General features: G+C 36.6%; 1 long non-coding RNA gene and 2 other non-coding genes across 4 annotated transcripts; 1 reads left to right on the top strand and 2 right to left on the bottom strand.

Annotated features, from left to right (window-relative positions):
• Nucleotides 1–5,682: 5,682 nt before the first annotated feature.
• On the bottom strand, nucleotides 5,683–5,754 carry TRNAS-GGA (transfer RNA serine (anticodon GGA)). Its single transcript has one exon. It is a non-coding gene; the product is annotated as a tRNA-Ser (tRNA).
• Nucleotides 5,755–6,427: 673 nt separating this feature from the next.
• Nucleotides 6,428–6,499, top strand: TRNAS-GGA (transfer RNA serine (anticodon GGA)). Its single transcript has one exon. It is a non-coding gene; the product is annotated as a tRNA-Ser (tRNA).
• A 23,836-nt stretch (nucleotides 6,500–30,335) lies between these two features.
• LOC138692267 (uncharacterized) lies at nucleotides 30,336–66,819 on the bottom strand. Of its 2 annotated transcripts, XR_011330037.1 has the most exons (6): nucleotides 66,731–66,819; nucleotides 53,438–53,792; nucleotides 46,149–46,269; nucleotides 43,888–44,163; nucleotides 39,352–39,623; nucleotides 30,336–31,482 (listed from the first exon to the last, which is right to left on the bottom strand). It is a non-coding gene; the product is annotated as an uncharacterized lncRNA (long non-coding RNA). The 2 variants fall into 2 exon arrangements; XR_011330038.1 differs by lacking the exon at nucleotides 46,149–46,269.
• Between the last annotated feature and the right edge of the window lie 5,270 nt (nucleotides 66,820–72,089).

Here is a 72,089-nt window from a genome sequence, read left to right as displayed (position 1 = left end):
CCTGAAAAACTGTATAATTAGATGTTCACTTCAAGCTGTTATTTTAATTTTTAATTAATACTATTCATTTTAATTCAATTTTAACGCCATTAAGCTTGGTAATACTTGATATAATATCTAATGCAATTTATGTAACATAATTCACAATCCAAGCAAAAAAGCTAACTGTAACTATGAATGCTCCTAATTTGCTTGTTTACAATATACGCATAAAAGTGAATTACGGAAAAATAATATCTCAATTCTGAAGAATTTATTTCAAGTGTCAATGTTTGTATAGATCTTTATAGTTTTATTCAATTTTAACATAATATGTATATGATATTCACACATTGTTTAACCTAACAGCTGAATTAAGACATAACCAACCAACAAGCATTGCCTACATAGCTAGTGTATCCATGACTATTGTTATTCGAATATACTGCATTTTGCGGGTGCTCGTGTAAAGGGAGTTAAATATGAATTGGCTAAACTGGAATAAGTACAGATTTGAACTATCCACAATTACTTTTCTCTTGTGTTAAAGGGGTTAAGTCATTCTTCCATCTGTCATGCAGTTACAGTGCTCCATATTTTGTGACAAAGGGGTTTTGTTCAGTATCAAATGAGAGAAGTTTACATACCTTACAAATTGACTTAACCCCCTTTACACGAGCACCCGCGATTTAACCTATGTTGTACCAATATTAAGCATGTATAAAGTCATAGCTTTTTATGATCTGATGGATGGCGTATCATGCCGAAAACGTTAATCAATAAAATGTAATATAGTTAATAATACTATATATATGATAAGCAAATAGACGGTCCCACTTATACTATACTTATTGTACATATTAAGGAGGTCGAAGGAGGCTAGAGGCCTTGAATATGTGGATTTCTACGGTAATGGGAACTCCCAAGAGTTACAAGGCAGTTGTAGATTCAAAGCTGTACAACAAAAAGATTAGAAAATTAGAATGTGTTGGACATTATCAGAAAAGGGTAGGAACAGCTCTTTGCAACTGGCACAGGAAAAAAAATTGGGTAGAAAAGGTAAATTAACAGGAGCCCTAATAGATAAATTTCAGAATTATTTTGGCATTGCTCTGCAGTCCAATACTAGTAGTGTTCAAGCTATGTCAAAGGCTATATATGGGCCACATTTTTTCATCTATCTGCGAATAAAGATCTACCATTCCATGGTAAATGCCCTAAAGGAAGTGAAAGTTGGTGCTCATATCAAAGAGTGAAGGCAAATAATGAACTGAGTACATATAAACACAAACCAGGCCTTCCTTTGGAAATTATAGGTTAATAAAACTAGTGTATGGGAGACTGACTAGCCCTGAAATGCTTTCGAAGTGTCTCCAAGATTGACTCAAAACAATAATGAGTCTTTCAATGCCATGATTTGGAGGCGATGTCCTAAAGAGACATATGTGGGGCTCACAACATTAAAATTAAGGGTGATGGATGTAGTGTGCCATTTTAACTGTGAAAACAGAGTTCAAGTGAAAATGTTAAGAAGAATGTACATCATTCCTGGAAAGTACACTGCAGTCGGAGCAGCTTCTGCTGATGCGGTTCGGCTCAAGAAGAGCAAAATTCAGAGTACGCCACAACAGAAACAGCAAAGGAGATATCTGAGGGGCAGGAAGAGAAGACAACAGAAAAGGAGGGTCACACATATGCAGTAGCAGACTTCTGAGCCCACCAAGTAAGCCAGTTATGTTAAAATTGCAATCCTAACTTTGAACCTGTTTTTCTCAAAACCAGTTTTTCATATCTTCCAATATTCAAAACATAAATAAATGCAGCAAATATTGAGCTACAGACTTCATTCATATACCAAATTAAAGCTTATGAAACAGACAATGTCATATACTAGAATGATATACAAAATGTAAAATCCAAAAATGTTACAGTTTTAGAAATAAATGTAACACATTAAAAAATACACTTTTTAATATAAAATTTATATTTTTATGGTCAAGAATGTTACCTCAATCATTCTAGTATATGATATTTATTGAATTTCAGTGGACTGTTCTGTGAAAGAATTTTTCAATTCGCATTGTTTTTATCGATTTCATGATTGTTTAAAATAGTTTTGATATCAAAACATTAATTTGGCTCCCCCCACAAAATTTAATTTTGAAACAATTAATATTGCATTCTATTATTCTGATATGTCTTGACCTGCTGTAAAAGTTTCAGAAAATTTCGTTTAAAACTGTGGATTTCTTTTATGAAAGGGTATATACATATCTTCTGTGTGAAATTCTGTGGCACATTTTAATTAGCAATGCGAGGACTTGCAGAATCGGAAGATTCAACAAACCACGGAATATTTTGGGGTTTGAATGATTTTACTTCACATTTCCACTAAACTTTCAAAGATTATTTATAAGGCTCTCCACAATTCATAGGAACTACAAAAACAATTAAAAATGATTTGCTAGACGGCATGTTAGCAGTTATCCATGAAGAATAAAATTATCAAAGGAACTTAAAGAAACTCATTATGTTGCAACAATGGCCAGCTATAAAAAGTTACGCCACTGCTGCAGAGCCATTTATTTTTATTTATTTATTTATTCATTTGTTGTTGAACATAACAGACAAGGCCCAATTACAATGTTCACGACTAACAAATTAATTTATAAAACATAAACAAGGAAAAGGAAACAGACACTTATTAAAAGCCGAAACAAAATAGAAACAGAGAAAGAAAAAAAGAGAGAAATTGAAATAAGGTGTGAAAGTAGCTTCAAATTAACTAACAACAATATTCTGTAAAATATGATAACAAATAATTCTGTATCTAGAGAAATTCATATTGAAAATATCAACATTCGGATGAGGATGTAATTTATTGTATACGGTAACTGTAACATTTGGAAAACTGGGGAATTTTTGTGGGATTCAATATTTGTCCTTGGTATGTAAAATACCGTAAATTTCGAAATTTCGTTTTCAGCTTAGGTGCATATAATGTTATATAAGAAAATAAACCAACACAGTCCAACTTATTGTTAATAATTTTATAAAGAAAGTGTAAAGATTGACAATTTCGTCGAATTTGCAAACTAGTAAAATGGAAATGTTGAAGCATTGTTGCATAACTCTCGTAGATAGGATAATCATTATAAAGTCTATAATATAACCATTTTAGAAATTTATTTTGAATTTTTTCTAGTAACAGAATATATTTGTTAGTAACATGAAACAGGAAGTGATTGTAAGTGCAGAAAAAAGTGTTTTGAGTTAGTTGGTGAATAACATAGGAAATGAATAATTAAGAGGATGAATCAATTAAAATCAATCATGACGAAATCAATTTTTATCTCAATGGACTTATTACTATTTTTCCTATATCCAAAAGAGAAGGCCACAAAAAAGGTGACAAGTCTTCATTTTAAGAGGCTTCATTGTAATTGAATTCAAGTATCATGTTATGGTAGGAGACCAACGGGTCGAGGTATGTCTCACTGCATTTTTATCACTGCATGGAATTAAAGTGAAAAGAGTGGGGAGGTTGAGAGAACTAGCTATTCTTGGAGAGAGCCCTAAGGATATGAGAGGAAAAAATGATAAGGGCAATGCTCTTCCTGAAGAGACAAAACTTAAGGTGAAGAAACACATAGAGAGTTTTGATGTTAAAGAAAGTCATTATGCTCAAAGGTCATTTAAATATTTAGATTCAAGGCTCAATATAAAATTATGTACAAGCTGTTCAAAGAGTTGCACCCTGGTACCATAATGAGCTATCAATCGTATGCAAAAATGTTTAATGAAAATTACAATCTATCATTTGGGCATCCTCAAATTGACTGTTGCGGAACATGTGAAGAATTAAGAACAAAGCTAAATAATTCACATCTTAATGACAATGCAAAACGGACTGCTGCGGCTGAATTGATGGTGCACAAACGAAGAGCCAATAAATTCTATAGCCAATTACAATCTGACAGATGTGCTACAGAAGAAGTTCTTCCCTTATGTTTTGACTTTATGCAGAACATTCCATTGCCCACCATCCCAGTTCAGGGAGAGACATGAGACAGTTACATGTTAACCTTTTTTGCATTCATAATATTAAGACCAGTACTGCCATCATTTATCTGTACCATGAAGATATTGCGAAAAAAGGCCCCAATGAAGTTTGTTCATTTTTACTTGATTACCTACAGAGTTATGTTCCCTCAACTGTTACTGAATTACATCTGTACTCCGATAACTGTGGGGGCCAGAACAAGAATCATGACATGGCACGACTCTTGTAGCCCTAACAGATATGAAGAAATTTAATATAATTCAACATTACTTCCCTGTCCGCGGGCACTCCTTCCTACCCTGTGACAGAGATTTCGGTATTATAAAAAGGGCTCTTAAAGCACATGACAGACTGTATGATTTGCATCGTATTACTTCCATTGTGATAGGATCTTCCAACAACATCAAGAAATTCACGGTTAAAGAGGTGCAACTCATAGACATAAAAGACTTCAAAACCTGGTGGCCAATTTACTACAAGAGAAACTGCATATCGGAAGAAACTGCAGCTAGAGATGTTCCCAAGGCGAATAAAGTTTCTTTTGGAATCAGCAGTTTGGTGCATTTTGTGCATGATTCTCAGAAGCCAGGCAGCATAGTCACATACAACACTGTTAATGGACTTTCCATGTAAGTCAGTCCACGTGGTGCACATTCAGAACCTATGGTACCGGTTCGATTCCTGGACACGTATAACTACCTGTCGGCACGTTGGCTAAGCTAACGTCGACCGTTACCTGTTTTCGATACGCTCCTGACCGGTAAGGCTCCCTTCCCGTACGAGTGGTTCGACTGTGTCGATAAATTGAATTTGCCACTCCCACAGGAAGACGAGGCGTGGCGGTCTCGTCTACAAGGATGCGTGCAGGAATGAACGCGCGTTTACTAAATTTGAGGAATATCACAATTACTACCTCAGGCTGGACGTCCTGCTGCTAGCGGACGTATTCGAACAATTCCGTCGCAATGCCTTCTGAGCATGAGTGGATCCCGTGTATACATGACATAACGCTATATTGCGTAGTAGAGGACTGTTAAAAATTGTACGGGATGAATATTTATATAGACTCATAGAAAAGCAGATACGCGGCGGCGTCTCGCAATGCTCTAGACGACACGCGGTGGTCACCGATCCGCAGACGGAGCACATATTGTATCTGGACGTCAACGACATCTCACGGTCGCCAACCCGGCCGAAAACCAATATATATTCCTTCAGTAGAAAGTTTCGTCTTAAGGCTGGTTCACAATAAACCGGGAACGACAACGAGAACGAGAACGGAAATAATGTTAAAATAAATGTATTTAAATATGAGCATTCACAATACTTAATTGTGACTGAACCAATTTCTTTTTCTTTTCTGATGGCATAGGAATCTTCCACATTTTGCAGAATTACGATATAAAAGGAAGACAACTGTTTGGAGTGGGATTATAGCACATCGTATTTTTATGTGTGCACTTTCATTTTGTAGATTGTTATCCGAGTGATTTTGAAAATGTTACGAAGTGGAGTTCCCGTGCTTTTCATTACCTTTCACATTTGTATTTATTTTGATGTACCGAAGTACATATGATATTTCCATGCAGATATTCTGCTTTCTCAGATGATGAGAGAGAGATGGAACGGAGAAAAATTCTCTCCGGCGCCGGGATTTGAACCCGGGTTTTCAGCTCTCCGTGCTGATGCTTTAACCACTAAGCCACGCCGGATACAATCCCGACACCGTTGAGAATCGTCTCAGATTAAGCTCCATCTCTTGGGTTCCCTCTAGTGGCCGCCCTCTGCACTACGTCATAGATGTCTATGCATGCAGGACCGAAGTCCATACATGTGTAGAGGTGCACTCAGATGAGTGACTGGTTGGCCGGGGTCCGACGGTATGGGCGCCGTCTTTAAATCACAAAGTGATTTATTACGCATATCATATTTATTTTGATGTACCGAAGTACATATGATATTTCCATGCAGATATTCTGCTTTCTCAGATGATGACAGAGAGATGGAACGTGGCTTAGTGGTTAAAGCATCAGCACGGAGAGCTGAAAACCCGGGTTCAAATCCCGGCGCCGGAGAGAATTTTTCTCCGTTCCATCTCTCTCTCATCATCTGAGAAAGCAGAATATCTGCATGGAAATATCATATGTACTTCGGTACATCAAAATAAATATGATATGCGTAATAAATCACTTTGTGATTTAAAGACGGCGCCCATACCGTCGGACCCCGGCCAACCAGTCACTCATCTGAGTGCACCTCTACACATGTATGGACTTCGGTCCTGCGTGCATAGACATCTATGACGTAGTGCAGAGGGCGGCCACTAGAGGGAACCCAAGAGATGGAGCTTAATCTGAGACGATTCTCAACGGTGTCGGGATTGTATCCGGCGTGGCTTAGTGGTTAAAGCATCAGCACGGAGAGCTGAAAACCCGGGTTCAAATCCCGGCGCCGGAGAGAATTTTTCTCCGTTCCATCTCTCTCTCATCATTTCACATTTGTGTTTTTTGGTATTGAAGGCCCCTTTCAACTTTAATTTTCTTAATAGAAATTGAAGTAATACAATTTAAAAGAATACTGTAAAACATGTAAACTTCACGAATTTAAAAACCCTATGCTATGTTATCAGAAGTGCTAAGAATTGCTGCCACATCAATATATATGCGATGTTAAAATAATGTAATGTTAACGAATTTATTACTCTTTTATCTTTCAAACTAACAATATAATATTGTCATTGTCAATTGTTTCCATTTTTTGATAATAAGAATGGAGAAAGAAGTGTTTCCATATTTGACACTATGTTCGTTACATTGTTGAGTAATATGATGTTACTCACACGTTAAATCATATTAATGTATTACTAAAGTAGCCAAATTCAGCGAAATGGCACCCGAAAATTATGTCATTAGGACGCATGGTACTCACAAAGAACATGGTCTATGGGCGGACGAGGTCAATTACAGACGTAACGTAGAATTTGTGGGTCTCAGAGCAAAGATGTACGCCGTATGTTTCGAGGGTGGAGACTTTCAGATTAAGAACAAGGGCGTTACCGCCGCTGCTCTCGTAGAAGATACGGAGTGACACATATCCTTTGAGGACTATAAAAAGTGTCTATTTGAGAATGAACCGTTGTATGTACAACAGTATCTCATCCGCTCCAGGTATTAAAACGTTTCTGCATTCCTAAGACACAAGATTGTTTCTCCAGTCTACCCCTTCGGTAGCTCAAGGAGACAGAAAGAAGAATTTTGTCGCTAGGCCTTCATTTTTTGTTTTGTTTGGACGCTTTAGTTTACCTATGACAGAAAAATTATTGAAATAATGTTCTTATGATTGATTTTTCATTTATAATTTCCAGGAGGGAAACAACTCAAGACTTTGCATTTTCTTTCCCTTTTTTTGTTGACATTAGGACAGTTTATATTTTATTGCAGACATACTGTTTAAAATAGCTGAATCAGAGATAAATGGTTTATTTTCAATATGTTTCTTTGCGACAGAGTATGTTAAAAGTAATGAAGGTTTGGTAGCGCTTTGAAGCTTCTGAGTAACATTGACTTATTTGTCTTTTTAGAATTGCATTAAGGGAACTATGAAAAAAAAATGCTTAAGTTCAATGTTGAATAACTTTTTTATAAAGAAAGCTATAACATTGGGATTGTTTTTGTTAGACTTTTTTTTCTGCATTTGTTTGGTTACAGTAAGTAAATACAGACATGTGTTTTGCATAAATTTCTTCAACTTTTGAAGGCATTTACATTGTGTCTAAGTTACATGGTGCCTTTTTAGTGTTTAAAATTACTAAAAGAAAGATTATCTTCAAAAGGAGGATAAATGTAGGCAAGCCAAAGCCTAAAGTACTGTGAGAGCCACATGGTGTTGAGATTAACCCCACTAGTTCAAAAAGTGAAGTGCTTCAATGTTCATCTAAAAATGAACTTAATGTAAATATTAATATTTATAACGCATTAGAATTAAATAATTGTGACTCAAATGAAATTATTAATTTATCTTCATTACAAGACGTTTTACGGCTAAGCATACAAGGACGAAAAACCAAGTCCCTGATGCTATAATTGGGAACTATCAGCTAAGGGAGTAAACCCTAACAGAAAATCATCGGCCACCCAGTGTTGCTGGATGGTTGGGCTTAGGGCTAACGACCCCATCCCGGAAAAACCCACTGTTACGAATAACTGCAGATGGGAGGATAATGTATAAGAAGATGCCAACTTTATTGGTGCACGAATGTGGACAGTCAAGGCCAGAAGTAGAGATGGCTGGAATAAAATACTGAGGAAGGCTAGGACCCTCAATGGGTTGTTGAGCCAATGATGATGATGATCTTCATTACAAGAAGCAAGTTAGAAGTTTGTTGTTTGTAGAAGTTGCTATGGCCATGTTTCCCTATCTTCAAAGAGAGGTGTTGGTCTCGCTTGTAAATTAGTTTTACAGTGTAGTGTGTGTGAAGAGAAACCTGACTTTTCTAATAGCGTGAAACATTATTATAATATAGGAGAGAGAAAAATGTGTCACTGAAATCAATCTGAGGCTTGTGTATGGCCTATGTATTATTGGGAAAGGAGAAAGAGCTGGTGAGAAGCTTTGTGGTGTCCTGAACTTACCCAAACCTCCATCAAAGTTTCATGCTGGGTTCAAGAAAGCATTTATAGGTTCGTTAAACACTATTGGTCCTATAATTGTTCATTCAGCGAAGGTAAGCATTGTAAGAACGACCTTTAAAGCTATTGGTTTGTTAAAGCACTCTGTAAACTATAGGTCGAAAATCAGAGCTATAAACTGTTAACGAATCGTTAGCCGCCATATTGTACGTATATTTCTTGTTTTTGTATCTGACAGTATTAAGTAATTTCGTGGATATGTTATCATCAGAAGTAAGTGAAATGTAATATACACCGTGTTCCGCTTATAAGTATAACAAAAGAAATAATTATAATTTCATAACAATGCATGCAAATGGGTTAAGATTGGTACCATTGTAAAGAGGAAATTGGGAAGTTTTAATCCATTGTTGTTACTTATTTTTAGAAGACTCACGCATGCGCAGATCATTAAATAAGAGAATTCGTATCGTATCTTTAGTCAGTCAGCATGTGGACGCCACAGCAGAAAGCCTTTTGTGTGCTGTCATTAGCAGAACATAGATCCATAATTCGTGTACAGCGCTTGTTTCGCCGTCAGTACAATCTTAGACCGAGGGAAGCTGTACCGACGTACGTCTCAATAATGAAATGGGATAGGCAGCTCAGAGAAACAGGAAGTTTGTTGTCTAATGCAAGTAAACATTCCAAGCGTAAAGTGTCTGACGAAAATGTCGAACGCATTCGCGAGGCATTTCAGAGAAGCCGCGGAAATCCATTCGACAGGCTAGTGTGCAGTTGAACATCCCAACCAACAACAGTGCATACAGTGCTCCATAAAAGATTGCGTTTGCGAGCGTACAAGCTGCAACTTCATCAGATGATTACGCCGAATGATAAACTGGAACGAAAACGCTTTGCAGAAACAATGTTGGATAAAGTGGACGATGACGACACATTTCTAACTCGAGTCTGTTTCTCAGATGAGGCAACCTTCCACGTCAGTGGAAAAGTAAACCGACACAATTGTCGCATCTGGGGGTCGGAAAATCCAAGTGTCGTAATTGAACACCAACGGGATTCCCCTAAATGGAATGTTTGGTGTGGGATCATGCGTGACAGAATCATTGGTCCCTATTTCTTTGCTGAAAAGACAGTCACTGCAAACACGTACCTGGATATGTTGCAACTGTATGCTGTGCCACAACTCCCAGATGGAGCAATTTTCCAGCAAGATGGGGCTCCACCACACTTTGCCAACATGGTTCGCACATTCTTAGACGAACAATTCCCTGCAAGATGGATCGGAAGAGGATCACCGTACATCACATGGCCTGCCAGATCACCAGATCTAACACCACCTGATTTTTTCCTGTGGGGGTTTGTTAAGGACCAGGTCTACAGGACGCCAGTACGTGATTTGGCAGACTTACAAGAAAGAATTTATGCTGCTGTCAACAATGTTACACCACAGATGCTTCATAACACTTGGGTCGAGGTTGAATACCGGTTGGATATTTCCCGTGCCACCAATGGAAGCCATGTTGAGGTTTATGGAACATAAGGTAACAAAAATTCCCAGTTTTCATTCTTTGTAGCAGTTGGTTTCAACTATATACTTGTATTAATTCAGAAGTTATAGCTATTTCTTTTGTTATACTTATAAGCGGAACACTCTGTACATATCACAGTGAAATCGAGATTCATGTGTGTATAAGAAAAGTTTTGTGAATAAAACAATTTTATTACTATTATAGAATCGTTTGATGCAGAGGTTATGTTTGATATGGTACAACATCTACCAAGACCAAGAATACTGAGAGACAGATCGAATCCTCTAGAAGAATACGATAATATTGATTTTAAGGTTAGATTTAGATTATCGAAAGACACATTGATGGCTCTCTTGCATGAAATAGGGCATTATATTGGAAAACATATCACACACAGTAAATTGCCTTGCACTATTACGCAATAGGAGCGTTTCAGAATGTGATAGTGGATCATATTCATGTTTATAAATCTACAGTTTGTAGAATAATAAGATGTGTGACTGCATTGCAAGAATGAGAGAACAATACGTTACTATGCCTCAAGGAAATTCTGTACAAACAGTAAAGCAGGATTTCTTCTCAATTTGTAATTTTTCCAACGTTATTGGTGCAGACTGTAGCCATATGAAAATTCAAAGCCCTAGTGGACACTTGAATGAGATGTACCGAAACAGGAAGGGTTACTTCTCTATCAATCTGTACCAAGAATCGTTGCATGTTGGCCTGGGTCAGTAAAGTTTTAAAACAATGACTATCCAAAAACACAATATTACCATAGCGACACGCACGTATAATAAGGGAATTATTTGCGCCGGCTACGATGGCTCTGTCGTTTTGAATCTTTTCCGTTTAAAGATGGAATAGCTAACAGATCGTTAAATATCACATTTGCAATGACCTACACTTTAAAGACTGGAAAGTTTAATAGGTGGAATAGCTAACAGATTGTTAAATATCACATTTGCAACGACCTATACTTTAAAGAATGGAATAGTTTAAAGGTCCGTTACTTAACGAGATAATAGCAATTTATGGAACAGGTTTCTTGCAACCCAGCATCAACGTTATAAGTATTTTAGGATCTGCTGTAGAGAATGTATGTAAAGACTCGATGAAATCATCTGTAGAAGCAGTGACACAAAATATTAACAACAGGGATTTGACAGTTGCCCTAGATGGATCGTGGCACCGCTAGGGGCATGTTTCATTACATGGTGTTGTAACGTGTACAAGTGCCGATACAGAAAAAGTTATAGATGTAGACATTTTATAGAAGCACTGTATATGTAAGGATAAACTAAAAGGTAAACATGAAGTAGCATGCAGTGCAAACTACCAAGGCACTGGTGGAGGCATGGAGATTTCTGGTGTTGTAAACATTTTTAATAGATCCACACAAAAGTACAATGTATGATATATAAATTATTTAGGTGATGGTGATTCCTAGAGACACAAAGCTTTCTCCAGACTGCCCCTTACGGTGATACAACAGCGTCAAAATTAGAATGCTTGGGGCATGTACAAAAGAGGATGGGTACCAGATTAAAAAATTTGAAAATAAAATTGCGAGAAAAGAAACTTGAAGATGGAAAACTTTTTGGTGGTAGAGGACATGTGACTGATTCACCTATAGTTGACATCCTAAAATATTATGGTTTGGCAATAAGAAGAAATTCAAACAATCTTCAAGGAATGAGAGTGCGTGGGCAGAGTATTTCCATTTGCTATCATCTGATGAAGATCCACGCCATGGACTCAGTCCTAAGCGTGCACAAAGTTGGTGCAAGTATCAGCGAGCCAAGACTAAAGGCGAATGTTATAAACATGCTGATCACTTTCATCTTCTTCATACTGTGGTTGAAGAAATGAAGCCCATATTTAGAGACTTAAGTGAGCCTGAGTTGCTGAAGAAATGTTCACACGGCAGGACACAGAATCTAAATGAGAGTGTAAACAGTGTTATTTGGAATAGACTTCCCAAAACTACATTTATTGGTGTCCTACCTTGTATTTTGGAATGTAGGATGCTGTTGCCTCATTCAATGAAGGGAATTTGGTGATGTGTCAGAGACTGGGTTTCCCGCCAGGTAAAAATTGTGTAAAAGCAATGAAGAGACTTGTCCAAATAGAAGCAAAGCGTGTGGTACAAAATATTGAAATGAAAGCCAGACGGAAGAGAAACGTAGCAAAACGAAAGTTGGAGGATCTTTATGAGCAGCAAGAAGATCCAGATGAGCCATCACATGGAGCTGGATTGTATTAGAAGTTTGGTGAGCTATACTATATGTATTGTTTACTTTATATAGTCAACTCTGGATATAGTGAAAGAAATGCAACCGAGTTCAAGTATGGAAATCACTACACTTGCGCTCTGTTTAGCTACGACAGTATACAGGTGTGAAGAATTGAAAATCTTTGAAGGGACTCGTTTGCCTAGTCAACAGGGTAATAAAATTTATGACCGACAGGCCAACACACCCTCGTACCCTCTAGAATTTTGCAAAGAAAACTTGTTTTTATCTCAGTGACCTACATATTTCGTATATTCCTTGAAATTACACTCTGTTTCAAAATATAATTACAAAATATAGTATGTCCAAAATATCATTTCCGTTTTGAACAGTAGCAGACAGTTTCCGTTTCCGCATCGGACAGTTTCAGTTTTATTCAGGAAAAATTACACATAATACATACAAATTTCGCCAGGACCAATAAAATGTTCTGAAATAGACAGGATTCCGGATTATTCAGGTTCCGATTTGAACAGGTTTCACTGTATATTCAACCAATTTGAAAATGCAATTTCCAAAGGTGATTGCTGCTGACGTACTACACTCTCTGCTTCACAGGAAGTGCAGACATGTTGTTTGCAGGATGTTTACATGTTAGAAGAGGGAAAATTTGTGAATCACTGTGTTTTGCTGTGTGCTCTCTTGTTCTTGTTTTTTCATGTTTTTTCCCAGAATATCTAAACCTGGGTAAGCGAAAAACATCTTACAAACCAGTGAGAAGTAAATTCAAAGGAAATCAACACCAAAATAAAAGAAAATGTGATTTAATGTACCAAACCTTGAAAGTGCATCTGCAAGAAAAATAGTAACTGGACTAAATGCAGAGGATGCTAATGTAAATAATATTGGTGATAGTGTAAATTTAATCTTTGATGTAAATATTATGTTTAAAGAAATAGAAAAGTGTCTTCGATGTAAATGTGGCAGCAATATTGAAATGAGTGTAAATAGAATAGTAGGATTAGGTTGTAGTGTTAGCATAGTATAGTACCAAAGCATCCAGGAACATACATTTGAATTACCACAGACTTACCAGAAGTATTAACAGTTTATCACATAGAGGCAACAATCTTTATAACAAACTCCCACAAAATATTAAAGACCTTAACATGCAAAAATTAAAAAAAGAGGTAAAACATATTTTATTAAAACACTTGCCTCTTTGCGCAAACGATTATCTAAATTTAAAGCTCTAGTATTTAACATTCTCCTCCGGATACTACCTTTGTTGATGGTTTTATGTCAAGTAGAGTTAAAGCCAAGACTGGGAAGAGAAAACAGAGAGACTGCATGGGACAGTGGCACATGGCTCTAGCTTGGAAGAAAAATATTAGTATATCTGAATTAGTGTATTCTGAAATTGGTACAATTAAGATTGACTTTTACATGTAAATTAGTATTAAGCTCTATGTATAATACTGTATATATTAGCTTGTGTCACCGAAAATGTTCTCACCTTCAGCGTATAAAATAAAACATTTGTAATTCTGTATCCTAGCATATTTAGCACTAGATGTATTATAGTATATTATGTATTGTCAATTTTCTGTATACTGACTACGCCATGAATGCTCGTCATTCTTACGGCTTAATAAAAATCTATCTATCAAAAAGTGTTTAGATATAGGATCATTTGAAAATTGTAGGAAATTAGGTAAGAATAATAACGTTAAGCTGTGTATGCAACTAGGTGCTTAGGCCAAGGATTAGTAGGCTGGAAAGTGTTTTGTGGTCTTATGAACTTACCACCACCTGTTGTGCAGAACACATATGACATGATAAATAATAAGATTTTAACTGCAACTTCAGAGGTGGCTATGGACTCTAAAATAGCTGCAGCTGAAGAAGAAGCAAGTCTCTCTAATAGTAGAGACATATCAGTCAGTTGTGATGAAACCTGGCTAACAAGGGGTCACACATCACAGCACGGAGTATGTAGTGTTATCGGTGCTAAATCTGGTAAAGTTATCGATACATACGCTGTCTCGCAGTCATGCAAAGGTTGTCAACAGTGGAAAAACAAGACTGACACTGTGCAGTATCATGAATGGCTTGAAAATCACGAAGCCGAATGCTGCATCAATCACAGAGGTACTTCAGGTAACATGGAAGTGGAAGAGATGAAGAAAATTTTTTCTCGCTCCATGGATATCTACAAGGTATGTTATCTGAACTACATTGGGGATGGAGACACCAAGAGTTTCAAAGCTGTAAGTGAATTACATCCTTATGAGCCTGAAGTGAAATTACAGAAAATAAAGTGTTGGTCATATTCAGAAACGTATGGGGACACAACTGAGAGGAGTGAAGAATGAATGGAAGGGGAAAAAACTAAAAGACAATAAACCTCTCTCAGGAAAAAACACTTACAGATGCTGTCATCAATACACTTTGTATATTATGGCCATATCATTAGAGCCAACTGTACTTCAGTGAATGACATGAGAAGGGCAATATGGGCTGTATGGTATCATAAGTAGGGACCGGATTTTTATGTAATATCAAGGTGTGAAATAATACATATTTATGTAAGAAAAATAAGGTGAATATGTACCAAAATATGTAAAATCATGAAAATATTTAATATCAGTATCTGCGCTGGCCTGTATTGTTAAGCCTAGATATTTGCAGTCTGGTACAATTTTTAATTTTCTTTTCTTCATGACGATTTCTACTGTTTCTGGTGCTTTCCGCCATTTTTGTGTATCATCATTTCTGTCTTGTCCACATTTATATCAAATTTGTTTTTATTGCACCATTTTACATGATGTTTATTGTTTCTTGTAACTCTGTAAGGTCTTTAGACTCTATTACTATATCGTCAGCTTATACGTATGAGATTATGCCCTTCTTGATTTTTAAATATATAAAGTAGTTGTACGAGAAAGGTTGTTCACTCATATTTACAGTGGGCGGTAAGGTGTGAGTGCCTTTTACTTCCTGGAACTAAGATGTTATGTTTCGTCCTGAAATATATCCTTTCTCGGGTAGGTAAAAAGGCTTTTTAAATCTGTGTATTTCAAATTGTAAACTTCCCCAGTAGAAGTTTTCTTTTTCCTTTTAAAGAAGTAAAAATGAATAAAACCCCTAAATATGTAGATTTATGTAATACCAAGCCATAATATGTTATGTAGGAGGGGAGTTGGTCGTCATGAGGGTAAAAAAAAAATGATTTTTTTTTTAATTCACTAATATTGTACAGCGAAATCTCCTGAACAATTTGATATATAGTTTATATATGTTACTTTATCATTTGAAGGTTTAAAGGGCCCGAACTTAAAACCCTGCGCTCCTCCTGGCTTGCACTGCCACGCCCCCTCTAGCTGTGTCACAACTTAAAATCCAGACGTTTGAGATGGGCAGGGCATGTAGCACGTATGGGCGAATCCAGAAATGCATATAGAGTGTTAGTTGGGAGACCGGAGGGAAAAAGACCTTTAGGGAGGCCGGGACGTAGATGGGAGGATAATATTAAAATGGATTTGAGGGAGGTGGGGTGTGATAATAGAGACTGGATTGATCTTGCACAGGATAGGGATCGATGGCGGGCTTATGTGAGGGCGGCAATGAACCTTCGGGTTCCTTAAAAGCCATTTGTAAGTAAGTATTAGTTTTTAAAAGTTCAAACAAAATGTAAAAATAATGTAGCAACAAATGTGTATACTGCAATGGAGCATACTGAATAAAAAGAAAAAAAAAACCGGAACAATGTTATACGTTGTATAATAGACCTGTTTGTTTGTTTTTAGTGTCTCTCTTTTGTTTTTATTTCTAGTGTGTTGTGTGCAGATATCTATTGTTGTATTGAGGCATTCTAGTAATCTATGAACTGTGAGGAATTTTGAATTTCAGTTGTTACGTTCTTTAAAGTAGTAGGCTATTTATTGATCTAAGGGAATTGTTAAATATTCCATCTTAGACTGTACTGATTATGATCAATTCGGTCACTTTTCTGTTAATGCTAAACATTATATAGAATTTAAAATGAAAAACATTTTAAAAATATTTGTACTTATGGTTATTATTTAGAGCAGTTTCACGTGTCTGAGTACACACAAGGTCGTAAAGTTGGAAATTTTAAAGATTTGTTACATAATATGTTTAACGCAAATTACAATGGTTTGGAAAATTTTCGTATCACAGAACAAATAGCAAACTTAAAGGCACTACAGCATATTGAAAGTCTAGAAATAACAGAAGAAGCAGAGAAGATAGCAGTGGTTAACACCGACAGCAAAGTAACACTGGACACTTTGCAGAACAGAAATAAACATAATCCAATCACTGACAATATAAGAAAAGAACTGAAGAAACTGGAGAGACAGCAATGGACAGTGCTCTTTAGGTGGGTGAAGGTCCATGTCGGAATACTGGGGAATGAAATGGCTGACAGACTTGTTAACAAGCCACCACAGGAGATGAATATAGTTTATAATAAAATATAGGGAGATACAATATTGTAAACCTTTATTTCAATCCTGTAAAATTCTCACTCTTCCATCGCTATATGTATTGCAGTGTTTGTTATATACCAAAGTGAATATAGATAATTTCCCTTTGAACTTGCATTTTCACGAACACCATACGAGAAGTTGTAACGATATAAGACTTGATTTATGTAGATACAAGACTACACAAAACAGTTTTTATTATGTTTCTGAAGTCTTATAGTAGCTTACCAAATTCAACTAAAAATTTTAATTATGCAAATCTAGTCTTTCAGGTGAAGCTCCCTGTAAAGCAGATTTGAATAATTTCAGGGGAAAAATTGTTCCGGGGCCGGGTATCGATCCCAGGACCTATGGTTCAACGTACCAGCGCTCTACCACTGAGCTACCCGGGAACTCCACCCGACACCGTCTCAACTTTTCCCTTTATATCCACACAACTCGATTCGTCAGCCCACGCGAGTTGTGTGGATATAAAGGGAAAAGTTGAGACGGTGTCGGGTGGAGTTCCCGGGTAGCTCAGTGGTAGAGCACTGGTACGTTCAACCATAGGTCCTGGGATCGATACCCGGCCCCGGAACAATTTTTCCCTTGAAATTATTCATTTTAATTGTGATTCATTCAAATCATTAATTAAAAGAAAATTGTATGAACACTGTTTAGCATTAACGAATATTTTAACTTGGCAAATAATTCTGTATGATTTTATTTATACTGACGCTGCTATGCATAAGGTACTTATGTCCAGTAAAAATAAAAAAAAAAAAAATACTAACAGAAGAGAAAGAAAAGAAAAAAATGGCAAGAACAGTGGACTAATTCAACTAAAGGCGCAATAACCAAATCATTCCTCCCATCAGTTAAAGAAAGATTGAAGATGAAGTTACCTATTGGAACCGAATTTACTTCTATTGTGACAGGTCATGGCTTCACAAGATCATATCTTCACAGGTTCAAGATTATTCTAGCACCAACGTGTCCTTGCAGACTACAAGAAGAACAGACACTCAACCACATAATACTAAGATGTGCCCAACTGGAAAATCTATACTGTAACTTAGATTTTAGGCTAGATGACATTCAAAATATGTTATTTAAAAGGGGGGTTATATGGGGGCCTGAGTTAAATAAATCGAAATATCTTGCTTATTATTGATTTTTGTGAAATATGTTACATAACAAAAGTTTCTTTAAAAAATGATTTCCGATAAGTTTTATTCCTTGCAACATTTTCATAGGACTGATATTTAATGAGATAAATCAGTTTTAAAATTAAAATACAATGCCATCTAAGGTGGTGTAATGAAATGAAAACAAATGACTACGTCTATAAGGGGCCTTGGACAAGAACAATCGAAAGCTATGAAACAAAGGCCTACGAGAATGTTTCTGTGTTTGTATGAAGTAATATCGAAAGCTAAATTAACCGATTTGTATAATTAATTATTATTTCACCATTGGAAAGTGTAGTTTCTCTAGATGGACATAATGCTATAATGTTATTATAGTAACTTCTGCATGCTCTCTGGACCAAAATGACCGCATTTTAATTATTTAAATACAATTTAAATTAAGTAACATATTAAATGATTTATCCTTCTATCAAACACGAATGTTCCCTGGATCAAACGGCCTATTTTAATTATGTAATTTACTTTATATTTATTTCTAACAGGTGCAGCGGAGTGCACGGGTACGGCTAGTGAAAGAATAATTCTACGAGCTAATGTAATGTGTACAGGTGAAACCTGGTATCCACCATTTGATCAATTCAAAAAAACGTACCTTAAAAGCTTTACAAAATATGTAAAATATACAGATTTTAGCAAAATGTAATAATAATCAAAATTAGAAATAACTTTGTAACAATGATTGTAACCTAAAATAGGCGAATATTAAAAAAAAAAAAAAAAAAAGGGAAGTATAATTAGGCAACACTTGAACCTACAGGGTCCGGCAGTTGGTTCTGATTAGTTTGGTAGAGTTGTAAAATAAAATGAGAGTAGCGAAAATGAAAGGTTGTCAAGGTAACATGAACTTCCAAACATGCAATTTTGTTAATCATATATGCTTGGCCAGTTAACATACGCATTTTTGTGGTATCAGTATATAATTAAAGTAAGTCCGTTGTTCAAACAGAACGTCGATTTTGCCATTAGTTCATTGTTCGGAGACATGGTAAGGTTCCTTCAAGGAACACAATAGTGAGTTGGTTTAACATGTTTAATGCCAGAGGCACTTTACAACCTTCTTTTCATGGTAGTGGGCGTTATGCTCATACTCCAGAAAATATCCAAAGCGTGAGATTGGCTGTTCAACCAAGTCCGTCAAGATCTGCAGAGCGACATGCGCATATCTGACAGGACAGTTCGTCGGATATTACACAAGGGTCCAAAATTTCATCCCTACAAGATTCAAGTTGCTCAGCAGTTGAAACCACACGATCGGGCTTCCCGACTTCATGAATTTAAATACTATTATAGTCACAATCATGCCATGGTATGAAAGAAAAATTTCACAACCTCGAGCGGTAATCGAACCTGCGACTTCCTGTTCTCCGGTCAGGCGCTCTACCACTGAGCTATCGAGTTCGTCTCATGCCAAAGGCTTGGAATTATCCTTTCATACTGGCGACTCATTTTGCAATGGTATCTATGTCGCTCTGTTGTACTTCATTGTTGGGAGTGTACTGTGGCGGAAGGGGGCCATTTTGAATATGTACAGGCTTAAGGGATACAAAACAGCAAAAACTGTATTTCTGTCTGATCTCGTTGCTGAGAAATTGTATTTCAAAATGTGTACACATCAATTTGGGACACTCTGCAGTGCAATATGTGTTCATGGTTAACATGTGGCCAGCTTTGAAATTTCTTGAAATTCGAAGTATTAATATTATTTTCATTATATGAGATAGAATAGGAACTAATCGACAAATTTTATTCCCAACACAAACAAGAAATTCAATTGAATGATTACAAAATTTACCGCTTTAAACAATGCATGAGTTAACAAATGAAAAAAAAACCAAAACAGAAAAACCTATAGACATTCTTGGCTCTACACGTGCTAGCTTCAGTAATTTGGTTATGTGCCAGTGGGAGAATCAATTCAGAGTGGGGTGAGAAGTATGTGCAGAGGGAAGAAATGTAACATTTCAAACAATGAGAATCCAGGTTCAAAGCTGTGATCGCATTGAATAAAACTATAATACAACTACCTCCAAACTGAAAATATTTTAACAGTAAACTCAACCTGATGAGATGAGAAGGTTGCTGATTGATTTTGAATTCCAATGAGTGGAAGAAAGAGGAAGTGCATTAAAGTCCACGAGGTTTATGTTGACAAAACTACCTAATCCCAACTAAAGACCCTTTTAAGGCTGGCTGATTCCTTCTACTAACTATCAATCACATGCATTATATTCTTTCTTTCAGTCGTAATTTCGGTATTGATATATTGTAAATTGGTACAGATGTGAAATATCGTGAAATGGTGTGTAATTATTGCTTTCATGATATTAATTTTGTTTATTTAATTGTTATATCCTCTTTACATCGGCCATGTGACACCATCCTTCGTTAAAGTTTACCAAAATAAAGCAATATTCAAATGTAAAAGAATCCCAAAGTACCCAATAAATTGTCTCCTTTTACTACTGAAACTGATATAAAGGGGAAATTTAATGACCAAAAACATCATCTCACAGCTAAAGTGAAATCTGAGGAAGATTCAGAGCCAATTTCGTTCCCTGTGGTGAAAGATCAATCTGAGGTGAGTGGAGCAATGAATGCACTGTGTGTTCTTCCAGTGTTTATCTTTTATTTTGATTTGCTTATACACTGACCAAAGACAACATCTCACAGCTAAAGTGAAATGTCAGGAAGATTCGGAGCCAATTTTATTCCCTGTGGTGAAACATTAACTTGAGGTGAGTGGAGCACAAGGAATGCACTGTGTGTTCTTCCAGTGTTTATCTTGTATTTTGATTGGCTTATACACTGACCAAAGACAACATCTCACAGCTAAAGTGAAATGTCAGGAAGATTCGGAACGAATTTTGTTCCCTGTGGTGAAACATCAACCTGAGGTGAGTGGAGCACAATGAATGCACTGTGTGTTCTTCCAGTGTTTATCTTGTATTTTGATTAGCTTATACACTGACCAAAGACAACATCTCACAGCTAAAGTGAAATGTCAGGAAGATTCGGAACGAATTTCGTTCCCTGTGGTGAAAGATCAATCTGAGGTGAGTGGAGCACAAGGAATGCATTGTGTGTTCTTCCAGTGTTTATCTTGTATTTTGATTGGTTTATACACTGAGCAAAGACATCTCACGGGTAAAGTAGAATGTCAAGAAGATTCTGAACGAATTTCGTTCCCTGTGGTGAAAGATCAATCTGAGGTGAGTGGAGCACAAGAAATGCAGTGTGTCCTTCCAGTGTTTTTCTTGTATTTTGATTGGCTTAGACACGGCATCTTTGGTCTATGATAGAGACAAAAAAAAATCTCATCACTATTTGCTATTACAGGTTATGTCATTTTGCAGAAACGTCTTTGTGGCTTTATGTTTTAAATTTGAAAACGAAATTGCGTGCTACACTTGCTCTTATTGGCTCCCATACTACACATTACCACAGTGAGTTTGGTAATATGTTGTGTGTAAGGACACGACTTCTTTTTGTTTTCTCTGTGGTATTATTTAAAATTCTCAATACTTTTACAGTTTGAAATAAATAATTTCCTTTTATTTGACCTAAGACAAGATCTCACATTTAAAGTGAAATCTGAGAAAAATCTAAAGCCAATTTTGTTCCCTTTTGGAACTTACTTAAAAACACGCCTGGTACACATTCACACAGTGAGTTTGGTAATATGTTGTGCTTAAGAACACGACTTCATTTTGTTTTCTCTGTGATCTTATCTAAAATTCTCAATACTTTTACAGTTTGAAATAATTAATTCGTTTTATTTGACCAAAGACAAGATCTCACATTTAAAGTGAAATCTGAGAAAGATGCAAAGCCAATTTTATTCCCTGTGATGAAAGATCAATCTGAGGTGAGTGGAGCACAAGGAAAGCATTCCAGTGTTTATCTAGTATTTTAATTGGCTTATACACTGCGTCTTTGGTCTATGATAGAGACAAAAAAAAATCTCATCACTATTTGCTATTACAGGTTATGTTATTTTGCAGAGAAGTCTAATGTTGAACTCTTTCTAGCTTTATGTTTTAAATTTGAAAACGAAATTCCCTGCTACACTTGCTCTTATTGGCTGCCATACTACACATTCCCACAGTATGTTTGGTAATATGTTGTGATTAAGGACACGGCTTCTTTTTGTTTTCTCTGTGGTCTTATCTAAAATTCTCAATACTTTTACAGTTTGAAATAAGTAATTTCGTTTTATTTAACCAAAGACAACATCTCACATCTAAAGTCAGATCTGAGGAAGATCCGAAGTGAATTTCATTCCCTGTGATGAAAGATGAATCTGAGGTGAGTGGAGGACAAGAATTGCACTGTGTGCAAATAGTTCCTCCTAAAGACCAAGAACAAGTGGTTCCTCCTGAAGACCATGAAGAACAAATAGCTCCTCCTAAAGACCATGAAGAACAAATAGCTCCTCTTAAAGACCAAGAAGAACAAGTGGCTCCTCCTAAAGACCAAGAAAAAGTGGCTCCTCCTAAAGACCAAAAAGAACACATGGTTCCTCCTGAAGAAAAATAAGAGCAATTAGTTACTCCTAAAGACCAAGAAGAAATGGCTCCTCCTAAAGACCAAGAAGAACAAGTGGCTCCTCCTAAAGACCAAGAAGAACAAGTGAGTCCTCTTAAAGACCAAGAACAAGTGGCTCCTCCTAAAGACCAAGAACAAGTGGCTCCTCCTAAAGACGAAAAACAAGTGGCAAGACGAAAAACAAGTGGCTCCTCCTAAAGACCAAAACAAGTGGCTCCTACTAAAGACCAAGAACAAGTGGCTCCTCCTAAAGACCAAGAACAAATGACTCCTCCTAAAGACCAAGAACAAGTGGCTCCACCTAAAGACCAAGAACAAATGACTCCTCCTAAAGACCAAGAAGAAGAAATGACTCCTCCTAAAGACCAAGCACAAGTGGCTCCTCCTAAAGACCAAGAACAAATGGCTCCTCCTAAAGACCAAGAACAAGTGGCTCCTCCTAAAGACCAAGAACAAGTGGCTCCTCCTAAAGACCAAGAACAAGTGGCTCCTCCTAAAGACCAAGAACAAGTGGCTCGTCCTAAAGACCAAGCACAAGTGGCTCCTCCTAAAGACCAAGCACAAGTGGCTCCTCCTAAAGACCAAGAACAAATGGCTCCTCCTAAAGACCAAGAACAAGTGGCTCCTCCTAAAAACCAAGAACAAGTGGCTCCTCCTAAAGACCAAGAAGAACAAGTGGCTCCTCCTAAAGACCAAGAACAAATGGCTCCTCCTAAAGACGAAAAACAAGTGGCTCCTTGTAAAGACCAAGAACAAGTGGCTCCTCCTAAAGAACTATGAGTTGTATATCCAGGAACGGACTGTATCTCCAGGTATGGTATTATGAATGTATGGACATTGATGGAGTAATTTTTGCTAAATTAGATGCAAGAGGAGTAGAATAGAGAAGAGGGGGTCATTCGTATCTATTCCCTGTTAATCGCTGTTAATTCTAAGGCACTGCCACAATGAGCACTAACATCGCCACCTACCAACATTCCATTGCTGATGTTTGGAATACAATCAAGCAACTCGCTGCAAAAGCCAGGAACTCTAATTTCAACTCCTAAAGGACTGTATGATTGGTCAAAATGCAATATACAGGGAATTATTGTGTCATTCACATCCATTGAAAGACATGAAGAAGCAGTTACAAAATCTAAATCCTCAAAGATTTGCCGGCCTCAAGACTGTTCCCAGAACAAGAAGTGTTCACTGTGTGGTTCCAGTTAATGGAAAGTTAGCAATAAGACCCTATTCTGCTTCATCAGAAGTACCAAAACTAGTTGAAATCAGACGTGTGACACGCACCGGTCGTCAACACGGAAATGCTTTTCACAGTGACCAGATGCAGTGATGGTGCATGGCACAGCGGCATAGATCACCCTTTACACGGTGAGTTGTTTTAATTTATAACTTCCTTATTTTTGAAGATCCCATTATGAAAATTTGACAGCCTAATGAAAATGCTCAGTAAATTGTCATTTATTTTATTTATGTGAATTGAAGTATTCGATTTTATGTAATGGCGTTTTTTTTATATATTTTTTAATTTCTTTAAACACAATTTTCAGAGCTGCACTCAATTATAGTACCTTAATAACCTATTTTATAAGCTATCTAACGATATCTTTAAAAAATTTTTTGTAATTATTCTTATGGTCAGAAAACAAATTTAAAATAGAGCTCAATTAAAAATATTTTAACTGCCCATTACATTTAAATGGTAGCTGTCGCAAACATAATTTTGTACATGATTAATATATACGATATAAAGAGTTGAATGTACAATTTTTAACAAATTTGGAGATATGTTTTTCGTCATACTGTTTTGCATGGAATTACCCAGGGGACACCCAAGAATGGAAACCACAGCCACACCAGTAGTAACACCGAAGAGGAGAAAAATTCGCAGTCTTCGAGTACAACTGCATTGTCTGAAAGGAAGAGTTCTCAAGACCACACAGAGAGATCTGAAGATTCACATTGCCCTTGCAAATTAAAGGAAGAAGGTTCCCGAGCTATTATATGAATTGGTAAAAAAACTGTCTCTCTTCAAATACAAGGTATGTACAGAAGGTTCGATGGTCACCAGAAATGAACACAAAGGCTCTTAATATTTATTTACAGAGCCCAAGTGCCTATGGAATGATTTGGATGTTATTAAATTTCACTTCAAAGGCTACACTGCGAAAGTATACCACTGATGTTGGTTTCAGTGATAAATTATTCGACATACTAAGGAATTCCTGTAGTAAGATGACTGACACTGACAAAGTATGTTGCTTTAAGGTGCGTACACACTTAGCAAACGAACAACGAATGAATGATGAAGCGGAATTTCGTTGTTCGTTCGCTATTTGGAGCAACGTACAAATGATCAGAAAACATTCACGTTCGCTGATTATCCGCAATAATGGCAGACGAAAATATAATTATAGCAAGTACAGCCATTGTTATTATAGGCAGTTTAATAAAATGAAAGATAAAAAACAAAAGGCGATGGTGGCAGACGACACTCTACGAAAGTCGCTATCAATATAGAGGTACTGACTTTTTTCATGATTTACGTCGAATGGAATCGGAACAGTTTCACAATTTCTGTCGCATTTCAGAAACAGACTTCGAAATATAACTGTGCAAAATAGGGCCAAAAATTTCCAAGAAAGACACAGGCTGACGAGAAGCAATACCTATTCAGGAAAGGCTAGCATTAACACTTCTATATATTGATAATGGAGATTCATATACAAGTTTAATGTATTTATTCCAAGTGTCGAAACAGCTGATTAGCAGGATTGTTCCAGAAGTATGTACAGCCATAATTGAGAAACTGGAAGATTTTATTAAGGGACGACTGCAAGACAGGGGAAAGTTTCAATATACGGATACCTCACTGACAATAATTATCTTAAAATACTAAAAAGAGAGATTTTTCTGTGTTTGTCGAATGCGCATCATGCTTACTAAAAGGCAGTTTTCAGTGCCAATAATTTATTTTGTGTGCACAAGGTTGGAGCTTTATTTTTTTCTGGGCGTCAATTTATCCAAAAGGAATGACATAGGCTATGTTTATAAGCGAACCAAGTTGACTCATACACTTCATCACTCCCAATTCCAGATCTTTTTGTGAACTTCTGCCTTTCCCTCCGGGATGATATCAGTAGGGACAAGGGGGATGCAACTTGTATTGAGTTATTTATAACATGAAATCAGAGACATCTACTGAAAGTGGTAAGCAATAATTCCTCATTCTTTCAATAACTCCTCAATAGATGGCAAACAAATCAACAAATCGAATTCTGCGTCTATGTTTTGCATATGTGTTTTCATTCCTATTTCAACGTAGTTTGGGTAATATTACTCAGAAGTTTTGTGCTACACGTGTTTTCTTCTATCTTCTATTGAGGTAAGATGATATTTACGTACTTATTTTGCAAATGGAAATGTATTATCTGAGATTATAAATGAAACATAATGAGAATTATTGTGTTGTTTTTTTAATGTATTATTCGTGTCTATTGTTAACGTGTGTTACAAGTGTTCATCTATTCTATTCTGGGAAGGAGGTGATATTTATTTACTTATTATTTTACAAATGGAGATTTATTTGCTGAAATTATAAATTATAAATATAAATGAATAATTACTGTGATGTAGTTTTAACACATTATGATTCAAGTTATTGTGAGGTGATATGATTGATACGTTTCAAGCAAACAATGGAAGAATTAAATACATAACATGTATTTATTATTTAATTACTTATTAGGGATGTAAGAAAAATCACTGTAGTGTTGTCTATCATTCCAGCATGTCCTAGAAAACTAGCTGTGTGCCTGGTTGTCTGGGGTCAAATAGAAGGGATCCGGACTTATCATTTTTCCACTTCCCGAAAAATGTTGAGAGGTAAGTAATATTGTTTACTTAATCTACATTTCTTTAAATTATTCCTGTATTTGTACCTACAGAGAGTAATACAGCAAATGTTTTTTTTTGTGCGAGTACTTTTTTATATGCAAAAATCTAATCTAACATTTAAGTACGTGATCAGCTGTGCAACATTGCAATAGTCAAACATGTTTTACGATAATAATATTAATTGTAGTTGCCCAGATCAGCTAAAGCAAATGAAGTGCAATCTTCCATTACTTCACAGATTTCTATGAGATTTATACAGTATAATGTAAAACACGTGGTTTTAGTTTGCAGCCACAAATACTTTCAGCATTAAAAACGTTTAATGCTTACCTATACAGTATATTCTAATGCATTGTTATAGCCCCTCTCTCCACTTCTTACAAGTATAACACTAGAGAGTTTAAGGACGCAATACTAGAGAAATAGACAATTTCCCTAGTAACATAATTAAGTCTGGCCTCTTACATGTTATGTTGGTAATACATTAGTAACAATGTAACAAATATGGGAGGAGCTACAACAATACATAAGTATAAAGAGATATCATCATCATCATCATTGGCAATACGGCCCTTGCAGTTTAGCCTTAGCCTTCCTCAGAACATCAGACCAATCACTCCTGTCTAATGCTCGTGTTCTCCATCTTTTAATTCCAGCTTTTGTTAGGTCAGCCTGAACGTCATCCAGCCATCTCAATTTAGGTCGTCCGACTTTCCTTCTTCCTACTGGCAATGCATCTAGTAGAGCTTTGGGGGTGCGATTGTTCTCCATCCTGGCTACGTGTCCCAGCCACTCTAACCTTCTGAGTTTTATATCAAAAGCAATGTTGTTATGTTTATATAACTCATATAACTCAGCATTTGTTTTGATTCGCCAAAACCCTTGCTCATAAGTAGGCCCAAAGATTTTCCGTAATACTTTCCTTTCCCAGGCATTTAAGATCTTTATTGCCTTTCAGATAGAGTCCAGGTTTCACTTCCATATACTACTATTGGTTTAATAATAGTTTTATATATTCTTATTTTAGCTTTTCTTGAGATACACCTGGACTTCATAGTTTTATTCAATGCCCAAATACCTCGATTCCCAGCTGCAATCGTCTCTTTCACATCAGTCATAACATCATTACTGTCTTTCACTATGGAACCCAGATACTTAAAACAGGAAACTCTATCAAAATTAGTATCATTTAAATTAATCTTATTAGTATTGTCATTATTCATATAAGAGATATCACAGGACTTTTATTTTGAAATTATTTGTGAGTGGAAACTAAAATCACATGTTTATGACTATATAAATCACACAGAATCCAGTGAAATAAGAGGAAACTGTGTCTGTTTGGTGTAGCTTTTCAGGAAAAATACCATATTTAATATAAAAAAGTATCACAGGAAAGGGTTCTTATTTAGTACTGTCACTAGACAACCCTACTTGAAATGAAAGTATCTGAGAAAGCGCAACAGTCATTTTGCATTTGCATGTACAAACTTGGACTACTCCCGTTTCACAAATAGTTGTTGAAAAGAAAGCCGGCATTGTCAAAAATGCCTAGAAATTCTACAAAGTAACTACCTAATTGCATATTTTGCTAGTAACATAATCATAGACCTAGAAAGAGAGTCGATCTGTATGATACACGAACTTAAGAGTTTCGAACAGTATCATAAAATTCGTAGTTCTTAAATGCCCCAGAATATAGTCCGGGTTAGCTTACTTTATACCGTAAGGGTGAAACCTAACTATTTTTCCCCCCCATTACTACATATGCTAGTGGATTGTAGTGATTTTCTAGTTTGCAGGTTGAATTTTCTTTTGCCAACTTCGTTTCGAATTTCGATACCGACAAATACTACAAGTGGTAGTGATTTTGTAACTGGTATGTTAGCAGCTGAGACAAATATTGATAATATTTGTTGGTACTGGAGTTCCATGAAATTAAAATTGTACTAGATTTCCGAGCCTGTTACTGGAAGCTATAGAAATCTGAACATACTAATAATTAATTGATATCAGTATTGATATTAACACATAATAGTTATTTTATGTGTTGCATTGTGGTTATAATTCAAGACTATAGTCAGGTAAGTTTTCGGAGTTAGTACTAATAATTTCATGTGGTCAAACAAAATACATTTTTAGGTTAGGTCTCGTGAGTAAATTGTTTAGTCAAATGAATTTCGTATTGCCAGACAAAATACTTGACATGTTGATCCCTTTCTCGTATAGTTTTCCTATGAAAATATGTTACAAATTATTGAATTATTTAGAATAACCTTCCAACATAAAGTACGGTAAGTAAATAAATCATTTAGTACGAAAGATCGTGTGAGATCAGGTAACAGTTGGCAACAGTGACAAGACGGCAATATTTGCTGTTTAGGAACTGTTCTTATGTGATCCTCACTATATATGTAGACCCAAGGTTGTGTGATACTAGAGTAGGCCTATTCTATTTACTGGTAATTCTAATTAATATTTCTACATTTTACAGGGCTGTACATTGGGCAGAAAGTATAGGTGTAACCTATACCAAACATACTGCTAGGACACTATTCAACAGAGAAATGTCTATTTTCAGAGAAATGTCAACATCCCAGCTGCAATACCAATGCAGAAAAAAATTATTGTGCATTACTTTCCACTCTACCTCGTATATATAATTGTAAGAAAATACCAATTCATACATAGGTAAATCAATTATCTAGCAATGTAATCCCTAATTGATCTGTGTAATCGACAATGTACTGTGTATTTCTGATATTAATAGAAGTATGTAAATGTAAAAGAATCACTACAGAGACTCACAGAGTGTGCCCTATTAGTGCATGAATAAAGTGGCTTTTAAAAGCCAGACGAATGCATAATAATCATCACTGAGAGTTGTTCCTTATTATTTTGATAACTTAGTAATAATAATACCTGTACAATATATTTTTTATTCTTTGTGCTTCTTCCACATTATTTTATGTTACTTTACAAATAAATATTTCTGGAACAGTATTGTGTCTATTGTATTCATTTGTAACTACGCTTGTTCAGCTCGATACATATTGTGCTGTAGAGGAGGCGGCGGCTTTGTGTAATATGAAGGTAGTATGGATCTGTGGAGGGAGATGAGTGAAATTTTGGTTAAATTTCGAGAAAAATACAATTTGCAGAATTAAAATTATCCGTGACTTTTCATTTTTATGTGGGGCAAAGTTTATAACCATCATCTTCCTCAAAATTCATGGTTTAGTTTAGTTTCACAATTACAAACAGATTTTTGTGATGGTAGTCATTCTCGCATTTCACTTTTACTCCATTTCCTGATTCAAATAATACAAGCTTCAACAGATTTCGTGCTAAAAAGGTGACATTTTTACAGCATATTCTGACTAGTATGGTTAACAACACTGCTGAGACTTTTTTGGTTAAAGTAAATATTTTCAAAATTAATAAATGAAATATATAGTCAGACACAAAAATTGAATTAAAGATTTTTAACTCTCTACATTCTGGTCACTCATACATTCGAAACTCAAATTATGGATCTGCTGTTAAATTATATGCATGTCCATTTTTTGTCAGACCAGTAACTTATATTTTGTGGGAATATGTTTTCAAATAGGTGAAAATAAAATAATAATTATACTGTTTTCGCTGTAAGAAAAATCCTAATGTAAACACAAGCACGTTGCTGTCATACCCGTGATTGGCTCCCAGTCGAAACACTCACACAACGCAGGAAAATATAGTTCGTACTTGGAAACCAAAATCTTGTATTATTTGAAAATAAAAAATTGAATTTTAGTTGTTAAATACGATCAAACATATAACTTCACTCATATGTAAAACGCTACGTAAAAGAAAAGCTACTTTTATATTTTGTTATGCACTATGAATGCGGATGAATACCAACAGTAATACCGAGGTAGTCTGTTCTTGTAACAAGCTGGCGTCACTTGAGATAGTAGTTGTTCACGTAAGCACGCGGTACTGAAGTATGGCTTTTGCATTCTCAACTGTCCATTGTGAAGACAAAAGATTTAAAAATAATTTAATTATAGTAATTATAAAATAAATGTTTCCTAAGCAAACGAATGCATAGTAGTGAGGTTAGGCCTACTTGACGAGTAACGGGAAATGTTTCACATGAAACAGAATGTACAACAGTAGGCGGGAACACATATTGAGAATCTATGGCGCCAAACAGCGGCCAATGAAGCCTCACTTTAGTCACGTGTTACTGTTTACATTAGGATTTTTCTTACAGCGAAAAGATTATAACTCTAAAGTTTTCAACTGATACTGCTGGAACTTAGGGACATTAATACTAATAACAAGAGGTTCCTGTATACAGGAATTAAGTCGCTAGCTTAAAAAAATGTAGAAGAAGGAAATTTAAATCCCTAAAAGTTCCCTTTCCATTCCTTCCCATACTGAAATATCAAGCTGAGAACTATTGATTATTGTTACAGGCAGGTGGGCTGGGAAAGGAGGATAAAATTATAATCAAAATGCAATATAAATAGTTCTGTATATTGTAGTGATTTTTTTTTCAAATGGACCTCCGCCTTTTACAAGATACTGTATATATGCAATATTGTATATTATATAATATATAAAAAAATAAATAAAATTTGCATTCAAACATTTTCACCAAAAGTGAAGTGTTTTAAAATAAATAATTCATTCTGTACTAGTAAATAGAATGGCTTGGTATAGTAGTGAACGTAGTTACCGACACAGCAGTAGAGGTGGGTGGTAAAATGCTGTTACCGATTTTGTTTACAAAAGACTACAGATGGCTCTACGGTCGTCCTGGCAGCCTATGTTGGCATCGTTTTAGCATTGAGCTGCATATCTTTCTGTTATTTGTCTATGGTAGGGACTCAGTTTTCTTTTTGACTTCTGCTACCTACAATAAACAAAAAATATGTATACACTGAAAATAAATAAACAAAAATAATTTTCAAATTTTGCATGTGTTTGGCTCGCCTAATTTACAGCTGAACATCTTTCCAATAGCTTCCCAAACATCATGTTTTCTTACTTTATTGTGGTACGTAGGACGCTTGGGATTCCATAAAGTTTCCTGCTCCCTATATGCATTAATAAGATTTATAACAGCGTCTTCCGTCCACTCCAGTTTCGACATCCTGTTGGTGAAATTGAACTAAGCGCTGCGTTCTGCTGCGAACTACAAGCTAGTGGCAAATCCCATCCACAACGAATACCAACTTCCTTTGATGTACCAACAAGCGACGGATTACTTCCGAAGGCAAACTAAATGATCAGTTTGCCTTTGCTGTGACGTACACATGTTCCGATTTCAATCAGCGAATGCATGAGTTTGTTGTTCGTTCGCTAAGTGTGTACACACCTTTATGTGGGATGAAATATCTTTAAAAGCAAATTTGTGCTACAATAGTAATGAAGACTGGGAGTGAATAAAACTAGAGCATATGAGCATAAGCACGAGATTGGAGCATGAAGAAATTGTGGCAACTGCGCTGGAAAGTTCTCGCTGCCTCGGGAGTCGATCGCGCGTCCGGCAGAAGGAAGGGTGGGCGGGAAGGCAGGCGGCGAAGAGAGGAGGGCGAGCTTCAGTGGACACTGGGGCGTGGCGCGGGGAAAGGAGACATGGGCTTCAGCAAGCACTTGGGCCGTGGCAGTGAGAAAGGGAAGGAAAATCGACTGCGACGGAAGTAGAGAAACGTCCCGAAAACGAAACGTCCAGAAACAGATTGTTCGCGAAAATCGAAGGTACGAGAATGTGACTTAACAAAATAAAAGCGCGAGCAGTACAGAACAGTCAGTTCTTGTAAAGCAGCTTGAGCGAGCAAGGAAGCCAGCCTTCGACACTGGGGTTCGACGTGAAGAGCCACAAAGCCAGTTTTAGTTTGGACAGAGAGTTCAATTTGTGAATCAGCAGCGCCCAGGCGGAAGCAACGCGTCCAGGAGTCTTGGGTTCGTTGAGCTCTGAGCTGAGTAACTGTGGCAGCGTCCAGGCAGAAGCAATGCGTCAGGGAGTCTTGGGTTCGACACGCGAGTGAACTTGAGTAACTATGGCAGCATCCAGGCAGAAGCAACGCGTGCGGGAGTCTTTGGTTCGACGTGAGTGTACTTGAGTAACTGTGGCAGCGTCCAGGTGGAAGCAACGCGTCTGCGAGTCTTGGGTTCAGCATGCAGTGGTTTGCCTCTGGAAGTCTTGGGTTCGATATAGTGTGAACTTGAGTGAATGAGCTGGAAGAACTAGCCAAGGCAAACGAACTGTTAACTGAGAACTGAGAGTTTTGTTTTGTAAATAGTGCTTTGTGAACATTAGTTGAGATTAGGAGTACATTGTTGTTCTCAATACACGTGAATTGTCATTGTCGTCTGTGGAGTGCAATAACGAATACTGTGTTGCTGTGTGGAGTGGAATACCCATTGTTGAAGGGAGTGTTAAATTCAGAAATAGAAAGCCATTATTGTTGTCAATAAAATTAACATTATTGTTGAATTAAAAAAAATCACAGTATGATAGTGAGCAAAGGGTTGGAGCATAAGGATAAGCCTTTGTTAATATGAATAAAAATTGCCTTATGTTCCAACCCTGTGCTTCTAATCTAAGAGCATGTGCCCCTGTCAGTTACATATTATATGAACCGCTAAGCTGCAGTGTTGGCCGTGTGGGCATCCCTTTAATCTTAATGCAGGCGTCCGACTTCATAGAACTGCATAGAACCAAAATTCATTTCATTCGTATCTGTAAGCGGATAAAAGTGACACATAAAAATGGATTCAACAGATTCAGATGGAGAAAGTGGAACTTCTATATCTATTGAGAGCATAACAGTATTTCTGTCTTCAACACTAAGCAAATATCCGGATATTCTCCTGAAATCGCAGGTACCAGATGCAAAAAAAAAAAAGAAACAAAAAAAAATGCAGCTATTCAGGAAATACAGAAACTATATGAAATTAAATAATTTCAATAATTTCAAGGGAAAAATTGTTCCGGGGCCGGATTTGTATATAAAATTAATTTCGGAACATCTATCACATTAACAATTGCTAAAAAAAATCAGTAACATCAAAACAAGACTTAAAAAGAAGACTGATCTTAATAGAATGGGAAACAAGGCAATAATCCTGAATTCCTGAGAAAGACAACTGTACCCTCTACTACAAGGGCACACAAATCCTACATTGAACAAAATTCCAGGTAGGCCTACTGCCATTACTACAACTCCTAAATAATTAATTAATTAAAGTTGCTATTATTATGTTATTTAATTTATTTGACAAGTCTCACTTTACCTTTAAAACAAACCTGATGGAGGTCTATTATGTAACGTAACAAGGTACAGGACTGCACACAACAATACAATCAATTCTTCCCAGTACTATCACCTTACAAGTTATTATGCATTAATGACTGAATTTGGTATAATTTTCCTCTATTCAATACCTAATTCCCACTTTATTCTTTCCTATCCAGTCCTCTGACTGAACTCTTACTTCTACGACCTCAATGTATTAGAGCAGCGTTTCTCAAAATGTGTTCCCCGGAACCCCGAGGTTCCGTATGCAATTCTTAGGGGTTCCGCCAATTCCTGATGTGAAATTATTTACTTTTTAATCTTTAAAATATAATGTTATAAAAACATGAAAAATAATAAGAACAGAACTATAATTGTTTATTCTATTGGCAATTTTCAGGACAACAATGGATACCGTTCACGGCAATCCGATCACTAATGCACATTGTTGAAATAATAATAGGTGTGCTTGAAGTAACTTAAGTGTCTGCAGCTAACACATTTTCCAACAATAATGCACAGGTGTAAATTGCATATGGAATTAATTGAAAATTCTGTGAAGGATAATTCGCAGAGTTGTTTTGATGTTCCTTCAAGAAAGCACAGGAGACTTCTTCTGGAGAGGAAAGACCATTGTTTTGAAGTTCAAGGTGAATTATGTGTTAATTTTGTGTCTCAAAGTTTATTTAATAATGTCAGAAAAAAAGTCAAGTATTTTAAAGAAAAATTGTGCGATTTTTATCATCCCTTCTTCAAAATTGTGTAAATGGAAGGCGAGACCAATCATTGTGAGCTACAGCACGTCATCCTATTTTTAATATAGAATGATACCGATCCTCAGTCCACTTTTTTTTTAATACAGAGTGACACTGAATCATGGATCAGTGGCTTAAAACAGGATCATTAAAACAACATTCAAGTGTGCCACTACAACTTCAACTATCCCTAAACGTGAGTCTGATGAAGGCGAAAAAAAAAACACATACATACACACAAAACCCCTCTCCACGAATATTCACTGGGTTAATTGGGTTCCAGAGTTTTATTTTGGGTTTAAAAGGGTTCCGTGAATAGAAAAGTTTGAGAAACGCTGCATTAGAGCATTCGAGGCCTAGGGGTTCATTTCCCTTTCCTTCCTCCTCTTTCTACTTTTCTGTTCCTAGTGCTGACCTGCTAAGGCACTAAAATCGTCCTCCAGTGGCTTAAGGAGGGAAAGCTGGTGATCAACAAGACCTCCCAACTAGGTCCAATGGACCCATCAACCAACAGCAGGTGTGGTCCTCCAGACATTCTGGAGGGTTGTGTGTGAATGAAGTAGCCACCAAAACGTTAAAATATGGTGTTCACTTAAATCGGCTACAACTTGCCATTTAACCACTCCAATATGAAATGAGTACATTAAGGTAAAGTTGTCCGGAGGTATAATAGTCCCCCAATCAGATCTCCAGGCAGGTACTACTTTAATGGTACAGAATCAACTAAACATCTTACAATGGAATGCTGGTGGTATAACATCAGTTAAGAAATTTACAATTCATTTTAATATATCAATATGCCTGGTAAATTATTAATAAGTATTTAATGAATTTCAATCTTAAGGCATATAAACTTGCAAATGTTTAAGAGAGTTCTCTTAAAACCTCCAACACACCAACACCAGTACATACAAATTTATAGAGCTTCTTCATTTATACTTCAATAAACCTGAGAACACGTAATAGGATGTCATCACATCAGAGTAGCCATTTCAAAGTCAATGACCTCTAAGTGAAACAATTACAAAACATACAACATAAACTACGAAAACTATCTTGAACTTACGACAATTCTCAGCCATGATTACTCTAAATATTTTATTATCTTCATTATAAAATTTAAATTTTAACATTGACTAATTTAATCACTGTATATCAATTGTAAAGTAGTCATCAACGTCAAACAACATTCATTCAAATGCCAACGGCCTCTCTAAGTGAAATAATTACAATACACACGAACATTAACTACGCATACTATCTTGTAACTTACGACAACTTTCAGCCATGATTACTTTAAATATTTTATTATCATCATTGTAAATTTTAAAAATAACATCATTGACAAATTTTAAACATTGTATATTAACTGTAACATGAGCTATATGTATAAAATAAAACATTCGTCCAGTCTAAGTTCAAATTCAAAGATTATCTCAATATTCATCCTGTATCATGTTATATCTACATAAAGCTCATGAATTTCATGTATCACATATATTGTTCTCTATTTTCCTTGTTATTTGCATAATATACTATTATAGGTCCAGATAACATGTTTTGTTATATCTGAAGATGCCCTAAACGGTGAAAACGTTCATATATTGTTATTAAATAGCAAATAAACATTTGCAAGTTTATATGCCTTAAGAGTGAAATTCATTAAATATTTATTAATCAGTTAAGAAGACTGAACTAGCCAATATACTTTCAGATAATAATGTAGATATCTTCATTATTCAAGAAGCAAACCTTAATGCTGACCAATTATATCAGTCCCCTAACTGCCCATTGTGCAACTCAAACCAAGAAATAGATTCGGAACATCTCAAAATCTGTGCTTCAGTGGCTGACCATGACAATATCTTTGAAAAATATTGGAGTGTGAGGTCAAATGACTTTATTGTCAAACGCCTGGCATTAGAAAACAACAACAGTTGTAATGTTTATGTTATAGTCGCGACGCTGTTATTCCCGGCGTGACTCCTCATCTTTGCTTGCGTCTTAGGAAGTGAAGGCTCTACAAAGTCTAGGTAGGTAGTATCGTTCGCCATTTTTGTTCTTTCGTTGCCAAGCTACCATACGAGGAATCTATTTGCCACACTGTTAAAAAATTATCATGTCGTAGCTCCTATGATAATAAATCAAATGCACTGCAATTCAGCAAATAATTGAGTGGCAAATAATATCCTCCTGTGCTTTCTGTGAACGCCAAAGAAAGAGCCAAAATGGCGGGCGATTAAGAAATGAATAACATCTTCCTCATCAAATCACAAGACGCACAAGTTTAAATGTAGCCGACCTGCAACACGATTGGCTGCCGGGAATTAGAGCGACGGGACTATAGTGTAGTATACAATGCAGTATATTGAGAATAAAAATCTTTTTCAGTAGTACGTTGACATTCAAAGTTTTTTGTCTAGAAAATCGTACTAACGAGATTCTACTGTATACTGAAACATTTTTCCATAACTGCAACATTATCAGCTCCATATGCTGAGACTTGGGATAATTCCAAACTACTCCTATTTAAAATTATACACATGAATTTGATAACTACTTCACTAGATTCGTTTACATCCGATAGAAGTCTAATTCATCACGACTCGCTTCAGTTTGGGTTAAAATATAGAGATGAAAATTTTTTATATTGTATATGTGTTGCAAAGAACTTTCGAAAGTCAGATGTAAGAGAAAATGACAGTGAACTTGCATGAGGTGAGGTAAGGATCGGACAAGTGGAGAAACATATCAAGGTTTACAATGCAGCCAACATAGAATAGTTATATAACCACTAATGCAGTACAGACTGAACCATCCAAAATGTCCTGTCCAGTGGCAGAATTAAAGGGATGAACTAGACATTCATATTTTCTTAATATCTGTGGAAGCAAGACTGTGCAAACAGATCTACAAAATCTTTTTAACTCACCAAAGACCACCATGTCTACTTTGTTGTGCATTTTAATACAGTAAAATCCCTTGTAATCGGCACCCAAATAACCAGCAATACTAAAACAATGGCACTTTTGGCCCAAAAAAAATGTTTAAATCTGCCACATTACCACAGCCTGGGCTGTGAGTTTTGCCACGTTAGGAAGTTCGCACACACTTTTGTTTTCAGTGAATATTCGAACCTAACATTAATATATTATTTGTGTTGTGTGATATGTTTTAATAAAGAAAATCCACACGATTTTTATGTTTATTTAGTTATGTTCGAACTGGCAGTGTTGCCACATTAGAAGTTCGCACGAACTTCCATTTTCAGTGAATATTCTAAACTAGAATTAGTGTATTATTTCTGTTGTGTGATGTGTTTTAATAAGGAAAATCCACACAGTTTTTATGTTTATTCAGTTATGAGCAAGAGATGGAGAAATAAGCTTCACATGGATGCAGTTTCAACATTTGGCACCATGAAATACGAAACTTTTTTTATGCTCGACCATGCCGAAATGTAGTAATTATACACCTGGTAGCAGCCCTTTAATGGACCTCATTAAAGTACACCTATTCATTAAAGTTCAGGTTTTCCACCAATCAGAAAGCACCATTGTAGCAATATGAAAGCACAAGTATCGATTATTCTCGAATATGCAATCGAAAGACAACTAGCGAAACGTCAAGGAGGCTGGAAATCCAATACTGTCGCAGAAGGTTATGTTCTGTTACTATAATAATTAGCGTTAATTGTAAATAATATTCAAATAAATTCAATTTGTCATCTCGTTTTTTAATGTCTAAATCAATTTCCACGTTATATCAAGATTAATGTTCATTTTACTCTCTAGATTATATCAAGGTCAATGACATTTGTTCCTCGGAAAAAATCAATACTTTCGCGTCTGTGCACATCTCACAATTTACGAGATATTGCACAAGGTCACTTCCGCTCCCCAGCCAGATAAGAATAATATGAATACTTATGAATAATTTCAAGTTAGAAATATGGTCGAGCATAAAAAGTCGTATGAAACTTACCTATAATGGTAATTAAGACGCTCGTATGAAAATTATGAAACGAGCGCAAGCGAGTTTCATAAACATACTCGCGTCTTAATTACTACCATTATAGGCTCGTTGCATAATGTATTATTTTGTATATAATGATATTTATTCAATTATCCGGCAAAATCTCGTATCCGGAAATAGTCTGGTCCTTTTGGTGCCAATTAAGAAGGATTCTACTGTATTGTTGTTAAGTTACTTTTCTTAAGCCATCTTAGGTAGTGACTTATTTACATCGCCTCAGTTGGCAGAACATATCATTAAATTACAGTATGTTTGCTGCAATACATCATCCAATATGTCTGCCAACAATATATGTAGAGTAAATATAATATCTCTCAATTCTTCAACCATAGCTGAGTCACAGTTATACTGTTTCTTCAGCTTCACAATAGGTGCAGACACCTCATTGATGGTGTTAAATAAGAGGAATACATTCAAGCGGCCCTGCTTATTGGCAGCCACCGCCACAGGAAACTTTCCAGTAAATTAGACAAGTTGCACCTAAAATAAGCCCTGATTACATGAACAAACTCGTTAAAGAATTGAATATGTCTTTAAAAAAAATTCCAAGACACGTGTATACAGATTGCATAATGGTCTACCAAGAACATCAGCAGATGACGGAGGCGGCAAAGGGGCACGATGCCAGCCGTATTACAGTCTGGTGCAGGATGCAGAATGATCAAGTCATCTGTAACTGAAGAGACATACCTCATGATGCTCCAGATGGTAGCACTTCCTGCCACGCTGAATTCTGATGGCGATTTTCAACAGAAGTGCTCCAATACATTACAGCCAACAGGTCCACCGATGGCTGAACATCCAATTCCCAGGGTAATGTGTATGCTGTCGAGGGTCACAAGTCCCAGGAGGCTATGCTGTATTCTTGTTCACCTGAAGACAATTATTGTGACATGCAGTGCTGCCGTCCAAACAACGTCCATTATGTCACGAAGGGCTGAAGAAGCCATCACGAGCCTTATCTAGAAGTTCATGCACAAGAATAGAAAAAAAAATGTTAGGTGGTGGCTTGGTTTATCATTCCAAACTCATGGGACACAATATATGTCTTAGATTATACCCATAATGAGAGAGGGAGGGAGAGGGGAAGGGAGGGAGGGAGAGAGAGGGATGGAGAGAGGGAGGGAGGGAGAGAGAGAGAGAGAGGGTGCGTGCATACGTGTGTGTAAGGCTGGTATTCATAGTCGACACTTTATATCACCACTTTGCAAAGTGACACTTTTGACGAAAGTGGCTCTTTCATATTAGTGGTATTCATAGACGATTGAAGAAGTGCACTTCACAAAGTGTCACTTTGCACCAACAAAGTGTAGAGTTACAATTTGGTTGGTAACAGAAGTCCCACAATGCCTTTCAAAACAAGTGAACAAACAATAACAAATTAATGTGTAATCCACAGATCATAATGCTTGTTATTTGAGTTGGGAGCCTAATAGATCGAGCGAGAAAGAAAATATATAGCTATTTATAGTTGTTTTATTTCAGTTTTTAGCTTTTGTTGCCAATAATTCAGATTATTTCAGTCAGTTTAGATATATAATATTTTATTAAATAGGCGCAAAACTGTTCTGACTTAAAAAAATGGTCTCCACTTCAAAAAAGTTTGAGAAACGCTGCCCTAGAGCAATTAATATGTAGACCGAAAATGTTTCACAATGCTGTGTTACTAGTCGACTCAAAAGCTACAATACAAGCTATAGCATCAAACAAATTGCCTCTTACAAATAAAATTAATGAAATCCGAAAACTAATAAAAATACTAGAAAACTTACAGAAGAAAATACACTTCCAATGTATACTATCACACGCTGGCGTAAGTGGGAGTGAAATTGCTGATGAATTAGCAAAAAAAAAAAAAAGGCCACAGACAAAACAAAGTTTTGAGTACACACACATTAGGCATCAAAATTAAAACCAAATCAGAAACAGAAATACTCCATAAAATTGATCAACAATCACAAGGGAAAAAATGGGCAGATATCAACAAACTTTGGAAAACATATAGCTTAAAACCAAGACAAGAAGCTGTTGCCGCCTTCAGACTGAACACTGGTCATGACTGCCTTGCAGCACAGCTCTGCAAAATTGGAATCCTTGAATGCCCCTTATGCAACTATGGGAAGAGAACACCTATTCACTTGCACTGCACTGAACAAGGAAGCACGACAAAATAAAAACTTTTCTCAACTTTATTGGGAAGCAAGAAGCAAAATGGGTTAAACGATCCCAAATTGTGGCCATTAGAGAACAACATCTGTTGAGAGGTGGATAGCCCGACAAGGAAGTGTCGAGTATCCACCAAGATCTCCCAACTTAACAACCTTAGGGTATGAACACGTTGGCGCCTAGCTTTAAAGCTAGCAGGCTCCGCTATCAGTGTTATGAAAGACAAGGAAGCTTGGTGTGCACAAATTGGAGCTTGTTTACAGGTCGCTTTAATCTGTCAGCTGACTCACAGCTGATTAGGTCATCTCCTTGGAATCTCTGTGTAGACTTGATATCGCAAGGGATTCAAGTAGTGAGGACGAATTTGATTTATTAGACAGTGCAGAATCAAAGTGATTATTATTACAAGAATTCTTTTCTCGAGAGTGTTCCCTTCATCCTATAAATAATGAAGGGTTGCGTTTGGTGAATATTTTTTTTTTAATATCTGCGGAACTTTCCAGAAAAATGCATTAGCTACTCGAGAGTGGAAATCGAAACTTTCGATTATCTTCTCTTTTTAACCAAAGATTTCATACAGAAGGCTTGGAAAAATTGCCAGGGAATTCTATTTTGCAGGAAGAACTGCTTATACTCACACTGAGGTGAACTGTACAATTCTTACAAAATAGTGCCTAGTGAACATTCTCAATAATTTGATTGATGTTAGTTATTATTTATTTGTTTATTTTTTTTATTTTTCGTGGTATTAAGGCACATACAGAAGAAAGCGATTAAACTCTTGAAATGAGGTCGAAGACTGCAAATCAATTGGTGAACGACGATGTCCATTCATCCGAATTCATTAGTAGTTTGTAATTAAAAAATTAATTAAATTCTACCTCCAGTTTTGAATCTATATGAAAAGTTAATGTCGTGGCAGGTCTTTCGAACACACGAGCAATACGTTTTTCTACATCCAATGTGTGCAGTGTTTTAAAACTTTACAACCACTGACACAGGATTCCCGCCACGAGTGAAGCAAGCGGTATGCTCAAGGCGGAGCTTGACAGGCCGCTGGCTGATAGTCGGAGTAACCAAGAATGATATTTCCCGCTCCGTTTGACTTATCACGTCGTAGCATCTACGATATTCAAACAATCGCACTGCAATTTTTTGTATTGATAGGTCAATGTCCAAGGGAAGCATAGAAAACAATTCGAAATCAAAATATTGTTTTTAAAAGTGAGAAAAAAAATACTAACTTTGAAGTGATCTGCTCACAGAAAAAATTTTTCGGTAAGCGGTAAACTTTTTTGTTTTTCACGTTAGATGTGGGGGTCAAAGCGAGAAAAATGTTGAGTAAGAATGGAAATTCGTTTTAAAAGTTACCGCTCCTGAAAATATTTACTGGTTACCGAGTTACGGCCAATTAACGTCAAAACTAAATCACACGCGCGTAGTTTAAAATAGAACACAAATTTGTGTAAATTAAAAAGCACGAATTACACAAATAATTGATAAAAGTCGTCTCTACTAATTACACAAGTCATCATTAACATCTGGTCCACAAACCACCTCTCCAATGCCTCTCTACTCCACGCCGAGACTTGCGCTGCAAGCTTGAAAGAATGACTGAAACCATTCTTGGAGCTTACAGCGTGCTGGAAGCTAGCAGTAAAGCGACCATCCATGAGTCAACGTGTGCGGTGTCATATGATTCTAGTGATTCATTTCCCCCGCTACCAGCTACTCTACCAGCTAGTCTACCATCGTCAACGTGTTCGTACCCTTAGATTTCTACCTGTGGGGAACTATGAAGGACAGTGTCTACACCACAAAAACCACGTATACTGAATGCCATGAGAGAGGTTGTTGTGACTACCTGTGAATCCATTCATACTGCAACCATATCACATGTCTGTCAATCTGTTCCAGAGCATTGCGGACGATGTGTTGTTGCCAATGGAGATCATTTTGAACATCTTCAACGTAAAAGTTTTGTGACATTAAAACTCATAGTTTCTGTTATCTTTATTCTAGTTATTAACGTTCAAAAAGTGTAGGCCTAAACATTATTGTGGGACACTCTGTATGTATAATCTTTTCGCTGTAAGAAAAATCCTAATGTAAACAATAGCACGTGACTGAAGTGAGGCTTCATTGGCTGCTGTTTGGCGCTATAGATTCTCAGTACGTGTTCCGTCTACTGTTGTACATTCTATTTCATATTAAACATTTCCCGTTACTCGTCAAGTAGGCCTAACCTCACTACTATGCATTCGTTTGCTTAGAAAGCATTTACTTTATAATTACTGTAATTGAATTATTTTTAAACTCAAGCATAAAGTCAATCGCTGCCAGACAAAGGAGTTATTCCTTCCAATTGGAGTCATCAGACCTATCGTCAGCAGGATATATGACGAGACGGTCCACAACAACGTCAGTTATCCCTTCCAGCTGGACCATGCGATCTGATTGACTTGCTCTGAATAGATAACGTTGGATTCAACTCACTTAACTTATATACATTTAAGACTATTTGTTTTTCTCTGCTTTTGAGAGGGTTTCCACTCTTATGATTAATAAAAACATGCACCGAGGATGCAGAAGCCATACTTCAGTACGTCATGCTTACGTGAAGAACTATGAGCTCAAGTGACGCCAGCTTGTTACAAGAACAGACTACCTCGGTATTACTGTTGGTATTCACCTGTGTTCATAGTACATAAATTATAAATGTAGCTTTTCTTTCACATTATATTTAGCAACTAGAATTCAATTTTTTATTTTCAAATAATACAAGATTATGGTTTCCCAATACGAACTATATTTTCCTGCGTCATGTGAGTGTTTCGACTGGGAGCCAATCACGCGTATGACAGCAACGTGCTTATGTTTACATTAGGATTTTTCTTACAGCAAAAACAATATAGACAGACTGTATAATGGTCCACCAAGAACATCACCAGATGATGGAGGTGGCAAAGGAGCAAGATGTCTGTCATGTTATGTTATAGATTGGTGCAGGATACAGAATGATCAAATAATCTGTAACAACACGTAACAGGAGAGACATACCTCATCATGACGCTCCACGAGGTAGCACGTCCTGTCATCCTCATTCCTGATGGTTATTTTTCAACAGAAGTGCTCCAAAACACTACATGTCCACCGATGGCTGAACATACAATTTCCAGGATAATGCATATGCTATCGAGGGCCCCAAGAAGTCCCAGGAGGCTATGATGTACTCTTGTTCATCTGAAGACAATTACTGTGATGTGCTGTGCTGCCACCACTCCAAACAAAGTCCATTATGTTATGAAGAGCTGAAGAAACCACCTTGAGCCTTACCTAGAAGTTCATGCACAATAAACAAATGTTGTAAGGTGATGGTTTGGTTTATCACTCCAAAACCATGGGACACACTATAAATATCTTGGATTATCCCCATAATATGATTCATAATAAAGTCAACTCTGGATATAGTGAACATTGGGCTGTAGTGAACCTAAATCGTTGGTCCCGACCCGCATACATTAAAAAGTACATTAATATTTCTGTTTATAGTGAACCCTCACTTCGGTTATAGTGAACCTTGTATCCTGACAAATTCTTATTTGATGTCAGATCTTCTTGTATAAAATTGAAAGAATGTGTTGAGAACAACATTCTAAGTTTCTTACTCCTTTAGTCAAAGGACAGAGGTAGGATTAGTGATTCCTAGACAATGTGCTGTACTGTAAATCCAGGTAATGCGTGACGACCTTGCCTCACTCCACCGTCGAAGGGTTGACATTCTCTTCTCAGGCACTCTACTCTACTGTTATTTCTAATCCTCCACCATCAAAGGGTTGTCTTTTGTTCTCAGAAACATTTGCATTATGACAGATAGCATCGAAACAACAGACATGTCCAAAGCATAAATGAAGATAAGATTTCGATGGCTTCCAAACTTCATGATCCCTCTCCCAGTTTCCATTAAGTGATCCGGGAAATTCCAAGGCTGAGTATGCAGTCGCACCATAACAGCGTTTGTCATTTCTACCTGATCAATCTGTTTCTAGTGTTCCAACAGTGAATGTACTGTATAAAAATGTCGAAGCGTAAAGTGTTTTCTTTGAAAGATAAGGAGAATATTATGACATTGAGCATGATCTTTTGCAAGTGGGCGTGGGTCGACAGCATAGTTTAAATAACTCAACTGTGAATAACAGTATACAGTGCAATCCACTCCACAAAAATGAAATATTTTATTTTCTTGTCCACAATTTCATTCATTTCCGTCATTTAAGGTTAGGGAAGAGAGACTTCTGATATAATGAAATTCGGATATAGTGAACGAAATATGCAAGTCCGCAGAGGTTCACTATATCCAGAGCTGACTGTACAACGAAAATGTTATATTTATGAGATTTACAGAGCATTGAAGGATACACCAAATGAGGTAATAAGTATAATGAAGATGTAATGGAAGAATTACAATTAGAAACTGTAATGCATCACATATATTATCAGAAAAAAAAAAACAGATAAATTATCAGCATCAGATGCGTACAAATACGAGGCACATCCATAAAGTAACTTTCCCACTCGTCCCACAGCTAGTGAACCATATGTTGCGTGAAGCGACTGCGTGTACGTGATAGAGTAATGTCCTGGCATGGCGCATGCGCTAGTGGAACTTCCCGAGTGCTCTCAGTAGCTTCACTGCATTGGTTGAAGATGGACGTTCCTATTCTAGCTCCCGCCGCGTTAAGTGCGGTCAGTGATAAAGTTTTTGAATGCACAGGGCATAGCGCTGATTGAAATTGATCGTCAGCTGTGCCAGATCTATGGGCCTAACATCATGAGCAAGCAGATGGTGCGTTGCTCCACAAGGTCGTCTGTGATGATTGTTGGCCTCACTGCGTTCCTAGTCATGCACATTTTGGCGTCCTGGTGAAAATTGTCTACAGCAGCAACGCATCATCTGCTTGCCCATAGACCTGGCACAGCTGATGATCAATTTCAATCAGCACTATGCCCTGTGCATTCGTAACCTTTATCACTGACCGCACTTCACGCGGAGGGATCTGGAATAGGTACGTCCATCTTCAACCAATGCAACGAAGCTACTGAGAGCACTCAGGAAGTTCCTCTAGCGCATGCGCCATGCCAGGACATTACTCTATCACGTACATGCAGTCGCTTCGCTCAACATATGGTTTGCTAGCTGTGGGACAAGTGCGAAAGTTACTTTATGGATGCGCCTCGTATAATCCCAATAGTCATGTTTCACTATCATCCAAATGCGAAGAGATCTCTAGATCATCCAATCAAATGTTGGATTTACATACCTGAAGCGAAGAAAACAAAACATGTACTGTCTAGCGGCATATGGAAGGCAGAGTTAAAGTATCTCCTCCACCTTCGCCCCCCACTTGCTTGTGTTACAGCCCGATCGCAAACTCGTGGCACCTGCGCAAAAGACAAATTGACATTCACTTACATGGACTCACACAGGAGTCTTGTTGGGGGGGAGGGGGGGGTGTTTGAACAGTACGCTCTATGATTAAGCAGTCGCCCACACACACAGAACCCCCCCCACACTTCAAGCCTCAGAAAGAAGCTCGCTCATGTTGGTTGGTGCCACGAGTTTGCGATTGGGCTCTATCCCCACCAAACCACCAGCCTGGCCTACTGTATGCTGCCAGACAGTAAGTAGTATTATGTTTACAATAGATTGTAATGCTTTCTTTTTTAATTTACTTTGTCTACTAAAACAAAGTTTAAGGCTTAATATTGAGTTCTTTCTTGAAAACAATGGGAGAAAAATAAGACAAATACACAGTATATACTTGCCACAGGAAGATTGGCCTTCACCCTAAGATTTCTAGTTACAAGACATTCTTATGGAAGTCTGTTGTCTTCAAAATATGAAAGGCAACTATATTTGCAATAATACCAGAAGTCTGCAAAGCTCTTGAGTGAATTACCAGATGAGTTGGAGTTTTATTTACGTAACTTACGGAAAATGTTCTACTTTCTATGACATTTTAGGATAATAATGTGTGTTTGTAAAGACAATTTCGAATATTTCAAGCTTAATTTTCGTCATCAACTTCAAATTCTATGTCATCAGTCAAGGGATATTTTATTTTTGGGTGTTCTACCAATTCAAATGGTATTTCAGGCTCCGAAAAGTCCATCAGAACACATGACAGCATTCATATGGACGAATGTAAAATATTTCTACATGGGTATCAATATGGCTGCCATAGCAGTTTTGTAGCAGAAGTTACATCTAGCTCTCTCTCCATTAGTACTATTTACATCGATGATCGCACCAAATACCAACAATTATTGCTTTTTTAAACATATTACAATTGAGATGGAAGTGTACATGTATGCTATCATATGACATTTGATTGACACAATAGAAAGAAGAGATAAATTTAGGAATAAAATTAAACCCCGGAAGTGAAAATATAAACACAATAATGTTTGTGTAATTTCAAAGGAAAAATTGTTCTGGGGCCAGGTATCGATCCCAGGACCTCTGGTTGAACGTACCAGCACTCTACCAACTGAGATACTCAGGAACTCTACCCGACACCGTCTCAATTTTTCCCCTTATATTCACACAACTCGAATGGGCTGATAAGACGCCAGAGACCCACATCAAGTGCACACAAACTCTGTGTGACTTGCAATTGTGGTTTTCTGTTAACGTACCTACAGTAACGTACATACTGTATTATGCAAGCCTTTTTTTTCTTCAGGTAAAGCTCCTGTGAAGCAGACTTGAATAATTTCAAGGGAAAAATTGTTCCGGAGCCAGGGACAGAGTTGGGTGGAGTTCCTGGGTAGCTCAGTTGGTAGAGCATTGGTACATTCAACCAGAGAACCTGGGATCGTTACCCGGCCCCAGAACAATTTTTCCCTTGAAATTACTCAAGTTTGCTTCACAGGGAGCTTTACCTGAAAAAAAAAAGCTTGCATACAATAGTGTTTGCTGACGATCAAGTTATAATACAGAAGCGTGAAAAAGACAACATTCAACGTGCGCCTAAGCCAGATATGCAAGTAATACATTTTTAAAATCTCACACCAAAAGCCAAAAGTTTAAAGACATATCCCATATGTTCCAAAATAATGATAAACAATAGCCTTACATATTAGGACAGGTATCATCACATTTCAATTTGCTAGAATTCGACGTAAGTTATGATAGAGAAAGCTATAGATAATAAAGTACATAAATTTCAAGCAATTTGTGGCACAATCAACAGAACTCTGAAATATAAAGCTAGAAGAGAAATTAATGAAATTTTACAAAGTTATGCCCACACCGATTATAACTTACGGAAGTGAACCATGGGCTCTTACAAATAAAGATAAACAAAAAATTGAATGTGCAGAGATGGAGTTTTTAAGAAAAACAAAAGGTTGTATCTTAAGAGATCAAATACCAAGTAACAATATAAGAAATTAATTAAATAAATATATATTCACCTAATACTAAAATACACGAAAACAAAGATAAATGCATCAAACGCATAGAGAGAATGGAAGAAAATAGGATTATAAAACAAACTTTGAAGTAGGTAAATGCCTGCAGCTGAAAGAGATCTAGGAAATCACGGCTGGATGAAGCAGGAACTGACTGCAAGCCAGAGCCTTCTTCAGTTACAAGCCGGAGCATGGGTAGGTTTGGCAACGCTGAGTGGAGGTGGGCAGAGGCCAAGGCTTCTATACTTTCAATAGGTTATATCGTTTTTCAATAGCCAATCAAATAGCTAGTTGGCTGATGACGGGTGAAGAGTCCATGCTGATTAGTCCTTTATTTTCAGAGTCCATGCTGATTAGTCCTTTATTTTCAATGATAAGCGTGCATTATAAAAATAATCGCCTCAAATAAAAACATTACAAGGAATATAAACCAAGTGCGTACGTATCATGGAATAAAATAAATACATTGAAAATGTTTATACGGGTACCTTGTATATAAAAGCTGTACTTGTCACTGCATTATTTTTCTGTATTTCTTAACAATTCGTCTGCTCTCAATGTCTGATGTCCGTTTTCGTCTGCTAGTTTCCAGTCTTGTGTTCACATACTAGAGTCGTATAAAGAACCTAGTTTTGACCGTACAATCAACAATAAAATTTCACGTGGAACGTTATGTACGAACATTGCCACATATTCTTTGGTTCTTTTAATAATATTCCGCCCCTTTTTAATCGTGTTCTTGCCATGAAACCCATTGTAGAATTTTTCAGTATTATTGAAAGTACTTAGTCATGCTGGTGATGGCATGGTTAAACCTTCAAAAGATAGAATAATGTACTAAAATTTAACGAGGGCCAAGATGGTGGTGTTTTTGTTTTAAATGGATGTTTATAAAAAATCTAACATTGATTGATTTTAATATCTCATTCTAAAGTTTGGAAAAAGGGGCATGTACCGGTAATGAAATGTCAACGACACGTTCGTTTACAATAATCATTATAACTCAACAATGAATTGTCACTGGAGGCTATTATGATTAACCCACTGATTATGCCATAATGACAAAATGTCATAAATCGTTAATATAAAATCAATATAATGAGAATTATAGTGAAAAAACATCACTGGTATCAGTCGTTAACCCTCCACTCCTTTGGTATGCAACTGTTAGTATTAGTAGTAGTATTAGTAGTTAGTATTTTTTATATGAGTAGCATGATTACAAAAGAAAGAAAATAATTTGTAGGTCAACATAGATGAACCTAATCTAATTATATAAAGCTGGTATTAACATAGGCTACTTATATAGACCTACGTGATTTATTTAAACTTACCTGTAGGCTTTAACATTGTCGGTCGTTTCGGCTTTATTTTCATTAAAGCTGCTCGAAAATCAGGAACAAAATCGTCATCTTTAAAATGATCAGAGCATAATCTGCTTGCATCAGAATTGAATTTATCCTGTCTTTTGCATGCAATTACCCACTTTTTTTCTAATTTCTAAATCTTTAGGAATGGTAAAGAGAGGCAACTCTTTATTTTTATCGTTAGAATTGTTGCATACCGCAACAGCACATCTTCGACCTGGCATAATGCATTCAAAACAACATAAACAAGAAAAAACACGACATACTGCTTTGAAGCACTGTAGCTTTGGCGCGCTTAGCTATCTTGTGACGTCAGAATCGCTCTCCTTTCCCCGTCGATCCCTCGCCGACAAGCTCGATAATAACACAGTCTAATAGATACAATCACGCAACTCATACGTATAAAATATGCCAACATTTGACAGCTGGCGCGACAGTAGCCCTCTAGCGGCAGGCAAGTTAAAAGTGTGCACACGACATATAACACATCAGAAAACGGGTTTTGCGTAATTTATTTTATATTTTTATGCTATACAATAAGTGTATATGGTTCTTACTAATTCTACTTTAGAATCCTGGAAGAATTTCACACGCAGTTAATCTACAAGTTTCAGAAGCTGCGAATAAATGTAATTCTTTCTGCTCCTTACAACTGAATCATGGCCCTGATCACGTATCATGGTTTGAAATAATATAATTGTTTGTACGTGGACGGTTAATTCAATTCATTCCTAAATATATTTATAAACCATTGGAACTCTATATTTCCTGTGAGAAGAGTCAAAATTGTAGGGCATATCTCGTAGGGTACATCGCGTGGTGAATTCCTCTCCCTATTTCCTGAGAAATTAACTATTTTCCATACCGCAAATTGGGGTAAACTCGGCCGCTGAGGTAAACTTAAAAATAAAAAAGGGGAAGATTTAAACCTTAATTTAACAGACATTGATTTATGAAGTTCATAATTAATAAATTATTATTATTATTATTATTATTATTATTTTGAGTCGCTAATAGTGCTGATATTATGGTTTAAATTTTTAAGGAAAGTTTACCGCATTTTACATTACATTTCCAGTTTTCACACATAAGCTTAACTTTAACTTATCCTACCTATATAATACGTAATTTACATGCCCTTACTGTTATTATGACGTAGGTGAGAACAAACAAATACACAACTTTGTTGAAAAAATTGTAACTTCAATTAACTCAGAAAATGTAGGCCTAATTTTATTTTCAGAGCAGAAGTGGTGTAAGTCAAAAATGGGTAATGAGGGTTAAAGTAAACATTCTGTAAAATACAGCGCAAAGTAGCAGTTAATATTGAATTTATTTAAACTATTAGTAGTCAGTGAATAGCACGAAGGATATATTAATTGCTACTTTGCGCTGTACTTTACAGAATTTTTACTTTAAACCTCATTACCTAATTTTGACTTATACCACTTCTGCTCTGAACGGCTAAAATAATCACTGGTAATGTAAAATCAACACCAATTACAGTCATGCAAATTATTACAGAAAAGATTGCTTTTTATATTAAATTTAAAAAGGCTCTTTTATTTCTTGAGAACTTTATACGTCTGCCGCATGAATCTACACCAACACATCAGAAATTTATCGGCACAGTCTAGATTTATTCAAGAAGTGAATATTTTGCAAAAGGATTATAATACGCCATGAATTCTTGAAAAAATTAACACCATAATCCCTACTTGAATTCAATATAACATTCAACTTTTGAAAAATATAAAGAAAAAAAGACGAATACAAAAATTATGGAATTACTTGCATTAAAAACTGTAGATACATTATCCAAAATCGGAATGGTTACACATTTACACATGATCTCTGCAAAACAATAATATACTGTAACAGGTATTTACTTTGTTTTTATTTAAACTCTCCTTCCTGATATACAAATAGGTAACTGATAACTAATAAATGTTTTATAGAACACAATACGTAGGCTACCTACAGCGTGGATTATAGGTTATGACTGAGTTATGATTTTCTCTTGGTCTTTAGGGAATCTGAACAACGACAAATTCGGAGATTTAAACTTGTTGTTACTGCAATTTTCGTCATTGCACACATTGCCTTTATTCCGACGCATGATTAAAACGTTATTATAACATCTCGCATCCCTTTAAAGCACGTGCTGGCTGTATCAACCCTACGACCAGTGCCTTGCCTGCCGCTTGAGCGCTAGTGTCGTGAATGTTGGCAAAAAAAGTGTTGAAGTTGCGCGACTGTATATATTAGACTGTGATAATAATGCAACCTGTGAGAAGTTTAGAAGCCTTGGGCGGAGGCGACATAAAGGCATGACGTTTGACGTTTTAGTGCTTTGGTTCGTTGTCACATGTACATTTTCGACATTAATTGATATAAAACTAAGTGCATATGATAAAGATTCAGTGTACTGACGTACGTAATTTATTACGGAATCCGAAATGGTATTTTATTTGGGTTTCAGAATACCGCGTAAGTACTTGCATACAGCCACTTATAACTTAAAAAATTAAAAGCAAACGTGTTTTTTATTGATGGTACAAGGGAAAATAAATAAATATTTAAAGAAATGTTACTTATACCAAAAATAAATAAAATAACGACGTACCCTCGCAGTACCCTATTCCAATCAATTAACCATTATGTGGGTAGTAAATTGACAATGTTTTCCTGCTTTATGTTGTTTCACCTCCGACGTGAAAGGTCTAGATATGTACATTTTAATTTCATGTGATTATAATTTATAATTTTAAACAGGCCAAGGTCAAGTATAAAGATCTACGAAAAAATGAAGAAGCATACCTTCAACATAATACGTAACAAAACACATCATTATCTATTAAGCATGTGCCAATTAGCGTAAACTCAGTGGACTTTAAATCCTGTAAATACGAAGTGAAAAGAAACATGTTTATAACTAATTTATTACAAAAGAAATAATAATAAATAAACCTTGAAAACCGACAAAGTGAGTGTATGCATCTACAAATATAGACAATTCTGACATATAACAGGCATTCCGAATCTTCAACAAAACTGCAACATTTATGGGATCACAAAACAGCTGTTTACAATGAACTTGAAAATCAACGGCGTAACTTTATTGATATAGCAGGCGAGACCCAACAATTTGGCTAGAATTCTGATACATGACAAACCACAAGCAAGACTATAAAAATGTAGTTTATACAATATTTAATATTTAGAAGAATTGTCAACCATTTTGTCATTAATAATAACCGTAAAAATTGCCGAAGACTGCAGCCATATTTTAATTTATCTTCGGAATATGTATGATAAGAACTTTCTTGTGTTAAATTTTAACGTACCATGTTAACATGTTTCGACCTATTTTCGGTCATCTTCGGAATTGCATGTTTAATTTATCGTCTTGTTTTTATCGCCAACACGCACTTAGTTTATAATAATCAACAATTAACGTTTGGTACGACCGCGAACATAATTCTATCAACACACTTATATTGTAATATTAATTTACATTGAAAATCGGCATTAGCACAAACACGTGTTCTGGACAGTAGGCCTCCATTTGACAGTTAATTACAGTGTTGCCGACGTATGGCTCTGGCTTGTAACTGAAGAAGGCTCTGCTGCAAGCCTATTCCTTGAAGTGGTGAAGGGAGGAGGAAGAAGAAGGAGGAGGATATTCATTCAAGTAATGAACAAGCCATAATTTGACAAATAATATTCATCAGTATTTCTTAAAACAATATAAATAATAGTCTTACCTGTCAGTGGTAAACTATATTACACTTTCTAATATTTTCCTCAACTACAAGATCTTTCCATGGCAGTGAAAATTTTAGGCCAATATCATCAACTCTGGACTGCAAAGGATAGAATATTCAAAGTCCATTCTCTCTACTCTTGCTGAAATTCCACTCCATCATGCAGTCCATGATGGCAATGGTCAACATCATCTAGCAATCCATTTTATGCTACGAGGAACATGAAATTCTGGCATTCCATGTCTTGCTCGTTAGTGGGGGATGCTTAACACTCCCACTCCATGTATTAATTATGTATTATGTTAATGTTTTCCCATTCCATTGGCTCATTCAAATGACTGTTGTGTTCTTCTTCCTGGAAAATTGTAGGAGCTTTTAGAATTCATTTATCTCACCCATTTGTTTTGATTAACATGGTACCAGATTTTGTTTATAATGTGTCAAAAGTAAATTTAAGAATCTTCAAATCACTATCATTGACTGTGTTTTAAAATGGTTTTGACTTTACAAGATCGAATTAGTCTTGTTCAGTGTTGTTATGAATGTAAAAGAAGTTTAATAAATGGCATACGAAAATTCAGAACAAAACATACTTTAAGAATTGGTCCATGCAGTTTACAAGCTTACAGAGAGTTAATGGACAAATTTGAGAGAACTGGTTGTGTCATGAATGAGAAAGTCTCGAAGACCCACAATGGCTAATGATGTTAATGTTGCTGAAGTGTTAGGTTATGTCAAAATGAATAGCTGAAAATAGTAACTATGCAATGATAATGCCGGTGAAATGAGTCCAGGGTCCAGCACCGAAAGTTACCCAGCATTTGCTCATATTGGGTTGAGGGAAAACCCCGGAAAAAACCTCAACCAGGTAACTTGCGCCGACCAGGAATCGAACCCAGGTCACCTGGTTTCATGGCCAGACGCGCTAACCATTACTCCACAGGTGTGGACTCTACGGTAGATAATGACCGGCTAAATAAATCTAAAAAAAAGAATCCAGACAAATTAATATTAAGTTAATAGGTGGAAAGATGTATCACGAAAGCTGCTGAGAGATAATGGTCTTGAATATGGAACAAGGAAGATGATGTTGCAAGTTAGTGCGAAAGATCCCCCTAAGTACTGTAATGTAAGTTCCTGTCCGTTATTTTTGCAGTATTTTATTAGTTGTATTTTAATTTACATTTTACCTAGTGTTAATTGGTCTATGTTGTTTTTTGCCACTATAGTTTATCTTAGAATTTGATCAAGATATTTTGTAACAGGAACAGATTTGTAGAAATTTTTGTAAGGATATGTGCTCACAACTTGCTCTTGATGTTAGAAAGGAGCTATTTAAAATGTATTACTCTCTTATAGTCAGAATTTAAAAACTGTGATTGTAATTATTAATAAAATTTATATTTAACAGAGGAGCCATCTGTTGGAATGGATACTGAATATTCAGGACAGGGGTTCAAATTCCATCACCTAACAATTTATCAACTGTAATATTTAATTTTCTTTATTCATTTGTTATTGTTACAACCTTCATTTATTTAATGGTGTCCCTACATCTCAATACTGCAGTTATTTTTGTTATTATTTGATCAATATTGTATGTTTATTCATAATATGACATTGAGTGTAACTTTAATAAATTACATGATGTTAATTCATGTTAACATATATGACATTTAAAAATAAATGTTATAATAATTTTGTTCATAATTTAACCTTTTGTTGATTTCATAATATTCTGATTGTATAAAACTGTTTGTATTCCCCAGTAGCATTTCTGTGGAGTTAAAAATGTTACAAACTTTCAATAATACACAATCGTATACTTCACTTAGGGCCGTATTCATAAACGAGACTTTAGATGGACTTCCCAAAGTCGACCTTCGTAGTAAAGTTTAACTTTGTTAAAAGTCCTATTCATAGACAATACTTCTGAGACTTTGACTTTGGTAAGTCGAGATTTGACGATCTTGTTCTAATGTTGGCAATCAAAATCACTGCCTTCTAAACGAATTAAATTAATAGATAGTTGAAATAGAGTAGGCATTTCCACAATCAAAGCCATCTTTTGAGTCACAAATCAATGAAACAATTGAACATCGGTACATGTTAAGCAATTGTTAATAGTTCTTGCAGTTTTACATAAGAATAATATTATTCGAGGGCTTATTGTGAAACTAACGTAAGTACAAAAATTGACACTTTCAGGTCTTTACACCAATCGATAATAATTTGTTCTTCTAACTGGTCACAAAAAGCGTAACTCAGTTCGAACAGTCTTATATATAACACAATTCATAACTACAAAACGTGATGGTATAGTTTATCTGAAATAGTATTGCCTGTTAAGAATTTTGTAGTGAATAACACATCTATTGCAGTTACGTTAGTTTCATATTAAGCCCTGAAATTATTTCATTGTAAAATAGTTTTGTTGTGAAGATATGGCAGATAAGATTCTACCAATGACAGACTATGAAAGAGACATATTATCCAGCTGACAGTTGGCAGAGTTATTCCCTGCTTGTCTGCAGAAACTACTTAAAAATTATCTGAACTCAATATGTAGAAAACATTATTATGACGACCGCAAGGATTATAAATTAACTGCATTTCCAACTGTATAACCTATCTTCTATAAAATTAAATAGTAAGAATCAATATTAAGCTATTAATCCTTACCTATAGCTTAAAATCTCGATTAAATAAGTTGTATTATTTATTAGTGGAATAGATAATCCTCTTTGATTATTCATCAAAGTTGAAATATGACGAGGATATTTAATACTGTCTGTTTATCAAATCTGTACCTTGATTTGAATTTATAATCTATAATAATACACTAACGAACATGAGAAACTTTAATAATGTCCTAGATGCCTTCAATATTCTCGGCAAATTCAACAATTTCCCAAATATCAATCATTTTCCTTTGGCCACAAACGAAAGTCAAAGTCAAAGTCTAGATTTTCGGTGACTTCGAAGTAAAGTCACGATTGAAGTTTACTTTCCTCAAAGTGTCGACTGTGAATAGGAAAATGGTGACTCTGTACTTTGCAAAGTCAACTTTGGTCCAAAGTCTTGTCTATGAATACGACCCTCAGTGTACAAAACATATTGATGGAATAACAGTCTACATTGCCCGTCTGATAGTAAATTTATGAGCGGAATTACGATGTAACATTCTTGTTCCTCCTGCACAGTTAACAGATTGTAACATACATCGTTATTCGGCCCTACGCTTCAATTATAAAAAGAAACTGCACACACTTCAACACATGCAACAGTAGGCTGTACTTCCTCACAACACAATAATAACACATGGTTCGTGGTGCTTGGATACAACTTGTACGGAGTAATGGATTACGTGAATATTATCTTTATAGGTGCAACCACACCCTGTCAGATATTTTTGTTATGGAATAATTAAAATATATTACTGTCCATTCTTCAATGCACTATCACCTTTACTTTTTAACTTCGCTCTAGAATATGCCATTAGGAAAGTTCAGGATAACAGGCAGGGTTTGGAATTGAACGGGTTACATCAGCTTCTTGTCTATGCGGATGACGTGAATATGTTAGGAGAAAATCCACAAACGATTAGGGAAAACACGGAAATTCTACTTGAAGCAAGTAAAGCGATCGGTTTGGAAGTAAATCCCGAAAAGACAAAGTATATGATTATGTCTCGTGACCAGAATATTGTACGAAATGGAAATATAAAAATTGGAGATTTATCCTTCGAAGAGGTGGAAAAATTCAAATATCTTGGAGCAACAGTAACAAATATAAATGACACTCGGGAGGAAATTAAACGCAGAATAAATATGGGAAATGCGTGTTATTATTCGGTTGAGAAGCTCTTATCATCCAGTCTGCTGTCCAAAAATCTGAAAGTTAGAATTTATAAAACAGTTATACTACCGGTTGTTCTGTATGGTTGTGAAACTTGGACTCTCCCTCTGAGAGAGGAACATAGGTTAAGGGTGTTTGAGAATAAGGTGCTTAGGAAAATATTTGGGGCTAAGCGGGATGAAGTTACAGGAGAATGGAGAAAGTTACAAAACACAGAACTGCACGCACTGTATTCTTCACCTGACATAATTAGGAACATTAAATCCAGATGTTTGAGATGGGCAGGACATGTAGCACGTATGGGCGAATCCAGAAATGCATATAGTGTGTTAGTTGGGAGGCCGGAGGGAAAAAGACCTTTAGGGAGGCCGAGACGTAGATGGGAGGATGATATTAAAATGGATTTGAGGGACGTGGGGTATGATGATAGAGACTGGATTAATCTTGCACAGGATAGGGACCGCTGGCGGGCTTATGTGAGGGCGCAATGAACCTTCGGGTTCCTTAAAAGCCATTTGTAAGTAAGTCCATTCTTCATTGCTCACTTTCACTGAAATTTTGAAAAAAATATAATTATTTCAGATTTCTCTGTAGTGTCACCATCCACAGTCATTCCATACGCTTGTAGCAGTTTGAAGGAGTTTGGGGGCAGTCTGGTTGAGGCAGCGATTCGAGAAACCGAACCCTCGACATACCATTTCCTGCTCTCCCCACCCACCCTGCTGCACGAATCCTTCTTGTTCAGAGAGCTGCGGTACAATCATCAGAAAAGCCTTCTTCTTGGAACTGAACATAATCTGCAATCTGTATTGCGCGCGAAATTTATGAAGTCACAGTGTTAAATTTATAAAATGGTGGATCCTGTGCATAAGTCATTTGTGTGTTGCAGTTTGCAATGTTCGGTTTGTCGTTACTGTACAGTGAAAAAAGCAGTGTCTGGCATTTCATATCTGGATATGCTGCAGAATTATCTTTTCCTTCAGCTGAATGAATTCGAACTTTAAGACTTCATTTGACAACAAGACAGTGCTCCTCATTTTCTCCATAATGTGCGAGGTTGGTTAAAAGATACTGTTCCCCAACGATGAATAGGACGTGCCAATTCGAATGACATGGTTTTCTCGCAATGGCCTCCACAGTCTCCCGATCTAACACCATGTAATTTCTTTTTGTGGAAGTATGTGAAGGACCATGTGTACATACCACTACCTGTCGACCTGCCAGATTTGAGAAGAGGGATTGTTGCTGCTGTTGAATCTATCATCCTGACATGTTGACCAATGTTTTGAACGAATTCGACTATCTGCTAGATGTGTGCCGTGTAACGAATGGTGCTCACATTGAACACTTATAAAGTACAGTATGAAAACTCGGAGAATTTCTCTTTAATCTTATGTAAGATTTGTTTTTATATACCTATCGCAAATAAGAGAAATTAAACAACTTTGAAATTCCGATAACCATTTAGGGACAAGCTGTAGTTCTGGGAACAATAGAGGGCTCTTAATCAGTGTCGTAGTTATGTCAATATCTGGCAAGAAAAATAAGTGCTCAATAATAGGTTAGGTTTGGTTTGTTCAAGATTTTGATATCCCTTGCAGATAGGTAGTTAGCCGGTGAATGTAGAGTATCCAACGCCCACTGAACGAATATTTCACTTTTATCACTGCCAATGTTGCGCTATAATCGTATATGCAAGATAGGCTATAACAAAAACCTAAACCAACCAAACCTAACCTGTCAAAGAAGCAACAAGTTATACTAAATATGTGTAAAATTGGCCTATGCCTCTATAGTGGGCGGGACATAAGTAACATTGACCAAATTTGTAAGACTGTTGCAGCTAACCTCTTTACGGGGTGTCAAATGAGCATATTGTAAGGAGTGGGCGACAGGAACCAGTTGCTACAACGTTCTTTCAAATTATGAAAAACACAATTTCGCGTGAACAGTTCTTTTAAGCTTCTTTTCTTCCCAAACAACGCCAAACCTTACCCAAAGGGTAATTATGCATAACAGCTACAGAAGCGATTTTAAATTTTATTCTTTCCCAAAACCCTATATTTTTACCCCCTTTTTTTAAAAAAAACTTAAAAACAAAAGTAGGAAACAACGTAAACCGCAAAAACTTAATGTAACATTTTTTTATCAAAAACCTTAATTTTAGTTCCTTTTTCAAGAGGACAAACATAAGCAGCAATAACCTAAACTAACCTAACTTAACCAAAATAGCCACACAAAGACTGAATCAATTTCACAAACTCGTCAAACATGATGAACCTTACCTTAATAATTCGGAGGATACAGGGCTGCAGCTGCTCTAAAGAATGCACACATTCTCTCTTCCATTAGATATTTACACTTAAACATATATTCTCCCAAATATCCAATGACGCAACCAAACGATAAACGTCCACAACACTAAGTTTACTATAGGTAGGTTCGTTCCAACAACAGTCGGGAACCGTCCGTAACCATTGTGAGCATGCGCAGTACAGAAAATGCGTTCCAACACAATCCGAACCAGTCCTGATCCGGAAACATGTACTGCAGTCGGGCGTTCCATCAAGCTTTTGACACGGGTTCGGAACGGTCAGAAATAGTCCGCGGATTGAGGCATGTACGGAAGAGTACGCAAAACGCGCATGCGCATAAGCTCACCAACGTCTCCTGGATACTGAAGAAAGACATGATCGACTGTTCACATCAATGAGGTTAAAGATGAAAAGTGACAGAACAGACTAATAATAAAACTAGAGATTTGATTTAAATTTTCGCCAAAAAGAAAGGGAATGGAAATTATTTGGGTATTGAAATAGTTAATTACAATTTCAACATGCAGCTTTGATTAAAAGTATAATAAATAACGTACATACATTAATAATTAAAAAAAGAACTATTTTTAGATGAAAGTCCCCCAGTACACGACATTGAATTAGCGGAATTCTTGCCTTCCATATTTTTTGTAATCTTTTTATAAAAAAAAATGCTCGAAATTCTATTTTCTGCAATTAGAATTATACTTGTTTTTTTGAAAGACGGGACATGACAAGCGTTGCGATCGGAAAAACAACTGAATGTCACATAGCGTGGTAGGCCTGTTGCTATCCGTGCGTTTTTTTTAAAGCGCTTCAGAAGCGCTTCATGCCTTTGCTGCAGCAAAATGAGGGTCGAAAAAAAAACGTAAGTAGCTCAACTGACTGCAAAATGGTGGACAATTAATATTGGCTTCTATTTCTTCCGTAATAAATTTAACCCTAAAAGAACCAAACATGTTAAATAATTTCGACTTCCATGATAATGTCATGGAATTATTATTACTAGACGATTTTGACAATAATAAACGTTGCAAAAGACCAAAACACACATTCCGCCATGATGGATCGTGCAGCAAACTCGTAAAGCGAAGTTCTGATTTGTTGCACGCTTGCTACAGCGCTGCTGCAGCGACGGTGAAGCAAATGTAATAAAAGAACGGTCTTGCTGCAGCGCTTTACGTCTTGCTTTAAAAAAAACGCAAGGTATAGTAACAACGGTTGAGTTGCCAAACTTACAGTCCCCATGTGGCGAGTGCTTAATAGCTCTCTTGGCGACATTTATTGTGCACACAAGGTTAGCATTGATACGTTTCGTTTTTCATGCTCTGTCGATTTTTGTATTGCTTTCTTATATCGCGTCAATTGTCAATGAATGTTTTAACGTCAGCCATCTTAACGGCAATTGCTAGCTTCCATCAGCTGGCAGCATGGTAGTCCATATTGGTAACATGGCAGTGTAGTTCCAAGCTCGGCCGCTTAACTGTCATGTCCCATCTTAAAAAAAAAAAAACAAGTATAGCTGCGAAACGATAATAATTAAGCATCCCGTTCTTAGCAAAGATGATCACAGTTATAGCATCTCTCGATTTAGTACATAACGATCCGCGAAAGCGTTCCAACCAAGCCCCTACAGTCTCGGCTGTGCGAAACGAGGAAACCGGGGCAAATTGAACGCTGCGCTTGCCGCCATATTGTTGGAGAGCAGACAAATAATAGCAGTGCGTAAATCACGCAATTTAACGCTGTGATGATCTAAAATTGACATATTATGGCCATTTTCGACGTTTAACGTAAAATTAGGACGAAATAAACATATTCAAAGTTTCATTGATATGTGTTAGAACATTAAAGAAAAGAAAATACGTATGCAGCAATTTATAGAAAACATACTGATACATCCATAAATAGGCTTACACAATACACATTATAGATTGTATAATTTTACGATACTCAGCAAATTGTTAGGTTTCAGAGAATCTAAAATTATATTAACATATTAACTCTTAGATCACAAGACATAAATATATGCACCTTGATTACACAAGTTCTTGTTATAATCAAATTCCTAAGTGAAATAAATATGCGATAATCAGTATAGACTTGCTAAGTTTTAGAGAATCAAAAATAAATTATATTACCGGTACTTTTAGACCACAGGACATAGGTAATCTGGCAAAATATAATGTGCGAAGGTAGCCAAATTACATTGAATTCATTCTTCAATTAATAAAGGGAATGCTATCAATTATAAAAAGTATCGGTACCTAATACATTGCAAACAATAGGTAACGTGAAGACCTAAAAACTAAACAATCACTTTATGCAAGATAAAAAAAGCCACACACTTTTTATGTGTGGATTTTTTACATATTGTATTTTTATTTTAAATAAATAAAATAGATATATTATCATTGCTTGCGGAGTGATGGTACATAATTTTTATGAACATATGCAATATCAATAAGATGCCATTCCTTGCTTTTGTTAATAAAATATATCCGGCAAAATGTAAAAGAGTTATTTATAGGTGAACTCTGAATCATAAATTCACAAAGGAGGCTTAGCTATTATAGCTATTTATTTATTTATTATCTGTATATTTACTTATCCATATATGGATCTTGAATGAAAGTTTATTATCTTGCAGATAAATTAATTTACATAATAAAAACAAAAAGTTATCTTTCCACTAATGTTTTAACATCTGATGTGTAAGTCTAAATAATTCACTCAGTGGGATTTCTCTACAGTCTGATATACCTGTACTAACAATTAAGTATTCTTTATTGTCGTAAACTACTGATTGATTTTTAATGATATTGATATTGTAACAACAGAGATAATATTATATCGTACCTTTTGCAAATAGCTTGGAAAATTAAACAGGGATGGTATTATCGCCGCGCTCTCATGGTTAACATTCGGCAGGTCTTTGAGCGGCCTCATGCGTTCGGCAGGTCTTTGAAATTTAATTGTATTATTGTTTTCAATTTCTTTTGTCGCCGCTCCAATCACTCGCCTCAATTTCAATAATGCAACCAACAAGCTGCTTCAATTATTATTAAATGACACTTACTTGTCTAATCCACGTAGACTAAACCCGAGGTTGCAATGTCTTGTGCTGAGGACGAACATTAAGGTATGTGATTAAAAATTATTATAAAAGAGTTATTATTAAGAGTTAAGAAAGCCAACGTACTCCTATATGAAATAATAATAATAATACCCATTTAACAATATAACAAACTAGTGCTTATTCTTATCGAGAAAGTAGACGTGACAACGTGACGCTTAGAGTGAAACCTACACAGCAACAATCGGTCGGCAAAATTATTTTTTTAAACCACACCGCACGTTATTGTATGATGCCGACATGTTAAGCATGAGTCCGCGGCGATAATATATCATCTTTCAAAATTATATTGCCATTACATTCACACTATTCATTAAAAACACCCGAGACAAAACAAAGGACAAGTATGACAATCGTGTTTACCGCTCTATTTCTACCAGTAGCATGGCGGCGTAAAAATGCGCAGACTGGTTTCAATTTTGGACAGCACACCAGCTATCTGTGTGAGTCTAGTATACTATTATAACGTCTTTGGTTCCAACAGCGTCCAGTCCAGTTTCAATCCCACAGCAGATGCTCAACTAGCGCATGCGCATAAGATAGTACAGGAATCGTACATGAACTGAATACTGATCCATGAACCGCTTGTTGGAACGAACCTTATGTGCCATAAAGGCACTACAACGACCAACTTTCTTCCGTTTCGCATACTTCCGGTATAATCTCCCCAACAGAAGTTCAGATCCGTCTTTTTTGCTCTTAACTCATGGCAACACACTTCGGAAATCATGCAACCCTTAAGATTACCGTGATTCACGAAATAATATTCAATATCCTCCTCTCTCAACTCTGTACAGATAAACGAAATTCTACATCCATTACAACTCACAGCGATAGACCACCTGCAAGATGAGAATGATACATGCATCAACTACGAAAAACTACAATCATACAGCCAACGACTTAGAGAAATTCTAGCTCGTAACATACAGCTATCACTTAACCACAACCATCCAATCATACCGGAAAAATCATCAGCCAATAACAACACACAGCGCTTTATGACAACCACAACCACCCAATCATACCGGAAGACACATCACCCAATAAGAACACACAACACTTCAGCCAATCAAATCACAATACATTAAAAGTTATGCACTCAACAACATTAGGTTCGAATAAATTTGAATAATTTCGAGGGAAAAATTGTTCCGGGGCCGGGTATCGTTAGGTTCGTTCCAACAAGTCAGCAACCGTCCGTAACCATCGTGAGCATGCGCAGTACAGAAAAAGCGTTCCAACACAATCCGAACCAGTCCACAGTATAAGAAGAATCAGTAGGGACAACTCTTGTCGGCACCTTTGATGTTGTTGGTACTAAATTCAAGCTCAGTATGGTTTAGTTCTCAATGAATCCAACTATGTCGCTAGTATCAAACCACTATCAAAATATTAGTAAAATATTTATTAATTTTATTGGTCAGTAATACGAATAATCTTGTATGCATATTATCTATCATTAATATTATGTCGCTAGGAAGTCAAAATACTTATATCCATTGTTGACGTTCATTTTCGCACTTCACCGCAACGGACGCCATGATGTATTATGTTGTACTTGGATCAATTTTACCAACATAAACCTCAAACAGTGACTTGAACGTTAGTGTCAATCAGTGAATATTTTCATGATTATTGGATACGGAAGTAATTATTATTACGGTTATATTGCCATTCCTTTGCCTCATGTCTTTAAAATTATTAAAACATGAGTAATGAATGTTTTCAGTTAATATTAAATTATGCCAGACCTGTCGTACATGGAGATCCATCTGGTGGAGGTTCCAGATAATACACCTGGTTTCGTGACATGCGCACTCAGAATTTGTTCCCACGAAATTGCTTAGGTGTCTTTACTGTATGTTCTCTATACTGTGACCAGTCCTGAACCGGAAACATGTACTGCAGTCGGGCGTTCCAACAAGCTTTTGACACGGGTTCGGAACGGTCAGAAATAGTCCGCGGATTGAGGCATGTACGGAAGAGTACGCGAGACGTGCATGCGCATAAGCTCACCAACGTCTCCTGGATACTGAAGAAAGATATGATCGACTGGTCACATCAATGAGGTTAAAAATGAAAAGTGACAGTACAGACGAATAATAAAACTAGAGATTTGATTTAAATTTTCGCGAAAAAGAAATGGAATGGAAATTATTTGGGTATTGAAATAGTTAATTACAATTTCAACATGCAGCTTTGATTAAAAGTGTAATAAATAACGTACATACATTAATAATTAAAAAAAGAACTATTTTTAGATGAGAGTCCCCCAGTACACGACATTGAATTAGCGGAATTCTTGCCTTCCATATTTTTTGTCATCTTCTTATACAAAATGATCGAAATTCTATTTTCTGCAATTAGAATTAGCTGCGAAACAATAATAATAAGCATCCCGTTCTTAGCAAAGATGATCACAGTTATAGCATCTCTCGATTTAGTACATAACGATCCGCGAAAGCGTTTCAACAGCGTCCAGTCCAGTTTCAATCCCATAGCAGATGCTCGACTAGCGCATGCGCATAAGATGGTACAGGAACCGTACATGAACTGATCCATGAACCGCTTGTTGGAACGATCCTATAGTCTTCTAAACACGAGGAAAAAAAAAAAACAAGTTCAATTCTTCTTCATATTTAAAAAAATCTACTCTACCTCAACCGTAATTGACCTACGAATAATATAACGTACTAATAAACGAAATTCAATACTAAACACTACCAAACCACCAAAAATAACAAAATCGCTTCTGTAGTTCTGCATAATTACCAAAAAGGAGCCCAGTCCTTTCATAAAAATGGACTTAACAAGTTTTGGGACCACACTCAATTGTTTATATATATATATATATATATATATATATATATATTATATTATATTATATTATATTATATCTTATGACTGCTGGATAAACTAGCGCTGAGGTAGTTCTCATCGTACTCCGTTTATACACGTTGCATATACCAATCTGTGACAGGTTAGGTTTGGTTAGTTTAGGTTTTTGTTATGCCTCGCATATACTATCAACTGCATAATAAAAAAAACCTTATAAATTCAACGATTTCCATTTCCGAAATCACTGTAACTACCTCAGCGCTAGTTTCACCAGTCTGATTAGTGTAATATGTTACTATTAGTGATGCATGCAATCGAGGTGGAAAGAAACTGACCACCCTACCCCATTATTTTCTGGCTTAGTTGCCTCATGAGTGATGCCTTATTGGTGCCACTTGTTTAGGTTCAAACCCGTCTTCGGATAATCGACTAAACTACAATTTGTTACCGGTAAACTGTTTTTTAAGATACCGTCAGAATTTTCTATGTTATACGAAAAATTGTTACAGCTTCAGCTACGGGTGGTGTAAAATAACGCTGTAAATGCAGAATTGAAGGTTTAATGATTTCAAAATTCTAACCGAGAACGAATTTTACTGAGATGTAGACTCTCGGAAGATAGTAAACGACAATCGTGAGAGGTTGTAATACTACGGAAATATGCCTCCCTCGAAATACAATATTATAAATTACACTAAAAAATTTTACGCCACTAGATCATTTCAGTCACTAACAGTGGGTTAATGTTGGAACAACCGTAAACAGAATCAACCAAAAGTTTGTAATACTACAAGATGTTTAAACGAGCGTTGAGCGGATTCCGCCGATTTTGGAATAGACACCGACGCACTTAGGTTAGGTTAATTTAAGCTTTTATTATCCCGTCAAGATGAAGGTGAAAGCGATTGAGTGTGATTTTTTGTTTTCTATGTTGGCAGTTCAAGTACGTCGCTGTCTATTCCAAAATCGGCGGAATCCGCTCAACGCTCGTTTCACCCAAGATTTTAACAAAGTTTTCAGAAACTGAAGAACGGAAAAATATTACGTTTATTAGTTCTTGTGGTAAACGCCCCATGATAATTGTATTCATTAGTACACCGTACTCACGCATTACCCTTGGAAGTTCAAATTGATTATACTTACCAATTCCACTATAACAAAGTCGTAAATTTTATTCACAGCATACATTCACCCCACGGCGTCTATCTCCAGGTTCGTTAAAACCACCGCCGTCTGGATCCCTAGCTAGGGATCATAGGGATCCAGACGGCGGTGGTTACAACAAAACAAAAATTGCCAACGAGATCGCAATATCGCACTAGATTTCTCTTTGTGAAGCGGATGAAACGTGTTCAGAAAAGGCCCTTCAGCTTCATATTATTCCCAGTTTTCGTGAAGTTCCAACTATCATGGCGACAGCTAACAAAAATGTGACATGCATCTGAAAATCATTGTGGAGCTCAAATGTAAGACACAATGTTCTTTTTATTGGTTATTCTACAACACTTTATACATACATACATACATACATACATACATACATACATGTTCTGCCCATGGGGCAGATCTTTCACTGCAAACCCAGCATTCTCCAATCTTTCCTATTTTCTGCTTTCCTCTCGGTCTCCGCATAAGACTTCATATAAACGCGTGAAATGTGTTAGAAAATATGTCCCTTTTGTACATTTTTTTCTTTTTTTCGTGCTGATGTATAAAGAGTTCGTAAGAAGTAGGGTACATGTATAATATATAAAATTTTATTTGTTCCACATCTTAAAACTTCATTTTTTTTTCTCTTGTACGGTGTAGGGACCCGAAGGTTCATTGTGCTGTGAATTTCTGGGTAGCCGAATGGCGCGCTCTTGTATCGCCGCACCTTGAACTTAAGCTGGGCTATGGATGATGATGACGACGATGATGATGATGATGATTATGATTATGATTATGATGATGATGATGATGGCGAAATGAGTCCGAGGTCCAACGCCGTAAGTTACCCAGTAATTCTGCTTCAATTGGTTGAAGGAAAACCCCGGAAAAAAAAACCCAACCAGTTAACTTGTACCAATCAGAATTTGAACCCAGGCCTGCTCGTTTCACGGTAAGACGCGCTAACCGTTACTCCACAGCAGTGAAGCTTAAAGTTTCTATGGTAATGTACTCTTTATGGAATACAATAAATGAAATGAAAACTCGTAGTCTGTTGAATATTCTTGTAAAGCACTAAAAGCTACGAGACGGACTTTTATGCAAGTATTGTAGTTTAGAAATGAATTTGATTTGAGAATTAACGCATATTTTGGTGAGAACGTTTAAGCCAAGAACTTTGAACATGTATCTTTTGGTGGTAAGTTTCAATTTTCAATGCTTGTCTTGCTGATGATCAGCGGCGTAGGTGCTGGCTAAGTTTAATTATTAAAATATGAAGTATCTTTAACTGAATAATTCCTTTTCCAGACGAAGATTGTTGACAAGAAAGGATTCGATGACAAAGGCAAACCAACTCCTAATTTAAATAAGCAATATAAGTGAAACAAAAGCTAAAGTACGCTTTTTAAAATAGGATGGTATGAAAATAATACATGGCTACGTGGCTGTAAAAAAAAGTTCTTTGTTCTATTGGTCCTGCCTTCAAAGAATAAAAATATCAGGACAACCAAAGGAGTTGTACTGAAAAAATGGCATGAGTTATCTCATCCCGCGTAAAGAATTTTCCGTGGTTTCCTAAGACGCTAAGACAAAATATCGGCATGAGCCCTAGAAGAATTGGGCCACGGATCTATACTCTTCTCCCCACAGACATTTTGGCTTTTTTCAAACATAAATATTCTTCGATGTGGATGCCTTGGCCTACATTAGCTCTGTTAAACGAGCGAGTTCACTCGACACCATTCGCATTGCGAAAGATCTCTGCAGCTTTCAATGTGCAGACTTAACAACGGGGTCAGAGCATCTATATGCTTGAGACCTCAGTCTAGTATATACAGTCGCGAAGCTCAGTACGTAGTAAATATGCAAACATTAGGTAGTTGCTCACCACTAGGTTCGCTAATATCGCCTCATTACAGGCAATGCAAAATAGCACCGTCACAGTCTATTGTTTCTAGCACCCTCAAAACTCAAGCTTCGTGACTGTATATAGTAGACTGTGTTGAGACCGTTACTTCTACGCGGTTATTAAAATTATTATTATTATTATTATTATTATTATTATTATTATTATTATTATTATTATTATTATTATTATTATTAAAGAGTTATTATTAAGAGTTAAGAAAGCCAACATAAGAAACTAGTGCTTATTCTTATCGAGGAAGTAGACGTGACACGTGACGCTTAGAGTGAAACCTACAGAGCAACAATCGGTCGGCAAAATTATGTTTTAAAAGCACACCGCACGTTATTGTATGATGCCGACATGTTAAGCATGAGGCCGCGGCGATAATATATCATCTTTCAAAATTATATTGCCATTACTTTCACACTGTTCACTAAAAACACCCGAGACAAAACAAAGGACAAGTATGACAATCATGTTTACCGCTCTATTTCTACCAGTAGCATGGCGGCGTAAACATGCGCAGACTGGTTTCAATTTTGGACAGCACACCAGCGCTCTGTGTGAGTCTAGTATACTATTATAACGTCTTTGGGTTCGACCACCCCCTCCTCCCGCACTAGCAGGTACGGTACCATTCATCTGCAAAACATTTTCTGAACAGGAATTATTGTGAACAATTTCCGGAACAATTTTTCCCTCGAAATTATTCAAATCAACTTTACAGGGAGTTATACCTGAAATCTTGATTTGCATAATACACGTCACTGTTCGTTAACAGAAAACCACAATTTAAGTCACACGGAGTTAGTGTGCACTCGAAGTTGGTTGCTTGACGGTTGTCAGCCCACTTTGAGGTCTGTGGATATAGAGGCAAAAATTGGATCGGTGTCGGTTAGAGTTCCCTGGTAGCTCAGTGGTAGAGCGTTGGTGCGTTAAACCGAGGGTCCCGGGTTCGATACCCGGCTCCGGAACAATTTTTCCCTCGAAATTATTCAAATCAACTTTACAGGGAGTTATACCTGAAATCTTGATTTGCATAATACACGTCACTGTTCGTTAACAGAAAAACCACAATTTAAGTCACACGGAGTTAGTGTGCACTCGAAGTTGGTTGCTTGACGGTTGTCAGCCCACTTTGAGGTCTATGGATATAGAGGGAAAAATTGGATCGGTGTCGGTTAGAGTTCCCGAGTAGCTCAGTGGTAGAGCGTTGGTACGTTAAACCGAGGGTCCCGGGTTCGATACCCGGCTCCGGAACAATTTTTCCCTCGAAATTATTCAAATCAACTTTACAGGGAGTTATACCCGAAATCTTGATTTGCATAATACACGTCACTGTTCGTTAACAGAAAACCACAATTTAAGTCACACGGAGTTAGTGTGCACTCGAAGTTGGTTGCTTGACGGTTGTCAGCCCACTTTGAGGTCTGTGGATATAGAGGGAAAAATTGGATCGGTGTCGGTTAGAGTTCCCGGGTAGCTCAGTGGTAGAGCGTTGGTACGTTAAACCAAGGGTCCCGGGTTCGATACCCGGCTCCGGAACAATTTTTCCCTCGAAATTATTCAAATCAACTTTACAGGGAGTTATACCTGAAATCTTGATTTGCATAATACACGTCACTGTTCGTTAACAGAAAACCACAATTTAAGTCACACGGAGTTAGTGTGCACTCGAAGTTGGTTGCTTGACGGTTGTCAGCCCACTTTGAGGTCTGTGGATATAGAGGGAAAAATTGGATCGGTGTCGGTTAGAGTTCCCGGGTAGCTCAGTGGTAGAGCGTTGGTACGTTAAACCAAGGGTCCCGGGTTCGATACCCGGCTCCGGAACAATTTTTCCCTCGAAATTATTCAAATCAACTTTACAGGGAGTTATACCCGAAATCTTGATTTGCATAATACACGTCACTAACAGAAAACCACAATTTAAGTCACACGGAGTTAGTGTGCACTCGAAGTTGGTTGCTTGACGGTTGTCAGCCCACTTTGAGGTCTGTGGATATAGAGGGAAAAATTGGATCGGTGTCGGTTAGAGTTCCCGGGTAGCTCAGTGGTAGAGCGTTGGTACGTTAAACCAAGGGTCCCGGGTTCGATACCCGGCTCCGGAACAATGTTTCCCTCGAAATATTCAAATCAACTTTACAGGGAGTTATACCTGAAATCTTGATTTGCAGGAATTATTGTATTCTGAGAGCGCAGCTGGATCAGTGAAAGTAGGCGGTCAACGTTTTCAGTTAGTAGTGCAACGAACAATTCTGCTATGTGGGAACTCTCCTCGTCTCTTCCGCAGTGACGTCACTGAAGCCTCTAGTTGCTTTGTCCCCGGTATACATATTTTGCCGTTTCTTCTTCCGATCTCCTACAGTCATGCTTCTTACCCGCCCCATTATGTTGTAGTTATTATGTTACGTCCATTTTCGGCATTTCCCCTTCAACATTTTCTAGAGCTCCTTCAGTGAAGCAGCAAAACTCGGAGTGAGACAAGTGGTCAGCAGGCTTGGAGCTCACATATTATACAGTTTTCCTCAGCCCCGTACTCTCGCGTACCTATTAATGTCTTTCTTCCCATTTTCCCATTCATTCATTCATTCATTCATTCATTCATTCATTCATTCATTCATTCATTCATTCATTCACGGCAAGAACTACGCATATCTGTAGAACATGTTAAACTGCAAAATAGCATTACAAAAGTTCGTAAACACTAGAAAAAAAAGTCCACACCTGTGGAGTAACGGTTAGCACGTCTAGCCGCGAAACCAGGTGGCCCGGGTTCGATTCCCGGTCGGGGCAAATTACCTGGTTGAGGTTTTTTCCGGGGTTTTCCCTCAACCCAATATGAGCAAATGCTGGGTAACTTTCGGTGTTGGACCCCGGAATCATTTCACCGGCATTATCACCTTCATCTCATTCAGACGCTAAATAACCTAAGCTGTTGATAAAGCGTCGTAAAATGACCTACTAAAATAAAAAAAAAATAAAACTAGAAATAAAGTGAAAAGTCTCTAAATTTTACTTTCAAAATTAGTCGGGATAAGCTTGACGAAAACGTTAAATCGGACAGATACATAGTTAATTGCTTAATAGGTGCCGTGTGTGTGTGTGTGTGTTTTTACGAACAAGAGTAATCATTTAGGAGCCATGATGAGAACTCTGAATCAGACAACAGAGGAAATTATATTGAAGTAGTAGGGCTACTTCATTACAATATGACAAGAAATTAAACGGCTGAGTTGAGAAAGGACAATATTCCAATTATTACCCTAGTTTCGACCTCTGATTGAGGTTCTGGCTGATATGTACATCTATTATCAGGCAGTACATCTCACTTGACGATATGTCAGAGGAAAAGCAATTGTTTGTATGTAACTGAAGTCTGACTAGTGTATAGTGTAATATGTAGCTAGTCAGCGATGTATGCAATGGAGGGGGAAAGGAATTGGC

This window comes from Periplaneta americana, chromosome 16 (genome assembly GCF_040183065.1).
Source record: "Periplaneta americana isolate PAMFEO1 chromosome 16, P.americana_PAMFEO1_priV1, whole genome shotgun sequence".
NCBI classification, from domain to species: domain Eukaryota; kingdom Metazoa; phylum Arthropoda; class Insecta; order Blattodea; family Blattidae; genus Periplaneta; species Periplaneta americana.
The sequence above is the reverse complement of the archived record's forward strand: the minus strand, read 5'-3'. Positions and strand labels throughout refer to the sequence as shown.